Genomic DNA, 60,948 nt, shown 5'->3' with positions numbered 1-60,948 from the left:
ATGGAAGGAGGTTTTTGCCTAAAATCTCATGATACATGGCCCCATTAATCCTTTCTTAACCTCGGCTCAGTCGTTCTGCCCCTCAAAGCATAATGTTTCCACCCTCATGCTCTACAGTGGGTATGATGAGTATGAAAACGGGTATGAAAGGTTGCATGTTCGAATCAGGTTGCATGTTCAAATCTCAATCCAATAAGGTACCACTTAGCTGCCACTGAGCAAAGCATCGTCCCCACACTGCTCCCAGGGTGCCTTTCATGGCTGCCCACTGCTCACCAAGGGTGATGGGTTAAAATCAGAGGACACATTTCGTTGTGTGCACCGTGTGCTGTGTATCAAAATCACTTCACTTTCAAGTTCTTGGGATGCAACTCAGCATTCTTCCCTCTCCAAATATGACCACATGGCATTTTCCCAATTCTCCTCTGGATCATCCAGATGCTCTCTGTCATACTTTAAATGGGCCTGGACATGTGCTGACTTAAGCAGGTGGACCTTGGTCATTTGTGCCGCATGAGGTGAGATAATTGCTCCAACAGTTGATCTTTTCTCACCAAGATGCTTGCCTGTTGTAGATTGGCTCATCCCAGTCTTAATACAGGTAACAAGTGAAGGATAAAAAAGCCTCTTAAAAAACAGTAACAGGTCTGTGAGGGATGGAGTTCTTGCTTCTTTGTAGGTGCTAAATACATATTAAATAAATACAAGAACATTTTGTGATTTCCTGAATTGTTTTTACAATCTGTCTCTCACAGTTGAAGTGTACCTATGATGAAAATTACAGACCTCTCTCATCTTTTTAAGTGGGATGACTTTTTTTGCCCCACTGTATATGTTTGAACTAAATCAATAAAATACAAAACTCTCCTCCATCTTGGTTTCAGAGCCCACTTTGATGCTTTGTTTTTATTGGTTCACCAGTCCTGGTCCAGTGTCACACACCCCCACAGCCTGGAGTTGCAGTTTACTGAGATTTTTTTAGAAGCCACATGAGATAAAATGAAAGCAGTCAGTTGTAGTCAGTTGTCCCAACCTGAGACTGAACCGTAGGCCAAAGCTCAGTATGCGATGCAAACTTGATTTCATGCAGACTTGATTTTCTGGGAGAGACTGATGATATGAGTTTTGTTGAATCTGCTGTATAATGTAGGGCTTGTTTTTTTTAGATGTGTTTAATTTCTTTTGAACTGGTGCTTGTTTATCTAGTTGTTTCCCATCTAAGCATATGCAATGCCTGGGCTGGGGCATTGAATTTACTACATTTCACCATAGTCCATTTGTGTAGTACTGACTTTTACTACTGAGCTGACTGCGCAGTCCATTGTTGTTCAAGTGGCCATGTAACAGCCACTCAGTGAAACTAGAATTTTCATTGAAATAGCTTGAGCTTTTTTTACTGACCAACTTTCCTGAAAGTTGAGGCTGAAATTTTTGTAATCAACTGAACCACTAATTCTTCACTTTTTTATCAGACTTTGAACACTACTAACAACCAGTACTTTCAAAACCATTTTAAAGGCTTTTCTTGATTTCTCACCAAAAAAAATAATAGCCAATTATCTGTTTGTGTGCATTACCAGGCCAAAATTCATGGCTCATTTGGGTGATTTCAGTTCTAATTATTATTTAAAAAGGGCACATGCAATTATGCAATTAACAACTAACCACTATCCCTAAATAAAATGTTTTTATTCATCAGACATACATTCCAAAAACTGACAGCCTACACCCACAACTTTATATACTATCCCAGAATCATTAAAAACTCTAGATGATTGGTGCTTGTTGGTGAAATTATGCAATCATGCCTCATGCATTTTTCATGTGTTGGCAACAAACTCTCACTTGTACAGGCGTCTTGTGAGCTGAGTAATTTCACATGATTACACTCAGGAGGATGTCTTTTACACTAATTGCAACAACAATGCATTCAAAACCACTGTTATATTGTAATATTATGTTTAAAAAAACTCACTTTTACATTGTGGTTAAATGATGGTACCTGATAAAGAATGTGTGGGTTAGGGCCCTAACAGTCACAGGAAATAATACAAAAAAAATGCTAGAACATGAATAGTACTTAAAAAGCAGAATATGCCTATGACCTTCATCTGTCCTCGAATTTGGGTTTGCCTGCCCCATTTTTGCTACGACGATATGTATATGCTACCCCATCATCCTGCCACCCATAGCCAAGCAACGGTGTCCACCTGTGCCACCGAAGACACCCTCCCATCCAACCCACACACCCGGACCATCCTCAATCCAGCCACCTTCCTGTTCTCCTCTGCCCCGGTCCACCCCAGCCTCAGCCCCTCACCTCCTTCCCCGCTACTCCCCAAGGAGCCGCGCTGCGGCACATCCTCTGCTCCACTCCCGTTACCTTTCACCTTCTGCCTCCCTCCCACGGGCCAAGCGCCTCCGGTCATCCTACCCAGCTCTTCCAGTGCCCACTCCCCGTGCGAAGACTCGTTCCCCCGCTTCAAGCATGTCTGTGAGTGCGTCCCCGAACTCCCACGTTGACAGTGTATTATATTACACAGAAAGTAATGCTGCCACTGCAATATTTTTTGTAATGTTTATTAAAAGGTTTACTGTGCTCATACAACAGAAAAAACTATTTAAAATGTTTTGAAAAATTAAGATTTATTAAACAAAAGAACACCAAAACAGAAATAAATGGGGACAAGGCTCCTAATATGTATGCAATAAAAAGACAATGCTCTGTGCAGGTCATAGATTAATATGCATAGACAACAAGGCGAAGCAAAATAAGGCAATACAGAATTCATATATTTATATATAATAAAAAAAAAACAGGAAATAAGGCACATGTGAAGACAAAGTAATTTGAACACAGGTTTAAATAATCAACATAATTCAAGATATATTTAAACAGGAATGACACAACAACACAAAACCTGGAATTTGACAATGTAGCAACAGTAATAATCTCACACAAACACTGTAATCTTATATAGATATATACTTTATTAATCTTCTCTGTTAAAATAAATTACAAAAACTGTAACTTCAAATGGCACCCTTTCCTTATTCATAAACTGTCATTAGTATTAATGTAGTAACAATAAATGTGATAATGAATGTTAGAGTATAATAGTACAAGTTATATATGACAGTGTAAGATATTATTGAATTATTATAAAAAAAAGTAATTTCATAAGTAAATAAATGTAATAAACAAATAATAATATCAACATTATAATCTAAAGCATAACTAGAATCATTTCTATTTGTTATTTGTTTTAAAAGCAGCTGAGAGAAAATTTTGTGATCATTTTAAAACACTTATCTAATCTGGCAAAAAACAGGTTTTGCCATTCACAGATTTCCATTGCAACTCCTCCTCTCTTGCAACCAGGTCAATCCTCCCATTCAATGAAGGCCATTGCAGTCACCTAAAGATATAGCACTTTGGTAATAATTATAGAAAGTATGTGTGGGTGTGTATTTATGTATTAGCACATTATGATGCATACTTACATGAAAAAGGTAAATAAATATATAAAGTAAAGGCATGACTTCTGGATCTACAGGCATGAAATGATTTAAATTTACTGAGTGATCTGGTCGGTATGCAGGGTGTGATTGTGTGGATGTATTGCGTTGAATTCATGATGATGTGCTAAGGATGCTTTGTGTTTTGTCACAGGTTAAAGATAAAGTTTGGATGTCTGCTGTGTGTGTGTGTGTGTGTGTGTGTGTGTATGCATGCTGGCAGTGTTACATTGTGATAGTCCATTTTCATTAAAGGGTTGCTTTACAATTTACAACTAGTAATTAGATAATTGAAAACACTTTGTCCCAGTTTCCTATGAATGGCAACATTGTTCATAAACTAGTCCACATCCCATGAAAGGATTCACCATTCACAGAGCCATGCCCTCCTCACCACGTTCTTATTGTTCCAAAGCACATTCTTCAGTTCAATCCTTTTCTCTTTCTCACGTCCATTTTAACTCCCAGTCTTATTTCCAGGTTCTTTAGACTTTATTCAGCCCCCCCTCGGTCTCTAAGCAGCTGGAGGATGTAAGGTTTGGGCTGTCAGGGTTCTGACTTGGTATTATGTTGGTGGAATTGGCGGCACTCAGACCTAGGTTTGGCAGCGTTGGGGACTTGGCATTGTGCTCCCGCAGAAGCAAAAGTAGAGCGTTGTGTTGGGCACTCAGTGTGGCAGATAGGTGGACTGGCAGGGTGCTGAAACCCAGCGTCAGCTGCTCCACTCGCTGTTCCAGACTTAGCATTTGCCTCTCAAGATCTTCGCTGCGGTCATTCAGTTCAGACATGAGTTCATACATCACTGTCTGCATCTGAGATGAGAAAAACAGACAGAAGAACGTTACAGGACAGGAGGAGAGGGGTATTTAAATGATGCGTCAGAAAGATGACAACGTGAGTCAGCTAGTCAGTTCAACTAATTGTTCCTGCTGGTGTGAATCAAATAACCCAACCCCCTAAATCTGACTGGGACAAAATTTCACCAATCTGCAAAACACTGCATTTAGAATTTTACAAAATGATGTTCCTCTGTGTAGTATAGTGGTGAGTTTCCCCAGCTGTCACACAGGAGACCGGGGTTCCATTCCCCTACAGGAGTGTTAGCGGGTAAGACTTTCACCTATGAACCAGAGGACCACATATCACAGGTTCAAACTCCACTTACTACCATTGTGTCCCTGACACCTTAACCCTGAGTTGGTCCAGGGGCACTGTCCCAATAATTACTGATATCAAGTTGCTCCGGGGTGTGTGATCATTGTAATGTCACAATGTCATCAAGTTTTAGAGAATCTACTGAAATCCCTGTGCTGAAAAAAGAATACTGGATGCCCATGATCTCTGGGTTCTTCGGCATTCAGTCATGAAGATCCCTGCATGGGTCAGAGCATATGAGCAGAGCAGAGTGATGAGAATTTCTGCTCATGGCTCATGAGGCTGATTGCTCCGCCTGCTCCTCCACTCAAATTTGCACTAGGCTGCTCTGCTCTGCGCTCCTCTACCATTTCTGCAGACTGGATCCTATTATTTCTACCTAAAATGTAGAAATAATCAAAGTCTTAAATTTCAGCTTAATGAGTGAGTGAGTGCTGAATATAGTGGTCACAGCCACCAAAATCACTACGTTACATCTGTACATATGGAGCATAAATAAATTATAGTGAGGGAGGTTTTCTGCGTGCAACTGTGAACATGCACAAAATTATCTCTCGATAACAATTTCTTCCACAACACACAGTTTGCCTTAGCGCAGGAGTGTATGTTTTTACTCTTGATAATGCTACATATAATTGCTTATCTCTTGATATCATCAGTATTTCAAGACAGTGCCATTAAATGAATGATGAATTTCCCAGAAATATATATAGCCTCATCAGGCCTTCAACTACAATGTGCTAACAGTTGCAGAAAAAAAATTACCCTCCCCATGGTACAACATCATGGCCTCCCCCAAGACAAACCTGTCTTCATCTGACAGGCTGGTCCAGTGTTGTGTATCTGTCCACTAGCTATGGGTCAGTGTAGTAAATTTTCCAGCAATGCCATGGTAGACCAAAATGGTTAATAAAAATTCACTGCAGGTAACTAGTAAAGCAGGTCACCAACTAAATTGGTTATTTAATTCTGTCCATATAACCTTATTGTCTTGCTAAAGCTCAGTAGCTGCATAATCTGCAATGGAGGTTGGACTCCAATGTGATACCCATGTTCCCTGAGCAGTGTCAAATGTTTGGGTCTGTGTGCATTTTCCCACCTTTGAAAGATCCACAAGCGTGTTGGCCTGATCACTGAGTTTTCGCTGTTCCATTTTCACACTGCGCAGCCTAAATACACATATTCAGCAGTCAATACAACTTCAAAATTCAATACTTTGCCGTGTTACCAAAAAATTTAAATGAATTTGACCAGTTCTGCCCAGCTAAGTGGCATAATATCCAGGTAAAAGTGTTGAATAGAAATACTAATGTCAAGACCCTGACTTTTCAGGGTGCTATGCTGAGGAGTTTCATTTTCACTATACATCTTCCTAATTTCCTGATTGTGTTTGCCTGTTATGTTTAGTATAACTGTATCCTTTCTGTGTCCTGTTCTTGCTCAGTCATTGTGCATTTTATGGTTTCTTGTATACTGATGAGATTGACCATTGTGGTGGCCTGGCGGGAAAGAATCCTGAACCACCAAGGTGCCACTGAGTTGCCACTGAGCAAAGCACCGTCCTCACACACTGCTCCCCGGGCGCCTTTCATGCTCAATATGGGGTGTCATAAGTGACAACTAATAATTGTCACTCACTGTACCCTGTTTGTTGTTTATTGTTGTAAATCAATGTTTTTGTTAGTCATGGAAATACGTCCATTTGAAAAAGATCAGTTAAATAAAAAATGTATGATATTTATGGATATTTTTTATTTTATATCATGTTCATGCTTGATGGTATGAAAACGTTTTATTCCATGTTACTGAATTTTAGTGTGACTTACTGGTGAATTGCCTGCAGAAATTTCCTCTGGTGTTTACGAACTCTGGAGTGGTCAATCTTCTTCATGAGTTTGGTGTGTTTGTAGATTAGCCATGTCTCTCTCAGCACATTAGCTGCAGCGTTCTTTATCTGATGGGCACATGTTTTCATAATTACAGCATTAGTAGCAGGTAGAAAAAAATGACACTATGCAACCACAACCTGAAGCTAGTCATTAGAAAATTTCTTGTCCCAGATTGTACTCTGGGAAAAGGTCATAAGGTCATGCAGTCTGATGAGTCCAGGCAGGCCCTGTTTCAGAGTGATTGGCACGTCAGTTGGTAAGAAAGGCAGTTTTCAGCTGTACTAAAATAATTGACAAATCGAACAAACCTAACCTTTTAAAGTGAAAGTACATTAGTTCCATTAGCTGGGAACGCCTTGCAGAAGAACCTGTCAAGATGGTCTTCAATTTCCACTGGCAGAGCTTTGACTGCGTCACGAGAGCAGTGGGGGACATTGAGTCCAAATGAACCTTGTTCTGCTCTGCAATTGTTGAGGTGGCTGTTGCTAGCTGTGGTCGCAAGGTGGCCGGCGCCAGTCGTGGTGGTAACCCCCTTACCCACCGGTGGACACCAGAGGTTAGGGGAGCCGTCAGGCCTGGCTGGTCTGTGGGTCTCCAGAAGCAGCAGACAGGTACCGGTCGGCCAAACAGGGTGCAGCAGTGGCAGTCGCAGAGGCAAAATGTCAGGCGTGGGAATAGTTCTGTGAGGCCATGGATAAAGACTACCAATCGGCTCCAAATAGGTTCTGGCAAACCATCCAACGCCTCAGGAGAGGAAGGCAGCAACTCGCTCACAATGTTTACAGTGGGAATGGGGAGCTGTTGGCGTTGACTGGGGCTATAGTCGGGCGGTGGAAGGAATGCTTTGAGGAGCTCCTCTATCCCGCCCAACGCGCATTCCAAGGAGGAACCAGAGCTGTGATATGGACTGGGCCGGAAGTTGCTGAGGTAGTCAAACAGCTACACAGCAGCGGGGCCCCGGGGGTGGACGAGATCTGAGATGGTTGACATGTCTCTGCAACATTGCATGGACATCGGAGGCAGTTCCGGTGGAGTGGAAGACTGGGGTGGTGGTCCCCGTTTTTTTAAGAAGGGGGACCAGAGGGTATGTTCCAACTATAGGGGGATCACAATCCTCAGCCTCCGTGGAAAGGTCTACTCCAAGGTACTGGAGAGGAGGGTTCGTGTGGTTTTTGTCCTGGCCGTGGAACTGCTGACCAACTCTTTTTAGTATGGGGTGGATGGCCATTTGTTAAGGGCCATTCAGCCCCTGTACCAGAGGAGCGTGAACTCGGCAGTAAGTCGGACCTGTTCCCGGTGAGGTTTGGACTCTGTCAGGGCTGTAATTGGTTCTGTTCATAACCTATATGGACAGAATTTCTAGGCGCAGCCATGGTGTGGAGGGTGTCCAGTTTGGTGACAGGAGAATCTCGTGTCTGCTTTTTGCAGATGATGTGATTCTCCAAGCTTCATCAGTCTCTGACCTTCAGCTCTTGCTTGTTCATAATTGAGGGAAGAAAGGAGCAGGAGATTGACAGGCGGATTGGGCAAGCACTCTCTTTTTACCGGTCGGTCTACATTCCAATCCTATTTTCATAAGCTTTGGGTTGTTGTTTCTGATGTCACGGCCCCGGTGCCTCCCATCTGGGGAAGACTAAGAGACTGGGCGGTCCTGACGGCTGATACTTCACACGTTGCCGTCAGACAAAAGGCATGTAAAACAGAGGTGTTGAATCTTCACGCACAGCTATTGACACAGGAATGTCACATATCTTCTTGTAGATGGTTGCTATGCAAAACAAAAGCATGCTCCTGTAATGTCCATTCTTACAGGGTAATGACCAAAAGAACGAGATCACGGATACAAGCGGCCAAAATGAGTTTCCTCCGTAGGGTAGCCACGCGCAACCATAGAGATAGGGTGAGGAGCTTGGACATTCGGGAGGGACTCAGAGTAGAACCGCTGCTCCTCCACATCGAGAGGTGCCAGTTGAGGTGGTTCAGGCATCTGGTCAGGATGCCTCCTGGACACCTCCCTAGGGAGGTGTTTCAAGCATGTCCTGCCGGCAGGAGGCTCCCGGGTCAACTCCAGTCTGGGAACGCCTTGGGGTCGTGCCGGAGGAGCTGGTGGAGGTGGCTGGGGAGAGGGCTGTCTGGGATTCCCTACTTGGGATGCTGCCCCCGCGACCCAGACCCGAATAAGCGAAGGAAGATGAGGACAAGGACATTCCAAAACCCTAAACAAATCACATCTGAAAATGAGCCACTTATATTCCACTCATTGTATATGAACATATCTATTTCAAATCTTGATTTCTATTTCAAAATGGCCCAACACTTTTGAATGGATATTTCCTCTCTATTCAAGTAATGACTTACTTACATTTAAGATTCTTGGGAGCTGAATCCCTTTTTAAAATTTTGCAGTTATTGATCATCACGCCATCCTACCTCAACGTGTGCAACCATGATGTATCCTACATATTTGATTAGGAGGAGCTATATTTGAAACCCAGTTCTTTCAAGTACATAAAAAATTTAAAGGACCCAGAAAGAGGTAGAGAGAAAGAAAGATGTCGGGGTCTGACTGCTGTCCATGGTACTAATGACACTTTGCCCTCCTTGGTTAACTACTGGGCTGCACAAGATTAATGCACCCCCTTCATACAATAGTCAGAGAACATATCTGTCTGCATTAGAGACATGAACATTACATCTATAGGCTACATAAACGAGCACACAGCAGTGCCTTTCAACAATACATGCATTTCTTATTCCCTGTATGTTAATGTTTTTGACCGAGGTCTAAAATGTTATAAACAATGACTATTCTTTGCTAATAATGTCTAATAACTGTCTAATACAGTTAGTTCATAAAAGCAAACAGAGTATTCATTCCATAAGGTTTTGTGCAGATTGATTGTCTACCTACCTCATATCTTAAATTTCAATTGAATATTTTGTATTATATTTGTGTTATACTTTGTATTATATTAGTACCTATGCTAGCTTTCTCCTTTTTATACTTACTATATATTTATAGATACCTCTCCGGCTCAGGGACGGCATCTAATTTAATTGTACTTGTTACGATGACCATAAAGATATTCCGATTCTGGTATTTGTCACAAGTCCCCTGGGGGTCCTGTTCAGAAGGTGTGACCATTTTAGAAAACCACCTAGCACCCTAGTGGGTTAGACACTCGTCTATGAACCAGAACACCACAAAGTCCCAGGTTCAAATCCCACTTACAATCATTGTGTCTCTGAGAAAGAGACACAATGCGTTAAGTGTCTCTAAGGGGAGTGTCCCTGTCACTACTGATTGTCTCTCTCATGTTTCTTACCGCAGCCCTGCACATGTTCCTGTGAAGGAAACTCTGCCTGTTCCAGGTACTCCTGGACCCCCACGCCATGCTCATCATCCATTGCATACCCCACTTTCTCTTCCTGAAGTTCCTGCTAACTGGTTCCTTTCCACAGAGTTCTCCCCCCATGAATTCCATGTATTTCTTGTGTAAGTCTTTAATGTTCTGTTTTTCATGACCTGACAATATTTCATATAACAGGTTGGTAGTATTATGTATTGTCTGTGCTATGTGATTACGTTTCCTGTATGTCACAATTTTTTGTGCTGCAAGACTTTCAGGAATATCTGAGGGCTTGTTGGCAGGGGTGTTTAGAATGGTAGATTACTAGGAACTGTATGAATTTTTTTTTTTTTTAATGCCAAACAAAGGGTTGGTGAGCAAAGATGTTAAAAAGCTTGTGTGTGTCATGCATGTGTCTGTTTTTTTTTACCCTTTTGGTTAGTTGTGTGTCCATCATGAAGTTATGCACATGTTTCTCTGCTTTTGTCAGCTCCAGCTTGCGTGCCACCACAGCCACAACCAGCGCTGTGCATCCAGCACCCTGGAAGTTGGGAGGGGACAGATGAAAAGTGTCTGTGAGGGACAGTAAAAGGAAAACCATAAGGTACACACACTAAACTAAACTAAACTAAACTAATCATAAAGTAACTGAACAAACTGACCAAAAAAGTGACCTACAGGAGAAGATACAATTAACTGCCCAAACCAATACACACAATAGGCAGAACACACAACAATTCACCCCAGATACTTTTAATGTGGGTCCCTTTAAGACTAGGTGCAATATTTGTGTTCTGCTCCCTTTATGCTCAGATTTGTGATCTGCAAAAGCAGACATACACTTAATACATTCAGACCTAACCAAATACTCAGTTAGTCAGCATGAACTAATGTCATCAATAAGCATCATAAAACTAAATACCTAAAAATAAATCAATATCTGTACATAAATTCATCTCCAGACAATACCAAGCTCGTCAGTGAATGCATGATGGCGTCAGCTCAGACAATCATTTTCATAAATCACTTTGATTATAATATTCATGAACTATGAATTAATACCTGTGGAGGGGGGTAGAGAAGCCCTACCTTTCATTGTAAGTAAACAAATGTCATCAGCCCAATTAAAATGTAAATGCTTAATGCTTAAAGGTTAATGGGCATTTTTTGTCACAAATGATATTATTAAGTTTGATTCAAAATAAATAAATAAATCATGACATTTGCTCTGAATTTAACTAATTAAAATAAATAATGTCATATATGAATGAAACAGTCCTATTAACCAGTTTACAGTATTTACAGTACTGTGCAATACGAAACAGTGAAAACAAAACCACTGCATGCAATTTTGTTAAAATAACAAAAAACCCTATCAAATATTCATTTACAAAAAAACAATTTATGCAGAATTGCTTTATTTTCATAAAAATTGACATGGTGTGTGTAGATAAAGATAGTCTGTTCTCCTATTGTTCTCAGAGCAGCAATATTGTTCTCCATTGGTAGCCTTTAGTCTGTAGGTGATCATTCATTTATTTTAGTTGGGAGAGACTAACACCCAGTTCTTCTACCACATCTCTACATATAAACAATATCACCACTTTCACTCTTTAATCATTATTAATGTTATCATTATTATTTTGTTTTGTTTAATCATTATTAATTTGTTTCACCACTACCTAAAACCTTTCCACACAACTGTACATAGATTAAAGTCTAAAGTCAGAAATAGATCTGATACCTGATGATATGAAATTGGTTAGACATAAAATATTTCGCCAACCCCACCATACCCACCTCAGCATCAGAAGCATTGATTCCTATCATGTGCATAGGAAGTAACACAATTTACCAACAACAAGATCACAACAAAACTCGGCCTTCCATTGATACTTTTAAATTCAACTACTTGTTGTCATATAACACAATATGTATACAGCATATGGATATGCAAATGGTACTATATGTGTAATTTGTGTATGTATAAACAAGCATGCTAAGCCAACAAAGACTCAAACTCAGAGTGCATAGCAACATGGTGGAGACGAGGAGATGGAAGACATGTTGAAAGCCATTAGTTTTCACATACAGAATGTCTGTATAGAGTGAAGAGTTTGTTTGTGAAGTTTGTTTTACATTTTTGTGCTTGACATATCATTCAGAAATATTTTGGTGAAATATGGTGAACATATTACACCTGTATTACAGTACTGGTTTTTTTCATGACTAACATGACTATCAGGGCAGAATATCAGGGCAGTGTTACTTCTCCCTCTCCCCATCAAAGGGATATCATTGTTGAAAGGTATCAGTCAAAAGAAAGGTGAAACAATTGCCACAGCATGTACATTTCACATATTGTTGAACACAGTGACAATAGTCAAGAAAAGAAGGTATAGGACAACAGTGATATTTCCAGACTACAGTAACTGATTAATAGTGACAATATAATACACATATTGCCATAGTCAATTGGTTTTACTATTAATATATTTTTTGACCAGGACACTTTTTTAAACATTTCTTAACAGACAGTACAGATGGCTGCATTTGTCTGCAGTGTTTGGACACTGTAGCATCTGTTATTCAGCACTTCACTATCTGACAGAAAATGACAGGTGATAAGTGTTTCACATGTCTACATCATTTGTCACCGATTAATATAAAGATGTTCCTGTCAGGAATGGCTCATTCTTCCCTCATCAGTATTAAAAGTGATTGAGGGAGACAGTGCTAACTTCACTTCACAGTGGCGAGGTCCAGTTGTTCCCAGGACTTCAGTGTGGAAGCCCAGCACAAGTAGCTTTCAAGAGGAAACTGCCAGCTGCTGCACAAATGTGAGCACAAATTTTTCAGCTGCTGCTCAATTTCTCTTACAATGTGTCACAATGCCTTCAGTGTCATTGAACTTTGACCACCAAATTGAAGAGTCTAACAGGGTGGTATTAGTGTAGTGGGTCAGACACTTGCCTATGAACTAGAAGACCACAAAGACCCTGGTTGAAACCAGGACACTGAGCAAGACACTTAACCCTGATCTCTGTAACTACTGATTTTTAAGGCGCTCTGGAGAAGGGTGTCTGATAAGTGCCATAAATGTGAACGTAGCATACGACTTAGTGTCATAACCATCAAAAGCTCCAATGTTCCTTTGAGCAATGGCCTTTGAGCTATGTGAGCATTATGTCAGCATTGTGTGTGTGTTCAATTGTGTGTACAATTGAGTACTGGTAAGAAGAGTGAGAAAAAGGTGTACAAAGCTAGGGTTAGACAGGTGTGTATGTGGAGGAGTATGTGTATGTGAGAGAGGGAATGATTGTTGAGTGTGCTCCCGTCTGTAATTTGTGGGTGCGCGTGGGAGAGAGCAGGAGGGCAGTGTATTTCTGAACACTGTCTTTGTAAAATAGCGTTATGGCATGACTATTAAACCTAATAATGACAGATCAAAATGTGCATAGGTTTCATCAACGTGCTGCTCTTACCATAATGCCGGTAAGCAGGCATACGCCCTTGCCGCAGTAAGTATGGGGTACCATGTCCCCATACCCAATTGACAGGAAGGTGATGGAGATCAGCCACATTGCTCCCAAGAAGTTGCTAGTGATATCATGAGCGTCATGGTATCTGATGAGAGACACACAGAAGTGAGTGAGACAGCGAGGGAGACCCATTCCTCTTTTTTTCTCATGGTGTCTCCTGTTTTCACCTCTCACAGACCCGTACAGTCCAAGCAGCAATGATCCACAGTGAGATGCTGAACACCAGCAGGACGGTTCCTGGGCAGATGGTCATCAGAGTTTTCATTACAAATCGGGTATTAAAGTGGACCTGGTTAAAAAAAAAAAAAATCAGATAATTGCACCATCAAAGATTGTTTGACCCCAGTTTGCCCACTAACAGAGACATCCAGAAAAAAATCTGAATAGTTATGAATTAATTTAATTACTTTAGACATGAAATATTGTAACCAATATGTAACCATGTAGTTGGTCTTCCACCTTCCACCATGCTAACTGTACTCTACCAATAACACAGTAATAAGCTGCTGTTTAACATTCTATTGTCTATGGCAGTCAGATAGAAATTTTTTTCTGCACATCTGTACAAAATGTGTAAATAAAATTAAAGTAATCACCGTACACATCTATAGGTAGCACAGCTCATTTGTTGCTGCCTTAATCCTTAACTTAAATGTAGTGACTAAATCAGTTGAAGTTCACAAATCAGTTGAAGTGCAAAAAGGTGAACATGTTCACATTTTGTGAGCTCAGCCTTGCACGATGAGGTGCAAGACTGCAGCAGTAGTTTTTTGGAGCAATCCACAGAGGCCACCAAAAATTCCACTCTTACGGACGTCTGGTCACCATAATTAATAAAGTTTAGGATCTATGTCATAGCCCTGACCCCCACACCACTCCTCAGAGCCCGGCTACATGCATCATCAAACCCGACGCATTACCCGTGAGTCTTCCACTTCAGCTGCTTGTGCGCCCAACGCCCATGCCCATGTTAATCTATGCAAACAGGCTACATTTGAAATTCCTTTTTTACGAGATTGCCGGCGGTAGCTTATGTGGCTTCCCGACTCACCAGATGCGCTCTGGATAACACTAGTCAATGGAACTTCGATGTTCCATTGACAACTTCCTGGAGTATCTGCAACTAATTTTTCAGAGTGAAAATGCCGGCCAGTTTCTCTCTGCATCTCATAGCTGTAACACAAGGTAATCAGTCTTATGACTGCGGTTTGCTAAAGCAACTGTGAGTTACTTAGGTAAACAAGTTGGTCAGGGACAAGTTCGCCCCCTTGCAGCTAACGTAGTAGCCCTCTCTGACTTTCCCGTACCAACCACTCAGCAAGAGCTGCGTCTCTAAAAACGTCTCTAATGTTGTGTTGCTGACTGACTGACTGACTAATCTGCTCCATTAAAACTCTGCCTTTTTTTGGTCCACAGATTGCCAGAAGGCATTTGAACATGCCAAAGCCTTGTTTTGTAATTCTCCAGTTCTTGCTGCTCCAAACTTTCACTTTCCATTCATACTGGAGGTAGATGCCTCCAGTAAGTGCTACTGTAGTGGGTGCTGTTCTCTTACAGGAAGATACTAATGGATTTGATCACCCTGTTCATTTTTTTTCTAAGAAGTTCTTGAAGCATCAACTCAATTACAGTACCATTGAGAAGGAAGCCTTGGCGTTGTTCCTGTGGTTGCAACATTTTGAAGTTTCTGTGGGCTCAACTTCCATTCCTGCTGTAGTGTTTACAGATCATAACCCTCTTGTCTTCCTCACCAGAATGAAAAACGCCAATCAGCGTCTTATGCGCTGGTCCTTATATTTACAAGGGTTTCATCTGGAGATCAGGTACAAAAGAGGCTCTGATAATGATAATGTTTTGTGATAATGTTTTGGCGGACGCCTTGTCACGCTCCTACCAATGAATGTAAATTTTGGAGGTGGGGGTGTTACATCCTGGTATTTTTGGTGTGTTTCTGTTGTGTGTTTTGTGTTGTGTTAGCAGGTGCCTGGTGATTACAAATTCAGCCCACCTGTTCCTGCTGTGGACAGCCAGAATAAAAGGTGCCTCAGTTTTCATTTTTCGGGGCTGCACTTGCCGCACCATCCGCCCCGCCCGCCCCGCCCCGCCCGCCTCCCTAGCATTTCCCAATTGCATCACTTCCGGTTTCCCATGCGCTTCCCCTATGAGGCAACGCAACTTGTGTCGGCCTGCTTTTTGGTGTTTGTTTTTCTCTTTTTCCCCGTTTTGTTTGTTGTTATTCGTTGTAATTCGCTTTGTATGAATTTCTTCTTTATTTATTTACTTGTTAAATTTCTCTGTTTCGTCTTAGTAGTTCTTTTGTCTTTTCTTTTCTTTTAACACTGCATTGAACCTGCGAGTCCAACAACTTCATCGCATCTGGGACCGCATTCTTTAGGTCACACAGACAAAGTGATGAAACAAGAGGCAGAACAAAGTTGTCAACCCAACCTCATTTATCATCCTGAGGAACGGGTCTGGGTTTTAACCTGGGGACTTCCCATGCCTCCACTGCAAAGAAGCTGGGACCACGACTCACTGGACCCTTCCATGTATGTCGGCACGTCACCCAAGTCGCTTACCAACTGTCTTCGAGTAAGTCCTGTGATCAACATGTCCCATCTTAAGAAAGCCCATACCTCACCACTCCTCCCCGATCCAACAGGACCACCCCTGCCTTGGCATGTAGACGGCACACATACACCTACACCTGCAGTGGTGGCCCAGCAGTTAAGGAAGCGGCCCCATAATCAGAAGGTTGCCGGTTCGAATCCCGAGCCGCCAAGATGCCACTGAGCAAAGCACCGTCCCCACACACTTCTGTCTGGGCGCCTGTCCACAGGCGGCCCACTGCTCACCAAGAGTGATTGTTAAATGCAGAGGACACATTTCGTTGTGTGCACCGTGTGCCATGCTGCAGTGTATCACAATGACAATCACTCCACTTTCACTTCACAGTACAACGCCTCCTGGATGTCCATCGTCAGAGTAGTGGCTTCACTCCTGGATGCCACACTGGGTCATTTTGGACCCTGCCCTCCTCCATGAGTTCCATGATTCTCATCCATTGGCACCAAGCCTGTCGATATTTCCTGATTGACCAGGTTTCTTGACAACTGCCTTTTTATTTCGACTACGTTTCTGGATTACCCTTTTGCTGTTTGTTTGCCACCATTGCAACTGACAAGGTGTTGGATTCTTTGACTGCAATGTTTTTTCTGAAATCTATGTAAATCTGTCCTGAATCTGTGGTCCTGGATTTCTCCTTTAACATTTTTTCAAACATGTTTTCCTTTAACATATCCAAAATATTCACACACAGGTGACTTCAAGGTGGAGCAGCCCCATTGTTGGTTGTCTCTCATTGTCCTTCTGCCAAGATCTGCATGAGGTAGATTGTGTGCATTTCACTTTGTTTGCGCGGGTTGCGCTATTTTATGTCTTTGGTTCCGCCAAATTTAATTTTTTTTTTCAATGTTGGGGAAGTCTTGATGGTGGATTAACCTCAACGTTTCATGCAGTTAATGGTCAAACCCTGCAACCCTAGTATGCGATACACATTTGTCATGTTTTGTTTCACATTTAAAGGTATAATTCTACCTATTGTGTAAACTGCAAACATTCTAAATAAGGGTCACATATAGAAAAATATATAGACTGGTCTACCCACTATACATATAGACTGGTCTACCCACTAGAGGTGAGGGATATGTTTTCATAGTGGAAGTTAGGGAAGTCATGACCCCTGCAAGAATCGGCTCCAGCCAGTATAACCTAATTATTAACCTTTATTATTATTTTACATTTACAGTGTTTTACTGTTAAAACATATTTTACACCAAAATAATATATCATATTATCATAGAGTGTTAGGTGTTTAAATGAGAGCTCAGACACTTGTCCAATTGGACAAATGATTCAAATGCTTGTACATATGCTAACAGACACCTATGTTAGTATGGAAAAGGCATAAAATTTTGGTTATTACCTTGTTGAGGGCACCAATGCTGCGAGATGAGGCATCAGTGAAGAGCTTGCTGTGCAACAGCATGACACGAGCAATGAGGTAGAGGCGCAAGAACATGGGTACAGAAAGCACCATGTCCAGGTCAGCCTCTGCTTGTGAGGGCACATAGGAGAAGGCTAGGCGTGCCTGCCACTGGAAACGGAAATCTCCAGGCACTGGGTGCACTGCCGCAACCAAAAGCTCGAGGGTGATCAGCAGCACCCGCTCCATTGTCATTGCAATGCGCCAGTCGTCTGCCCCATTGTCGATGACAAAGAGCTATAGGGGAAGAGAGTGTACATTATTAATCACAGAATAAGACAGGAGAAATAATATTGTCTCTTTAAGTTGTCTGTTTCAGATTCAGGTGCAAGATATTGGAAATGTACAGTGCTGTAATAATGTTTTTATAACATCCACCTCTTGAGAAATGAATTACTCATAAATCTGAAATCCTCCCAATACTATGTGGCCTGATTAACTGAAGCTTATTAGAAACAGCTTCTCTTAACTTTTGGAATCCTTTGGAAAAGTGGCTTAATTGTGAAAAAAATCTGTTTTGCAGAGGAGTAAAATTAAGGAATCATCATTTTGCAATCTAAATAATGGTTGTAGGTGTTTTGCACTAAAACCAATTTGTGGCGAAGGTACACCTGAGATCCCCTTGATCAAGGTACTGTCCCCACACACTGCTCCCCATGGCTGGCTGCCCACTGCTCATTAAGAGTGATGGGTCAAATGCAGAGGACACATTAAATTGAATCACCGTGTGCTGTGCTTGCTATGAATCACAATGACAAAAACAATCACTTTCAGTTTTTCCTCTTACGGCAGCTCTACACTATTCCTAAACATGGACAGAAATAAAGAAACACAACATTGAATGTTAAAAATGAAAAGCAGACAGTTATTGAACTGCTGTACCTTAACAATAATTGTAAAGTGATGATCATCATCACTTTACAAAAAGTATTTGTTGATGTCTAAGAATGGCTCACCACAGACTGATACCGGTAGACACCACATGACCCAGGCTGAAGCTGATTAGCCATTTATTTTTAACCAGGACAAAGGCTTTCCACAGAAAATCCTAGGTCTCATCTATGCCGGTTAATTAATTAATCCACCTCTGCCCAGAATTACTGTAGTCTAGTACCTTCAGTCCATTCTGCTCAGAGGAAGCGAAAGTTTGTGAACCCTTCAAGTCTATTTGAATATAAATTCAAATACAAATGAGACAACATAAGATACACTGCCAACCGTTTATTCACAGAAATTATTATTATTAATATTATTTTTACATATCTTGCAGGTGAAATTAGATTCTGGTTATTTCTGTTAATTGAATGCAATCTGGTATGAGTTCATTAAGGAAGTGACCACATCATTTAAATGGAATTATGTCAAGAAGTCAAAAGATTAAAAACATCACAAAGATTTAAAGATGGTAATTCTTAAATGACCATCATTTTCAATCTAGTAATCTGTCTAGATGTTGAACCACATCTGTTCAAATCTATGTAGTCAGTTTCTACAATTAATTTCCTTCCCATGTACGATAACTGTACACTAATTGTCGTCAGTCTTTCATAGCAAGGCATATGCCCTTTGTCAGCAATACTTTATGTATTTATCTATTGGATTAACTTGTGTAAATGACTCAAGACCCTCCCCAAACAGACAAAGGAACACTTCTAACACAATTATAAGAAGAAAAACATAATTTTTGTCAAGTGAGGTCATGTTTCTTTTGATTTTAGGGTTTGGACACATTCACTGTTCTGCAATCATAATCAGTTCTGAGGTCATCAAACTGAAAATGTAATGATTATCCAGAGAAATTTATTTCCTGGCTTCTTTACTCCCAAATCACTGCTTGCAGCTATATTTGTTTGCCGTTTGGCTCGATGGAGAGTAGTGAGCTGCAACCATGGTAATGGTTGTGAAATGACTCGACACACTCTGAGGAGTGTTTGAAAGACTGGCGAAATATCTTCTTATAATGTCAAGTCATTTAAATACGTATGTGTTCAGAATTAAGGCGCAATGTCCAAAATACGGATGGACTTTTTTTTGTTGTGATGCACAGCAAGAACAGCACACACAATGAAATGTGTCCTCTGCTTTTAACCATCACCCTTAGTGAGCAGTGGGCAGCCATGACAGGCTTGTGCATTGAGACGGTGCTTTGATCAAGGAGACCTCAGAGGCACCTTGACGGTTTGAGATTTGAACCTACAACCCTTCTGTTATGAGTCTGCTTCTGTTTCAGCTATGCCACCGCTGCCAATAATGATCGATAAAAACCCTGTTCCATGTTTATTAATTAAATACAGCATCACTTCCAATGATACACATGTAAGTTTAGATGGGTTAAATAACAATGTCTCATACATATCCTGTTTCTTCACAGCAAGGTTGCTGGTACTCCTGTGAGAGCTCACAATAACAAGCAACATACAAACTGACCTACAAGGTGGCATTCAATATTTAGTGTCACTGTTTTCATTGTGTTGTGAAAGACATGAAGCTCAATGATGCAAATTTCTCAGGAGCGCCGCCTTAAAATGTTTAATTTGATTTGATAGAATCTACTAATAAAATGCTGCACTGTCAAAGTAAGCAAGATGTCTGTAATTCTGAGTCATGAACAGTTGTCCACGTCATGTGATAAATACACACTAAAAATTGCTAACTGTCTCTACTAGATGTGTGGACAAAATTGCAATTTGTTTGAAAGCAAATAATAAAAGCTTTTTTGTGTGTGTTTAGCATGACTGAAGCAAAATGTGTGCCTTTAAAAATTGCATTAGTGTGCAAATACTTGTAATTAATTAAGTAATTAAGTGTTTTTTATTTATATCCATATTTGCCCATAGTAGTGGGAAGTCTTTCCCTGGCCCTGGGACATTATTAGGTTCTTGTTGGTGATTTGTAACGTGAACATTGTAGTTATTGCTCCATCCATTTATCTGTTGCAAGTGTATGTGTGTGAGAGAGGTTGAGAGAGGTAGATGCACAAGGATGTTGTGCCTATACATAAATCTGATGAACAGAGTTTCTCTAACCGCTGCAATTGTTATATATACTGCAAATGTGTTTTTTGTGTGTATAGATGTGGGTGTGAGAAATGGAGTGTCTTTTTTTTTTTTTTTAAACCAGCCTTGTCATGGTGACTGTTGCCTAGGCAACAACATCAAAGGCCAGGCAAGCTTAATTATCATCTCCAGAGAGAAAATGACTGTGTACATGTCTCAGTGCGTATGTGTAAGAGAGCAAGAGAGATTACTTTGTATAGCTGTTCTTAAGTGATTGTGTGTCTAGAAGCTACAGAGATTGACAGTGTGTGTAGGTGAGCATATGTGAGTGGAAAAAAAACAGAAGAATGGAAAAATCAATGGGAAAAAATGAGCCTGTGGGTTTGTGAGATGGGGAACGAGAGAGAATTACTAAGAGTGAGGTTCACTTGTTTATAAGTAAATTCACAGATCTAACATTACAACATTAAAACCAAATTAATTACAAAGATTATCTTGTTACAATGAGACCCATCTAGGATTTAGCATATAACCAGCGTCCCAACTGAGTCTCATGCTATTTATGAAACTTCCACTTATTTACTATATAGTGCCCTATAGTGAACAAATGGATATTTCTCATGAACGTTTTCAGACTTCCTGTTAAAGATAAGTCAGCTGGTGCGGCTTCCCAGAATTGCTTTGTTCTCTCACCCTAGGTGACTGTGGCCTTTGTCAGAAGGATAATGTGCCTTTTTGCACTGCAGAAAAAAAGGCTAAGGAATTGAATGAGACACATAACTAACATGACAACGAGATTTGGTCCCTTGCATGGGACACAAATTTATCTTAAACTAATCAATATTCTCCACATGTTCATTTCTTTCTTTTTTTTTTCTTTCTTTCTGGCTAAATCGAATGTGTTAAATAATTCAATTCTATTAGGCAAGGTAATCTGTCAGTGTGAGTTTGTGGAAAGTCCATAACAAATTTACTCAATCATTAAGCAAAAGAAGAAAAAAAGGCAAAAGTGTGATATACACATTCATTGTTGCGATTCATCTGTAAATCTTTAATACAATGCTTTTGGTTTACTTCCTGTTGGGTTCGGACTATGACCTATGAAAATATTCACAATGTTTTTCTGGTTGCAATAAATTATTGCGATCAAGATTGTGCCATTCTGATAGGTCTGTTACATACCCTCAAAACTCCCCTCTGAATAATTAATAGAGTTGGAACAACCTCATTGGCATGAAGTCTTTTTTTCCGCTGTCAAAAGAGCTAAATGGACTTGGACACGCCCATTAATGTTATTTGCACTTTCCATTTTCCATTATGTGTCAGATTGATGAAATAGAGCCCTATGGGGGCCTGAATGCATCATCAATCCTGATGGCTTACCAGGCAGAGCAGGAGGAAGTACTGTAATTTCAGCCTCACCCCGGAGTGTGGGATGAAATGTGCATGGTCATGCAGAGGCCAGTTTAAGGTGGACACGGAAATTTCCCAGCCTGTTGTGTCCCATATGCATAGAGCAAATGCACAAGTATCTCAAAAATCTCAGTGTATCCAGTGTATACAATGTATGCCTGCAACTTCCACACGTGACATAGTACTGTGTGGGTTTTCAGCCTGATTTCCACTCTTTGCACAAGCACATCATGGCCACTTCCTAAATGCTTTGTTCCTGCATTTAATCGCCTTGGCAGCCATGTGTCCCCAAATAATTTAAATGCAACACACAAAAGATGCATCTGAATCAGTCCAAAAACTCCTTCACTGTTAGTGCTGCACGATTAATCTAATCGCAATCATAATCGCGATGTCAGATTATATGAACGCAAAAAGCTGCGATTTAAATGATTAGTACATGGATTGGATCGGCAACATATCCGATCCATTCTCTCATTCTCTCAAAGTTTGCGAGTCTGACTTCAGTCGGATGTGACGTATTTGGTCACATGACTTTCGATTCAGAGACATATGGTTAGACGCCGCATGACGCGCTGCATCGTACGTCAACGTCGCCGCCATATTGCGAGAGGCTCTGCTGTGGCGTGAAGCATATACATGTCTCTGGAGAGAAGTGCATAAAAATGCCTCACTCTTGTGCTGCTTGGGGCTGTACAAACCGCTGTATGCTCCAAACCAGGGATTACATTTCATAGGTAAGGCTGGACAATTGTTTTTAATATATTTGGCCATTATAAAATCCCCGTTTTATAAGTCTTAACCTTAGCTAAGCTAGGCTAAGCTAGCAAAGCTATGCATTCCTGTGTTCAAGTCAGCCTCCAAACAAAGTTTTGGCTAAATGTAGGCATTAACTATTTAGACTGTTCTTAGCTGTTTAGTTAACTTTTCTCAAACTTTGAAGGTTTCCTAAAGAAATTCACCTCTGTTTACAAATCTTAACCTTAGCTAAGCTAGCAAAGCTATGCATCCCTGAGTTCAAGTCAGCCTCCAAACCACGTTTTGGTTAAACGTAAGAACTATAATACGGGATTTTATAATGGCCAAATATAATCAAAACAGTTGTTTAGCCTTACCAGGGTTTGTCGTTCGACAGTAATGTAAAAGAGTTTTTTGTGATTTATTTAATTTTGTAGAATATTGTATTTTGAAAGCACTGGGCATTTCAGGTTATAAGTAGTTTGTATGTTTATCATATCGCAATCGCATATCGCAATATTGATCTCAATAATCGCAATATGTCTTTTTCCCCAAATCGAGCAGCCGTATTCACTGTACATTGACCATGTGCAATTCCTCCTAGCCAGAGACAGAGGTCAGACCCCACACAGGAAGTAAATAAAACACAGCTGTGTTTATTACATTTATTTATTTTAAAGCACTAAAAATGGAAATTTAGTCACAGTAACTAACATGTTAATTTTGACAGCCATAATACACACTCCAGTCATGATTAAGTGGACTTGCATATTATATATGACAACACATGCATTGTATAAATCTTATATAACTATTTCTTGGTCAGCCACTTCCTCCATATGCACTGGAAGCACTTCACCATGTATGATTACCACACCTGGTTGGATGAATTCCCTGTTGTCACAGAAAGAAAAATATCTTCACATTTTTTTAATAGTGACTGTGTTTGGTTGGGAGAGTGTATCTTTTGCTCTGTTTCATTTGCTTCTTGGTTCCCGGCTGTGTGTAGCAGTGGAAGACTGGAGCCTAAAGAATGCCCTGGCTGGAGGAGAACTAGACCAGCCATGGAATAAATTGACCCCTCTTTTCCCCTATTTCTGTTGCCACTGGCGGACTGGACCACTCATCTGCTGAACTCTGCGCCTGACCAGACAGCAAGCCAGAAGTGAAGAGTTGCTCACCAAGCTGGATGGGGGACCTCGAACAGACCAGGCATACATCGTCCTGACACATGAGAATGCTCTGGGGGGGCTTTCATTTTAATTTAATTCAAACTTTTTTTAATTATTTGTGCTACCCCTAGGTAAAACCATGGATGTCTGACGAGAGCAAGGCACTATGTTTTGTTCATGTTATGTTCAGAACAAAAGATCATTTCAAGGAGAAATAATTTTTTTTATGTTTCTATGTAAAACAGACTAAAATTGTAAATATACATGTGTATATGTGTGTGTGTGTGTGTGTGTGTGTGTGTGTGTGTGTGTGTGTGTGTGTGAAAAGTGAGAGTGATTAGTTGTCATATGTGACACAGCACACAGTTTTTACAGTGAAAGTGAAGTGATTGTGAAACACTGCAGCACAGCACACGGTGCACACAACAAAATGTGTCCTCTGCTTTTAAACCATCCCCAGAGGGAGCAGTGTGCAGCTATGAAAGGAACCCAGGGAGCAGTGTGTTGGGACGGTACTTTGCTCAGTGGCACCTTTGGCGCTTTGGGATTTGAACTGGCAGCCATCCGATTACAGGGTCTGTTTCCTTAACTGCTAGGCCACCACTGACCCCAAGTGTCAATCATGTGAGCATAAGCATTTTTGGTAATACAGTTTTTGTGTATGGTGATGACTGTGAATATGCATGCAGTTGATATGGGTTACCTGTATTTCACGAGCATGGTAGGCGATGATCAGGCCCAGCAGAATGACAGTGGAGAGGCTAATCAGACACTTCAGTGCCAGAGAATACATAGAACTCTGCAAAACAGGTGAAAACACAAATGGTTTAATAATTACTGATATGGCATAGGATCCAGTATCTGTGCCATTCTAAAAATGTCACTGAGCAATCATAAACATACAGTCACTGAGCAATCATAAACATACAAATACATTCAAAAGGCTTGATTTAGACCAAGTAAGGTAGCTATTTCCACCTTGTAACAAGATCCATTTAGTGGTGGAATTGATTCAGTTACCACAAGTCGTAAACAATGAAGCTGAAGGACAGGACATTTGAAAACCAATCTGAGACTGGCCTCTTAGGTGAGGTAATATGTTAATCTGTTACATTACGTGCTGAAAAATGGCCAACATATTTGAATTGAAGGTATTCATCTTAGAAGGAGGTGTGTTAGTCAGTCACATGTACATGGTCTGGGTATAGGAGAGGAGACAGGGAGTTGTGCATTATTTATCAGACATCACAACAAACTTATTTTGCCCACATTGATCCTTTAATCCTTTTTTAATGAGGAAACTGGAATCATTTCTGCATTCTTTTTTTAGTACCCAACTTTTTTTTTTGTTGTTGCTTAAGTTAATAAGCTCTTAGTTAAATGTTCCTTAAATGTTTATGCTTTTACATGCATATGTTCTACAAATATATTATATAAATAAATTTAACATCATTTGTACAGTTTGAGAGTGCTATAATAATAATAATAATAATAATAATACCTTCCCTCTAAATTTATGGACCTATTATAACACAAAATACCTGAAAAAACAGCAGGTTAGTCTGTTGGTTCATGATTACAATAAGGAGTAAGGAGTATGTTGCTCTGTCAGTAGGACTTTTTTTTAGTAACAGCTAGACTGGTAGATTGCTTTTTGCCTAATTAGGGAAGGAAAATACAGTTGGATTTAGAGGGCGGCAATGTTGGACTTTAGCCTGGATATCAGATACTTCATTAAGAGAAAATGTTTAAGAGGATTGTCTTAAGTCTCTTGTCTCTGAATCGGCTGTCATCTTTCTCCTCAAAGACACCAACAAGCTTTTTACTGAATCCAATTTGAGACTTCATAAGAAAGATTAAAGGAGCTAGACCTCTGTACTGATTTCCTTTACATACAAAGATCCTTGGGGGTTAACTGGATGATTGCAGGGGATGTGTTTGAATTTTGACGTGTCTTATCCTGAGAAAAAAATAGGAGGGTTATCCACAATAAACAGCCTCTTTGTCCCACATGGGATGGCAACCCCTTCAAAACACAAAGAATAATGTAGAGGTGGGGAGTGTTCAATTTGTCACATTCATCTGTAATGAGGCCAAACTTGCACCACGGCCTAAGTTGACCACTCCAAGACCTATGTGCAGTGTTTGGAAACAGACCCATAATCGGAAGGTTGCTGGTTTGAATCATGAACCACCAAGGTGCCGCTGTCATGGCTGCCCATTGCTCACTAAGGGTGACCTATTGGTTAAATACAGAGGACACATTTCATTGTGTCACCATGTGCTGCTATGTTTCACAGTGACAACCATTGGAGTTAAAGGATCTTAAGGAAGAATGACACTTTGTTCTCTTTACGGATGACAGGAGAAATCAGTGGTCCATAAGGAATGTTGGGAGAGTCAGAAAGGTCCTGGCCAAGGTTGCACATGAAATCTCATTAGTGTCATCCGGAAAGTGTAATGGCTCTTGTGTGGTTACAACACTATTTAGTGTTTTAATTCTGTGTTTTCTATCAGTCTGGTATGTATATTTCCCAAACATTGAAATCTATAGAACCTAGAAAGTCGAGAACAGTGAAGTTCAAGAGACGGGACAAAACCATTCTTTCATCAGCTTCCATGCCCCCTCCCTCAATGTCTTAGATTTAAGAAAGTAGTAATAAATTCATAACAAATAATGCTAAAAATATAGTCATTGCATTTGTGTGCATTTATTATGTGTAGATGGGACCAAAGCAAATTTTTCTTGTACGCTGTTGAGATTTTAAGTGAATGCTTGGGAATCATGGGGGTCAGGGATAAAACAGGGATAGTACAGGATATATCGCCCCATTTTGTTATTCAGTCAATGTTTGTATCCCCCATTTATTACAGTGTAGCTCTATATGTCATCTGTATACTTCTGTTTATTCCATGCAATTACATTATCTGTTCCACATCAAGACTTGAAACCAATATATTGGTTATTTTGCAAACGACTCCCAAATTGAGTGTTACATTAGGGAATTAAGGCCAGGCTCACATAACACAATGGTCACTTGATCGCTTTCAGTACAGAGTTATTTCACATCATTACTCAACAGACTTAGGGATTCCTTGACCACTGCAAAATGAACAAATTTTTTTTTCCAAGAACTCTCATTAACTGCCTATGAATCTGAGGTTATGTTATGTTACGTCCCGTGGTCATGTGATGTGTGGTCTGTGTTCTCTGTCTTGTTTGTGTTTTTCCTTTGTGTAGGAGGACCCTGTAATTTACGGAACTCCTCCCAGACCTGACGCTGATTTGCGTTCCCATCGGAGTGACGCCGTTATAGAGATGGGAGACAGGGGAGGAAAGGGAGAATGGGAAAATACGCCAGACAGATGCCTGTTCCCATTAGTCTACCCGGTGCTTTTTCGTGGCCTGACTGTGTTTCAAGGCGTGACTTGTATTGTTTCGTTATATTCAAAATGACCTAGTTGAAATGGTTGTGAAGTTTCCCTCCCTCTTTCTAATTGTTCACGTTCCTAGACCAGGACATAAAAAACGGGGGCTCGTCCAGGATCGCTGTCACTGTTCACATGTTTCAGTGCTGCAGGGTATGCTCTATGTTCTCGCATAAACTCAGAAAACTACGGTTAGGAAGACACATACTCAGCATCATTTCTTCAGATACTTGCAGGTGCGTAGCTTTGCTCATCATACCTTTCCTACATTTCCCAATCTACCCCCAGACTTTTAGATAACCTTCTTAAACCAACTCCATTTCTGAAAGGTTTGGTTTCTTATATTTATAATCAGATTTTTAATATATGTGCTAATTCACTAACCCCTCTGAAGACACTTAAGGAAGAGGATTTGGGACAGGAAATTCCTGATGAGATTTGGGAGGAGGTTCTGCTGCGAGTTCATGGATCATCTATTTGCGCTAGACTTCGCCTCATACAGTTTAAAATCTTACACCATTCATATTACACAAAGCTGCGGTTATCACAAATCTATGAGGGCGTCAGTCCATTGTGTGACCGATGTTAGCAGTCCTCTGCCAATACTATTCATATATTGTGGCTTTGCCCTTCTTTACACCAGTACTCAACTGAAATATTTGACATGTTGTCAGAATTTGTGGGGAAAAGAATAGAGCCCAACCCACTTGGGGCATTTTTTGGGGTTTTCTCCTCACCTTCTTCTTTATCTGCTCATCAAAGGGACATTCTGGCCTTCTCTACCTTACTGGCAAGAAGACTAATTACAACAAACTGGAAATCCTCGAAACCTCCTAGACAAATTCACTGGATATGAGATATTCTTTATTTTGTTAAACTGGAAAGGATAAGACTTTCACTTAGGGGTTCCCTTAAGACATTTAAAAAGATATGGGGTCTTTTTCTTGATCTGGTTATGAATAAGAGTTTCCCTTCTGGTCCTGGGTGATACCGTTCATGTCTCGGTGGAGCTCTGCAGAGGTGGATTTTAAGGTATTTATTTACATATTTATTTATTTATTTATTTTTCATTTTCTTCGGTTTGGTGTTTTTTTTTTTGTTTTTTTTGGGGTCTTTTTTTTGGTTGTTTTTATTGGGGTCTAGATTTTAGATTGTTTGAGCTGTTTTCTTTTGTAACCTTTTGAGAATATTGTTATTGCTTATGCTCTAATTCTAATAAACAAAGTTAGAAAAAAAAAAAAAAAGGAAGACGCGTACTGCTGGGTCGTGCCGAGTGCCGATCCTTCCTTCGGGCAAGGCGGTAGGCAGTGTTGTGTAGAGTTTCGGGGTTACGCGAGGTCACCACAGGTCGTGGTTGGTTTCGTCTTATCAGTGCCATTTTGGTAGTCGGGTAGACATTACGACGTTAAATTAATTAACATGGCTTCGGAATTCGTGGGGTTTTCTGAGAGTCCGAATTATTGGACAGTTTTACCAAAGACCAGTTAGTGGGGGTGGCGGAATTTTACCAAATTCCATTAACTGGTGGGGATAAATGGTTAAAAGATACTGTGTTGTAAAAAGCTGTAAAAATCAGTCTGGTAGAGCAGGGTGTCATTGGTTTCGGTTCTAAGCCTAGTAGCCTAGTAAAGCCTTGTAAAAAAGAAAAATGCGCAAAGGAGACCTGCACCAAAAGGGGTTGGTTTTATTTGTGCTGTCAACGCGCCTTCTAACATAGAGGCGTCTTTCGAACCATTCGTGTTATGAGGGCGGAGAAGATGTCCTGGTCCGCATTTTACGTGACACTGGCGGAGACCAGTCTTTCATTTTAGAGGGCCTTTTACCGTTCTCTGGGGATTCATTCTGTGGGTCTATTTTAGTGCAGGCGGTCGAGTTGGGCATCTTGAAGGCACCCCTGCACTCAGTAAAAATGTGGTGTGATTTATATTCCGGCCTGTGTAATGTAGCGGTCCGTCCTGAGCTACCTGGTAAAGGAGTTGATTTTATCCTTGGCAATGATTTAGCGGGTGTGAAGGTACTTCCTTTTCCCGAAAGTGATCGACGCTCCCACCGAGTCACCCAGTCTGGTCGACATGGACGCTGAATTTGCAACAGTTTTCCCCGCTTGGCTGGCACTTTTATTTCTGCGCCGGGTTTAGCGTTTTCATCTGCAGCGCAGCCGCCTCAAAGCCCAGTGGCAGAGTCGCTGCCCATGCCAGGTGAGGCAGAATGTGCGCTGTCGCTGTCAATCAGTAAAGCACAACTTTCCCAGGCACAACTGAAAGATTCGTCTCTGGTTAAGTGTCGTTCTGTGTCTGTTTGTAAGGAGGATCTAACAAGGAACTTGCTGGCATTTGATGATGATGGAGTTTTGATGAGGAAGTGGACACCTTCGGTCGCTGATAATTTGATTTGGAATTCTGTTTTATAAGTAGTGGTTCCACTTAAATTCAGGTCGCAGGTTTTAACATTGGGGCACGATAATGTCTTTGCGGGTCACCTGGGAGTAACTAAGACCTACAATCGGATTCTGTGGTACTTCTTTTGGCCTGGTTTAAAAGCAGATGTGGGATGGACTGTATTTTGCATGATGTCCCTGTAGCTTCACCCCGGCTGCAGAATAGTGAGATTCTGCAGGATTTGGAAGCTTATTTGTCTCATTTACCTGCAGTTGACCGCAGACAAGTTAGTTGGTTAATTCAGTCACATGCTGTGTTGTTTTCTGATGTCCCTGTAGGTACGTCTGTCATGCAACATGATGTTGATGTTGGTGGTCATTTTCGCATCAGGCAGCACCCGTATCGGCTGAATCCAACTAAGCGAGCGGTGATCCAGTCTGAAGTGACGTACTTGTTGGAGAACAAGCTGGCTGTGCAGAGTTGCAGTGCATGGTGTAGTCCATGCCTACTGGTCCCTAAGCCGGACAGGACCTTTTGGTTCTGTACTAACTACAGGAAGGTTAATGCGGTCACTAAACTAGATGACATTATAATCCACTCAGCCACCTGGACCCAGCACCTTGAGACACTAGAGTCTGTTTTTAAACGCCTCCAACAAGCCTTTTTCCTGTCCCCACTTCAACTGACTGTGTTTCAAGGCGTGATTTGTATTGTTTACACAGGGTAATTTCAAGAGCCTTACAAATGAAAAATATGTCCATATAAGAAATCCTGGATAAAATTAATTTATAAAATTTATAGAAAATTGTAAAAATTAAATGACAAATAAATTTATGAGATCCTTGAAACGTGATAAAATACATACCCTGAGAAATTTCACTGGACATTAAACCTGCCAGCAACCCCTGAAGGTTGAAGGTTGAGCTTAAAACCAACTGAGATTTCCCTACCAAATTTATGCAGTCTCACATGTGCAGGATGGAAAAAGCATCCATCTTTGAAAGTCAATGCAAAAACTAGGCGGACCCACTGGACTTGAGAATTAACAATAATGGTAAGCTGCTATCTCAGCATCAATGGGGCACACTATGACATATCAAGCAGTAGTGATAGCACAAGTCCTGGAACAGGATACTATGGCACCTCACCTGGTAACTCAATATGACAAAAATACCTTAACGGTATTGTCTCAATAAAATGAATCATAATATTGCCACAATTGGCAAAAAAATTTAACTTCCCAGGAGTGGCCGAACAACCAAAGAGTGCAGCAATGACTTATCCAAGAGTCACAAAAGAACAACATCCAAAGAACGTCAAGCCTCAGTTAATCTCAGTGTTCTGGGCAGAGACTGGGCAAAAAATGGCCTGGCGAAAAACGAAAGACAAAAACTTCGGAACAAATGGAACATTAAGTCTCGTCTCAAGCTGGACAGAAAACATCTTGATGATCCCCAAGACTTTTGGAGAAATACTCTGTGGACTAACGAGACAAAAGTCATTGAGGACAAACACACCAGCAAGTCCACCTCTGATTGGCTGAAGAAAAACATAATGAAGTGGCCTAGTCAAGGTCCTGACCTGAATCCTATTGACCTGACATGTGGCATGACCTTTAAAAGGCAGTTCAAGTAAAAAAAAATCTCCATTGGTGGCTGAACTACAACAATTCTGGGAAGATGAATTGGCCATCAATTGGCTGTAAAAGACTGACTGCAAGTTATTGAAAATGCTTGATTGCAGTTGTTGTTAATAAGGGTGGCCCGACCAGTTATTAGGTTTAGGGGTCAATCACTTTTTCACACCGCTGTAGTCTGCCCGTTCCCTTACATAAACTATCACGTAATCAGAGGGACATGCATATTTTGCATTTTATCAGCAGGCTTTTGATTACTTGGTCTCATACTTAAATCTCCACAGAGTTGTAGTCTACTCTATGATCAACTTTATCATTACCATCTACCACCCTCTTGAAGAAATGCTCACACTCCTCAGTCTTTTTCCTACTAAGCCCCACAGTTTCGTCCTTCCTTGCAAAAATTCTTAGGTGCACAGTCTACTCTTTCTTACATAAAATGATTCAAAATCCTAATCAGTAGAAACTTGCACATTGACTGCCACTTAGAAGCTACAAATGATTTTCAGTCCTCCTTAGCTTTCAGCTGTGTTTCCTTATGAGTCTTGAAATTGGTAGTTAAACTCACAAATAGCTTGATTTCTAACAAGAAAATTGGTCATATACAGGGATTGAAAATTGGTCATCTTTTGTTCAACCTTCTCGTCCAGAGAATTTCCCACCCCTCCCATAAAACATTATCTCCACCAACCATCAGGGCTTGAAAACATGTGAAGCATTGCAGATACTCCGAGATTGGATGTAAAAATAAGCACAAATATATTTTTTTAGTTCAGTCATGCAAGCCTCTGAAAAAACAGAGGGTTAATTTGAATTATTCTGGAAAAAATGCAGACACAACTTCCTGTTAGAGGGGACCTTTAACCCTTAACTTAGTCTCTCCTTTTCTCCTCCAAGATCTGACGAAATCTTTGCATCAAATTCACAATCTCGGAGGTGTGAGACCACATGGCTAACTGGCACGGCACCACGCAGCCATCACTTGTTCTTCTCATATTGGTGATCTTTCTTATTCATGGTGAATTCTTTTCAATCATTGAGAAGTCCTGTCATTCATTTCAAGTCTAATCTGCTGCAAATCACTCCATGAAGCTCTGTCTCTGAACACCATTCAATGTCTCTAACTGATCCAGAATACAGGACCACAGACCTTCAACCTTTTAGAGTTCTGGTTTCTTGTAGCTCTTCACATGAGATTCAAAATACTGCTGTTTGCCAACAGTGCCAAAGATTGACCAGTGCCCTCCTCAGAGCATTAAAACTCTTGTCTGTATTGGCACCAAAACCATCCTGAACCATTGAGATATGAGGAAGTATATTGTCATATGTGGTACATAGCTGTCAGTGGCAGATCATTTAAGTAATGTAAACATATTGATATGATACTCGATTGGATTGAGTTGAGATCTGTATAATTTGGTGGCTTAATACCCATCTTCACCCTTATCTAGAATCCAGGATATAGATTTGGGTATCATCTGCATTGTAGTGGCAGGAGAAGCCATTTGAGCAAATATTCCAAGCCAAGGAGGTGGTGTACGTTGAGTGGTGTACAAAGAGAAGTTGTTCCAGTAATGATCCTTGAGGCAAACAGAGTTGTTTGTCCTGTCGCAATGAAAGAACGCATAGCAATATAAAATTTTAACCATGTATGAGCTCAAGATGGCCATCTTAGAAAGCACAGGTATCAGTATGTGGTGGTCCAACAGCATGAGAACCAAGAAGTGAGTTCAGTTTCAGTAACAGATAACAAAAATATTCCATACATTAAATATGCAAGTGAAAGTGAAGTGATTGTTATTTTAATACACAGCACAGTACACGGTGCACACAATAAAATGTGTCCTCTGCTTTTAACCCATCACCCTTGGTGAGCAGTGGGCAGCCATGACAGGCGCCCGGGGAGCTTTGCTCAGTGTGGGGACGGTGCTTTGCTTGGCGGTACCTTGGCAGCTCGGGATTTGAGCCACGAACCTTCTAATTACGGGGCCGCTTCCTTTACCATTAGGCCACTACTGCAAATATGCAAGGTACAAACAGTTTAGTTTCATAAGTTGTGTGCAATTCATGACATGCCATTCATGTTGGAGGTGACTGATGGATGGATGGCATCCTAGTTTATCTCTTAAACCTTGGCAATTGTAATCTCTAGATAGATGATGTACGACTGTGCTGTGTTGGTGTTAACCTGGTGCCCACATAGACCCTGTGGGTGTCACTTTACCATTTGTTTTATGTATTATTTTTATTGATTTTTTTTATTTATTCTGCTGGGGGCCTTAATTTCTAACACAAGGGGTATGGGGGGTCACCATTACTATATGTATGTTTGAGTGTTGGGTTTTAGTTATTTCAGAGCTTAGTATATGCTTGTATATATTTTGTGAGTATTTTTGAGTGTGGTTATCTGTGTGATTTGTGAATTGTTATATGATGATGTTGAGATTATTGCTGAGAGTTGGTTTGACCCAGAAGGAGAGGCTACAAGTGGTTTTAACCTGTATTAAGCCTCAAGGTTCAATAAATAGGGGGAGCTGAAGCCGGAAGCCAAGCTGGCTCGCCATCCAGTGTTTGCTCTTGTTATTATTGTATTCGTTTGGGAAGCCTTTTTTTTTTGCACTTGTGAATATTTGCATGCTTTCACTGGGGAATAATGAAAGAAAAAGAAAAACAAGCACTATTTTTTTTTAACCTCATTGTCCTTCTCCCTCACTGACTCCACCGCCAGGCATAATATTTGGCAATACAATAGCTGTTAAGGTTGCAAATCACAAACTCCTTCTAATCAGAACTGAATATGCCTTGCACAATCATACTTCTCCTCAGCAGCCTGTGAGGAAGTCCTGTACTACAGCTCACTAATGGAATCAGATCCATCTAAATGGAGGCCAAGTGGTCTGGCATGCACATGGCAAAGACATATTTGCAAGATTATATCAGATACACATTTCCAGATTACCTGTATTATAAGTAATTAAATAAACTATCTCTTAGAAGTGTATGATTATTGATAATCAGCAATACACAATACTCATATGATGTCCTATACAAAAATGTACTCAAGTAATAGCTGAAAACACATGATCCACTATAGAATTACATCAATAATATATAAAATGTTTTAAAGACTTGTACAGTAATGAGACAGTAGATTTTAAAATGTCAGTATGCCCTTTGTTGCATTAAAAGAAAATGCAAAATTACCTGTATTCTTCAATCAATATCTGAGGTTCTATACTTATACATACAGTATATTCCATCCATTAACAGCCATTACAGCTGCCACAGACTTTTTCAACAATATATGGACAGTGTTTTTATTATTTTTATGTTTTAATAGACAAACAATCGTTTTTTCATCAAAAACAAGGACATTTATGAAGGATCATTTTGAATGTTACTGTATGCTTTTGTATAATTGTCTGCCCATGGTCTCCCTCGCTTGGTTTCCATTTCTGTTCCCAGTAGAAGAGAAAGATAATAGATGTGGGCTGACTCTCCAGGCAGGAGAAGAGAAGGGTGCTTCTACAGTTTTGCTCATTTGGTTCATGCAGAGCAGCTAAGGGGCAGCACCACACACCACAGTACCAAAACATAAAATATAAAAAAAATCACAATGCGCAAATATTTGCCAATTTCTAAAACTAGACAAACACATACATGAGGTGCATGTGCCTAATCGGGCTACAATCTCTACAACACACCAACCAATAGGCACCCTTGGCTAAAATCAAAATTGAGCAGTAAGTGCAGATGCTGCTATTCTGTGGAGTTTTTTTTTCAAAGTCATAATTATTATCGCCTTTCACTCTCAGGCTTATTCCGAAACCCTCCCCTGTTAAAACACCCACAAAATTACCGACAGAGAAAAAAAAACAAGGACAGAATGAACTAAGATGAAGAGAAATCTGATGAACATTTATTGTAGAATAAATAGCATGTGCATAAAGAAAAAAACTCGTCTATTTCTAAAAAATACATTGCCCATTTTAACAAATAGCAATTTTTACATTCAGACAAAGAATGTGTCAAGATTCCATGCTATTAAATATACCCTCCCTCAATAAAACAGCGAACAACAAAAGCCACCATGAAGACTCCCAGACTTCATGCATCATCTGACTCCAGACTATTAAAATGTGAATGAGAATAGTCAAGTCCTTTGGTCAAAATCAGGAAGTGGAAATAAATTCTCCATTGATACAGACTTTCTTAAAATTGCAGCGTGTTTCCAGAGAAACAAAAACAGCTTGGACTGCCACTGTATAAGGTCCAGAGCCCAGAACCATGACACAAAAACTGTACATTCAAAGACTGCGATACTGTGTACATTCAAATACTGTGATACTTGATTTGCTGTACATAACTTACAGGTAGAATATTTAAATGTTAATGAAAAAGTTAATCAAAATCTAGAATTAGTATTGGAAAGTGCTAAGTCAGAACAGATCTCCAGTAAAATATTTTTTGTCTATTGTGCCTTTTTCTTCTTCTGCTAAGCAGTAGCAGAGAATTCTACCCTCAATGCACAGTACAGTGCACCGCAACTTTTACCTTTTTTAAAAACGTTACATTGTAACTGCCACGGCGTCACAGTCCACACATCATATACATCGCATCATGGTGATGTTGGCAAAGAAATGTCTGTGAAGTCAGTTTTTGACATGGGCATCGGCAAAACCATTTATTATAATTTTTTTTTTTCTGTGTGCACAGTTTTCAATTGCCCATTTGTGTCTGGCTATACGCCTGGGACAACGTCTGCAATCACCAGGCATCTGGAGAGAAAAGCACCATGAAAAGTAACATAACTAACTACAAGATCGTTGACTAACTCTTTGTTTCTTGTCGTCAAACTATAAGAAAAAAAATCCTACATCTGCCAAAGAATGTCTTGTATGCATGCATAGTACAGTCATTCAGGGCGAGATATTTCATTTTTTGCTAGCGACTACCACACTTTAAGTACTATGAAAGTCCTCTGCATTTAACCATCACATTGGTGAGCAGCCATGACCAGCGCCTGGGGAGCAGTGTGTAGGGATGGTGCCTCTGCGGTTTGGAATATAACAATTTTCTGCACCACGGTTTGTGGGGACAAGTTTAGGACAGTTATTTAATAATAAAGCTGACCCCTCAGAATCCAACTCTGCTAATATGATTCTAACTTCTTTTTTCCTTTAAGGCCATTTTCTGATGAACATCCATCTATAACCATGCATTTTCCTTCTAATTGTTTCCGAATGAAGCCAATAACGCAACCTAAATCTGTGTATCGCTTCAATCTAAGCCTGTTATCTTAATATATGACATTGATTCCAAAATTAAAATAAAACTTGATTAGTTGAGTCCTCTCCATCATGAGGTGTGTATCTTTTTTAGAGATGTAAATGAATCTAGAGTAAATTATTTTAAATGACTTGTGTGCAGTTCATGTTATTTTAGGGGCTCCATACACTACCCTTTGTTAAGTCTGTAGTAAGTCTGCGAACAGCACTGTCTTGCTAATGTTAATTTGACACATGTCCCTGGTATATGAGACTTAATATGAACATCTCTCTGGTACATCCCATCTCTTTCCATTGACAAGATCTGATAAAAATGGTTATAGGAGAGGATTGCTGAGAATATTATTTTCCATCATCCTCGTAACTATGACAAATCTGGGAGATTTAAAAGGAGAAATATATCATTTTAAAAATAACAGGAATTTAAATTTTAATTATCTGAGTTATGTGATGTCGGCTTAGTGTGTCTTGGACTTAGTTCCCTCAATACATTGGAGTCTTGGTCTTGATTCCCTCCGTTCTTGGTCTTGGTTTAGGTAGTCTTGACTACAACACTATCCTGATGATGAGTGTAATTAAGCCGTAGCTCATTCATATAGGTCTAAACCTTGGAGTCGCCCATGAACATAAATGTATTGGGGTTGCCATAACTTTGCATGGTGATAATTTCCTTTTGTCACTCTACAAACAAAAACCCAAATGCTACAAAAAGTAATGTTAGCATTAACCTTTGATCCTCTGTTCAACTATTCAACTATAAAAAAGACATTTTATGTGTATAGACAGGGGAGTGCAGCACAAGCTAGTGTCACAGCAGTCACCCAACAAAAACTGATTTGAGAGTAGAAGCTGAGCATGCAGCATCTGAGGACCTTCTTGGGGATTCTTTCAATCCCACTGAGCCGACAGAGTCTGTACAGGAAAGAGACTCCTCTCCCACTCACCAGCTGACCAGAAATAAAAGAAAGTGGCACATTTATTCCACACATCTCCTGCTTCCAAATAAGCAGGATTTTGTGAATTGTTCAAGGTCTCAGCTGCTACCTCAAAATGAACACATTCACATTATAAAGAGCATATTAAACATACAGATAGATGCAGTGAACAATTTCAATTGAACATTCTGATTCATTCTTAATTTATTTATTGATTAGTTAAAGAAGGTACGTGCTGCAAGGGAAAAGCTGAAAGTAAAATAATGAAGCAATGTAGTATGTTTGTTTTCTACGATGTGTTCTCACGGCTGAGAACAGCAGTAAAATCTTCACACATTCTCAGACAGCCAGGCATGCTAGTGTTACTTTAATAACCAATGCACATCCAGTGTGAACGAACGTCCTCCCTTTCTACTGAATTTACCACTTTAATCTCACATAATATTGCAAAAATATATTACTTTACTGTCACAAATGTATGACTTCAGAATCTCAAAGAATAACCTACGTCATAAATGTATGAGGTTTACACATAAATATTACAGATTTTACATCCTAAACCTCCCTATTCAACCCCAGGTAGTGACAGAGCAAGCAGACTAAGTTATATGTTGCAATGCTGGCTGTTTGGAAAGTGATCAGAATTCAGTTCCCAGTGCAACATTTTGGATGAAGGGGAAGTGGAAATTCGCCTAATTGCACTTGTGACTATATTTAAAATGTATGGTCATAATAAAAATAAATAAATGCTCACTCTGACAACAGGGAAACCATTCCATGATATTGCTGCACCCTTTAACAGTCCTCCAAATATGACAGTGACGTGCCCACAGAGACAAATGACCGACCAGTGACCAGTGCTCACCTTATTGTAGACACCCCAGGATAGCTCAGTCTCAATCACCATGACAACTATGCCAAACATCCCAAATATGAGTGCGTAGTCACTGAGCCGCTTGCGTTTCTCAAACAGTGCCCTTCGGTGGCCCAGCTTGTAGCCAATGTTCTGGTTCTTCCTCTTCGATGCTTTGGAGGCGGTCCTACCTGGAACAGTCCCTCCCCCTCTCCTTGTGTTCGAACCCGACCCGCCACCTCCGCCACTGGTGGCTCTGCTCTCCGAGAGGGCATGGTTCTGGTTGTAGACTGACATCTCATAGGCCGCTCCTCCATAGTGTGTGTCCTCCTTGGAGGAGATGACTATTTCAGGTGGGTTCTGTGATGGGCTGAGCTGGGAGCAGTGTGAGGTCAGGGGCGGAGCTGTGGCATGCGTGGGGGCGGAGCTCGCCCCCGAGCTGCTATCGGACTCAATGAGATTGCGCCGCGACGCACTCAGCCGGCTCAGTGGCTTCATCACCCCTCCTGTGTACTTGCAGGAACTCATGGCAATCTCAGTAAAGGGGTTGCTGTCCCTCCGGTGCACCAGGGGGCTGGCCTGCCGGTGCTTGCACCCTCGTTCCCGCTCTTTATCGCCCGAGGGCGAGTGGGAGGAGTAGAAGAATGCGTTATAAACGGGCGAAGTGTCTGCACTCAGACTATGCTGGCTGCCCAGACACGATGACAGGGGGGTGCTACTGGGATGAAGCACGTTTGGTATTGGTGGAGGCAGCTGCGGGGTCATGACCCCCGATCTCGGGAGGGTGCAAGGGGCTTGCACAGGAGTGGTGGGCGAAGGGGTGCTGTTCAGCCTCTCCAGGTTGCTATTGCCTCCCATGTGGTTGGAGTGGTTTGCTCCTGGGAAGTTGTTGGTAATGGAGGTATGGCATGTACCACTGCATGGAATGGGGGCCGGCTGCTGCTCCTCTTCCTCGCTGACACCAAGCAGGGCTAGGCTGAGGGAGGGAGGATGATCCATGGCAACCAGAGAGCTCCACAGGAGGGCTGGGCTGCCTTCCTCTATTCCTTTGGAGTTTGGGTCAGTGAAGGAAAAGAGGAAGAAGAAGAAAAGGACGGTGAACTGACAACGGTTGGTCAATGTGATAAAGATGGTGGGAGAAATTCTAATTAAGTAGAAAAAGGCAGACGCAGATGTACAAGTTTTGGAAAATAGAAGGGTGAGAGAGATGACGCAGAGAGGGAGAAGGACTGCTGAGAGGAGGAGGAGGAGGAGGAAGAGGGGAAAGGTTAGTGGAGTTGGAGTGAAGTGAAGAAGAGGGATGCAGTTCACATTTCCTCGCCCTCCTCCTCCCTCCATTTTCTCTCCCACCTTCCAGCAATCTCGGTCACACCGATTTTCAGCTGCACTCATACAACTTATACAACGAGAAGCTGATTTATTTCTATTTGATATTTCATAAACCTCTCTCACCTCTTGCTTTCTGTGGTCGGTTCAGAAGCAGTGCAAAAATCCCCTTCCGCACTTTTTCTTTTTCATCCTCATCCGCTCGTTTCCGTGCCGACAAGCTCCTGCCTCCAGGGGCTGGTTATTCGCCGGAGACGGGGGGTTCTCCTGGCCGAGGAGCCGCTTCATCTCCACACGCCAACTTCTGCATGTCTCTCCAGGCGAGATCGGCGGCGGAGACGGAAAAAGTGTCGCTGACGGCCGACAGACGCGCGTAAATGACAGGAGTTGGTCTCTCTCTCTCTCTCTCTCTCTCTCTCTCTCTCTCTCCCCGCCCTCTCCCTCCTCTTTCTTCCTCCTATTGGTTCCCATCTAGAAGTCCAAATGGAATAGAATTTATTAGAAATCCCTTTTTTGCCTCTGGTTAGTCGCGTTCCGTGGTTTGTGGACGAATAAAACGCCGAGAGGTGTACAGATCGGCGTTTTTTCGTTCCCGGGGTACAGGTGCTGTTACGTAAACGCCGCACAGACGCCTGAACGCGACAACAGGTGGCGGCGAGCGGCGACATCTCCAGGTGACACCCCGATATACCTCAGGACGGGTCCCTCGCAGGTCATTCTGCTCGGGTCGTTGCCTGGAAACTTTGATGATAAAGAGCTGGATGAGGTCACAGTTACCGGGTACAGGGACCGCCATTGGTTAAGAAGAACACGTGGCTGCACCGAATCGTTGACATATAATTTAATTAGGTGTATATGAATATTATGGTGTAGATTTGGTGTATATCTGTGTGTGTGTTTGGATGCATCCGTTCTCCAAAGTGAACATTCAGCGCCTTCAGACCTGGGATCTTCAGTCCCTGCTCCTGGTAAAATGTCACACTTTGTCATGTCAGCCGGAAATGAGTATTGAACTGATTAGAGAGTGGGAGGGGACATGCTGGGGTGACAGAGGTTCGCCTGTATGGCTGCGTGGGTCGTGCTGCTGCTGACGGTGAAGGTGACAGGGACGAGATGTAAAGACATGGCATGAAAAAGCTGGCCTCCTCCCACAAGAAAAAACAGAAAATCTCTTTATATATTAGCAGGAAGAAATGGATGCTCGCACATACACACTCTTACACATCACCACAGAAGAGCTGTTGCCATGCCAACCTGAGAGTGTACAGAATGGAGTTTTTTCCCCGCTCTCTCTTCCCACAAAACGGCATTGAGTTGCTTGCTGTCGCTGTTTTTCCAGCAACCTTGCTTTCATCTCTTCTGTTGTTTCATCATTGTTCAGTTGATTCACAAATTCATGAAATATTATTTTGCTTTTATTCATTCAGTTTTGCTGTACACGTTTCAGACATTAACCACACTTGTGCCGATCTGCCACAACATTACAACATTCTGCCTGAGCTCGTGCAGATTCCCTTTGTAAGACTCCCTTTCCCAGCAGTACATTGTCCAGAGCATGCATGTCTTCCCCTGGTTAATGGACTTGTCCATTTGACATCAGGATTGAGGTTTACAGCAATTCACCACTGGACGGACCAACCAGCCTTCCCTGCATCTCACTGCATGCCAGAGATGCTCTGATCCAGTCGTCCAGCATCCCAATTTAGTTCTTGTTACTCAAATCCTTAATCCTGCACACAGATCCGCTTCAAGGAGTGACACCTGGCGCTGAATATATATCTACCGCTTGACAGGTGCTAATATTACAATAAATGTTAGTGGTTTTACTGGAGTGTGGCTCATCAGTGCTGCTGGGATAAATTGCACTGCAGCATCTGGTCAATTGTACCTTTTTGTCATTCAGACATATTTGGTGCAGAACATAATTGTTATCAGGAGTTATATAGGATCATAATGCTCTTGTCTGGACACAACATGGCAGTGTTACCAAGAAAAAGATATTTAGTAGAGGTGGAGGAAAATGAATGCAAATTCATCTTCTGCGCCCTGCATATAAAATATGTTTTCCGACCTGATTAGTATATTTGTTCCTATCAGTGTACACCCATCTCTTGCCCCCCATCTCTCTCACCTTCAAAATCCTCAACCTACTGTACATCCATATATAGCATAGAATAACACACACACACTAACAGCACTGAGTGCACACACTCTAATGGACCTCCCGCCTGCCCACACACTCCGGATCTGTGCTCATTGCCCCACGGTACTCCAACAATGGCACAGTCCAGTATATATGCTGTGAAAGACCAGTATGTAACCACTCCATCACCCCTCCCAGGCAGCGCAGGGCGTGGCAGCAGGATTCAGGTCTGAATGTTCTGCCTGTGTTTGTTCAATAATACATACAATTTCAGAGAACACACAGTGAACCTTTAATTAGTGAACTGAATTCATACAATAGAAATGGTTTAACTTGATGAATTACAACAAAAGGCTACCGTATCCACATCTGGCTTTGTGAAATGCATTTTGTGAACAGTGAATTAATTTTGCATTGTGTGTTTATGAATGATGGCGTGTGTTCAGGGACAGCTGGTGAGTGGGTAGTGATTTGAAAGGGGAAGCCCGTGGAAGTTTCCTTCTCTCTAACACACTGACCGGAGAAGCTGCTGCTTGCGTCTGTTTGTACAGGGTGTGTTCAGTTCTTCAGTGCCAGTGAAGTGCTCTTGAAAGAAATTGCCATCTCAAAGATCTCTTTTCGGTACAGTGATGCAATGCCGGAGCTTTATTTTTTACTTATCTATTTTTTTGGCTTGTGATGGCAGTAATGCTGTAAATGCTGTAAAAAATGCTGTAAAAGTAATGGCAGCAGCCACTTTTCCAATCTCAGCTGAGAGATTTGTGTTTGGTGTAGCTGGAGATGGAATCTGTGGTTGTGACTGGTATTGTGATCAAGTATACAATTCCAACAGATTTAATGTCTCCCCCATGTGGTCCCTGAGAGCAATTATTCAAATATCTTTCATGCAGTTTCATCAGCTTCATCATTACGAGCCCACCTAATAGTAGGTGTGTTCAGGTACGTGCTATGTGCCACAGATCCACATGATTGCAGGACCACACTTACTGCCTTTTCCATTGTGCCATGCCTTCTTTCATAGCTTGCATGCCCATTTTACAATCCCAATTCCAGAAAAGTCTGGATGTCACGCAAATTGTAAAAAGAAAGCAGAATGCAGTGAAATGGAAATAAAGGCACATTTATTCACACAACAGAACACAGAAAACATTTCAATTTCATCTAGAAAATGAGGTATTTAGCTATTTTATAAAATATCTATTGATTTATTTCATTTCATTTCATGACCACAACAAAGCAATAGTTTGGAAAAGTCAGAGGTAAAAAGTAAGCACTATATATATTTATAAAATCTGCAGATTTTCGAACTGTGGCTCTCCGTGTGCATTGGTTCCCAGGTTTTTCATCCTTTCACTACTTGACTGCTGCAGACCAGGGACATGCTATAGGGGCAGCAGTTTTTGAAAATGCTATGACCCAACTTGTCAAAATTGCTCAAATCTTTTGCATTATCCATTTTACCTACTTCCAACATATCAAACTTAAAGGAGAAAATGTATTCTGCCAACCACCAGGTTCCATTACAGCCAGACAATGTTCTTCATTTCACTGGTCAGTGGTAATCATATTATATCTCCTCTTTGTGGTCTCCAAATCCAATAATCATCTCTGCATTTGAACAGGTTTGATATTGCCAACCTGTGGTCTCCAAGAGCTACTACTCCAGCGGCAGTTTTTATGTTCTCGTATATAACCTTCCAGACAAGTGTATATTATGTTCATTTATGTGCTCTGTTGGCCTCTCTTTCAAGCTGCATCTTGGCCATCATGTTTGAAGTTTCCCTATTATGACTTTCACTTTGTGAGATTATTGACCATTAATTGTTCCGCTAACCTGTATATGGTCCTGCAGTGGCTAGAAATGGCGATAAGTGTAAAAAGTGCTTTGTTATTTTGCTTCACTGTTCAGAGTGGCAGCTCATTTTCAGAATAGGGACCTTTAACCATTGAAACATGTGATAAGCACTACAATTTCAACAACAAAATAGGAAGCCATTTTATTAAAGAACACAATAGGAAGCAAATCTGGAGAAAACACAAGCAAGTATCTTGAGACAATACGTTTACTGTAAATTCAGCGTTAACGGTGAAATCTCCTGTACACTTTGCTCTGTCCCACTTCTGAAAGTAAAAAACAACTTTGTTCTCATTCTGCATCTACCAAAATATATCAATGTACAAAACAAAAAAAATACATCATAAAATATATACACAATCAGAGCAGACAACAAATACACTGTGTATGGTGGGTATTTCTGTATTTGTGTGCATGTATCCTATGAACAGTTACATTTAAAAATGTACTGGTGCCAACCTAAAATCTTAAGTGTAAAACGTCAAGGAACATAAATCATATGTATGTTTTAAAATAAAGGGCAAATTTCCAATGTTTCATAATATTTAAGGCTGCAAGTTAAACCCTGGATGCCAATATAAGCAATTTATTCACACAAACTGGAACAAAATCAAGTACACTATACAGAGCTATGGGCTACCAGCACTCTAGCTGAATGACTTATATAAGTCAAAAGTATTTCCGCCACTTTACACTAATGTCTTATCTCACGGCTTCTCATCCACGTGTCAGTGGGCTGTATTTTAATAGTGCAGTAAGCGGAGGGACACTAGCATTTTCGAACATCAAGTGTACACTTAATCTAACTAAAGATAGTGCTGGCTGTAAATGTTCTTGTATACTTTTTTTTATCATTGCTGAAAATCCAGAAGACCTCTGGTATTTGCACCATGGTACTATTAAAATCCAGCCCTGTGTTTAGGTTAATGTGTATGGTACCGTGTGTTCTGTCACTGCATATTGTTAGTGTTAGAATTTGCAACATCAATAGTCAAACCTTCTGACCCTTCTACATCAAAGCTCTTCTCCTCCAGAGGCTTTCCGATCCACGCCCCATAGCCATGGTGACTTAGGGCCTGAAAGAACTGTGACTTGGCCTCCTGGAAGGTGTGTGCAGCCATTTTGACATGTGCATATGAGGGCATCTTCAGCAAATCAGAGCGTCCACTATGGTGGCACAGTTCACGGAAGAGACGGAACATGCGCGACTTGGAAACACGCGATACCTCCAGTCTGGGGCTGTGGAGAGGAATAAAGAGACTTGGTTCTTTAAACTGTCCGTGGAAACTATTTTAGTCACAATAAATAACTCGGGACCATGTGGGAACATTTTATGGCAAACAAGTCTATAGCACCAAACTGCCAAGGTGCCACTGAGGTTCCCTTGATCAAGGTACTGTCCCCACACACTGCTCCCCGGTCAACTATGAATGAAAACAAATCGATTCCCAGCCAGGGTCCACAATGAGTCAGTCATTATTTAATTGCATTGGTCTATTTTTTGTATCATATTAGTAGTTTACACAAGAGAAGTCTTGATCCTGCTAGTCAACTGTTTTTTGTGTTCCACAACCAGATCTGTTATGTGAGACAGTTGTTGACACTACTGCAACCAGTGGAAAAGTTGAAGCCATGTTACTGCTGATTAGTGCATTTCTCACCCATCCACTTTGCCTTTGGTTCCATCCAGAACCTCCACACTGTACCCATCAGGAATGCTCCAGTTCACGCTGGACTCTTTGGTCTTAGATGTGTGACGCGTGGAGTCATAGACACTCACCCTGCCCACCTGAGAGTGAAAAACAGAAAGAAAAGTGGGTCAGGCTGAAGAACATGAGAATAAACGTAAAACCAAAAATGCATGAAAAGGGCACGTACCTCTGGATGATTGAGTGTGTAACCCTTTGGAAGACTCTTAGCAAACTGATCTCCATCTCTGCCTAATCGGCAGCAGACTGCTCGTGTCAGGTGACCATGGCTATACAGGTACCCTACCACAGAGAAGGAAAAAAAGTGCAATAAGTTGTGCAGATTTTGTGAAGTGATTATTTGTGAGGTGTCCTCTGCATTTAAGCAATCACCCATTGAGAGCAGGGGACAGTACCTTGATCAAGACAACCTCAGTGCCACCTTGGCGGTTAATGGTTTTGGACCGGTGACCTTCCGATCACAAGTACGCCTCCTTAACCACTAAACATTTACGCTCCCTTATCCAGAGTCTCTTAAAATCAATTGTTAGAGGGACAGTCCCCCTGGAGCAGGTCGGGGTATTGCTCAGGTAGTAAGTAGGTTTTGAACCTGGGACTTTGTTAACGTCTGATTCCGAGACCAAGACTTTACTCTTTTTATTAATTCTGGCAAGAAAAACCATGGTGATACTACACCTTTCTATTATCATGTGTTTGTGCTCTGAATTTGACTTGACAAATAATGGAATAAATGCAGAGACCAAAGTAACAACAGACAAGATTAGCAATTGGCTAGACTCGCACCTAGAGTTATGGAACTTAGGTAGACAGGATGCAGGAAGTGAGACAGCAGTGCCCCCTGCAAGCCCAAGACATTCCAGCGAAGAATCTTATCACTGCAGCTCATGGTTCGCAAACGCTCGCCGTGCTGAATGCCATCCCAGGTAGGCACGATTGCACTGGACTCCACTGGGATTGTTCCCTCACCTAGACATAGAGAAAAGCACACAGTTAATTTGTTCACTCTCCAAAAGTATTGGGGGGAGCTATAATTATTCATTTTTCAACATGTATGCTTTTATTTTCAAAATCCTGTGCATACACTGTGCTGGGGTTATGAAACGGTACGAGAAATGTTGTTCTATAGGCCACACCTATTGTTGAATTGACACATAAATACAGAGACAGATTACCTTTTTTATGTTCTTTTTATCACATTGGAAAGGTCATGTAAGGCCTGGGTTATAATCTAGTTTAGTTCAAGTGTGTGTGTGTGTGAGACAAATTGGAGGTTCTGTTGCTGTGGTGTACCATTCTCCACTTTGGTGCGTAGCTTGCCCTGCTTTGAATTCTCGAAGAGGGGTGTGTGACATGACTCTGCCTCTGATGCAGACTCACTGCACGATTTATCAAATAACGCCCCGTCACCACATGGAGCCGTACTGGAGGGGGAAATAGAGTTTGTTAGCTGGTTAAAAAGAAAATCGGCGTAACTGAACTGTGTGTGGCTGAGGGAGCCATTCTGAGTACATTGTGCTGTCTTTAGGTGTGCATAAGACACACATAGAATGGTGTTTTGGACATACCTTATGTACAAGTGAAAGGTGATGTCTGCTTTGATCCTAAGTTTGTTTTCACCATCCTCAAAAATGCTCTCCTCTGAGTTGCTATAATGCTTCAGCAGTTCACTGTAGAGAAACCTGGGGAAGATTTAAAATGAGAAAGGTCAACAGAATCAGAACAAAAAGAAATGGACAGGTGTGAGAACCAGCTATGTAGAGGAAAGAGACTGAAAGCAAAAGTAGAAATACCTGATGAACCCTCGTCTGGAGATGATTTCTGCATGGCAGTCATTAACTGTGTCCCCTTTAAGACTGAGCTCCTCCCCTTTAACACAGCGGTTTCCTTCAGGGCAGGCAAAAAAAAAAAAAAAAAAAAAAAAGATTTACTCGGGGTTAGTCCTAACGTCCCACTGCAAATACAGACTCGGTTACCACATATTACCTGTGCCCAAGCTAACAACCTTCCCAAAGCTCTCCCCTCTCTTCATGACAATGGTGGCCAAGATCTTCCTTCCCAAGAGGCTGTGCTGTATCCTTACTGTCAGAGTATTAAAGCGCTGATGGCTTAGCATTGCAATCTGATCATGCAAACTGCTGCCTGTCACAGGCAACTGCAACAGGAAAACAGAACAACTGATCACATATCACGTGATTATTATAACTAAAACTGAACAGCACAGAGGATTAGGGGTTTCAACAAAAATATGAAGCTTCTTGGAAGAGTCCAATACGGCGCATACCTCTGGTGAAATTTCACCAGTCCGTGCTGCTCTCTCTGCCTCTCCAATAAGCACCCTGAGGGCAGCATCAGCTGCTTCCTGCTTGCCTTGTTTCTTATTAGTGGCAGTAACTGGAGGAAACCATCGTCCTCCCAACTTAGCCTGGTAAGTGAACCTGAGAAAAGATAATAGAACATGAACATCTTCTGTAGAACATGGAACACTTCTGTTTCACAGATTAAGGCTCATAAAGATAAGAGGGAATGTGGGTGTTAGTGCTTTGTAAAAATTATACTTTAGGGTAACACTTGTTTTCATTTTTTAAGCCAGTCATCCTTTATGCTGTGGAAATAGTAAGCATCTCCAGAGAACAGCAAATGTAAACACTGCAAGGTATTTATTTCCTTATTTACAGGTTCCATACATGTGTACAATTCACATAAGGCATACCGGGGTTCATGGGCTGGACCAATCTGCTCCACTAGTAGTATTTCAGCTGCGAATCCTCGCGAGCGTGCGTATTCCAGCAGACCAGACACAGCGTTGTTGTTCAGGTGGTTGATAAGGTCACCCACCCCAGCCTCATGAGCCCTCTGCAGCTCCTCCATACTCAGGGGCAGCGGGGATGGATGCACAGGCGCTGATGAAGGAAATGAACCCCCCTCCCCAACGTCCAGGGTAGGGCAGAAAGTGGGCTGTGCAAGGAAAAATGAAAGATAATTAACTGGAAGAAAGTGGTTTCACATAACACTTCAGAAATGGAATTTCTACTGAAAATTTAATCAGGTATTGGATCATTTCAGAGTGGACCCAGTACAACCCATTTGCAAGCGGGAAAAAGCCCTCAACAGTGTCAGCTTCTGAACCAAATGATCTTCCAAAAAAGAAGACTGCAGCAAGGGTTGGGCAGGGACAACAGTATAGTATTGTTCTGGTAGGGTATGTTCAAACTTTTTAACTGGTTAATATTAATATAATATATGTTATATATCATGACAGGATGAGGCTGGATGAGAGGGGGGGGGGTCCTCTACCTTGTTGAGCTGCATACGCCCGTCAGCCAGCAGATTCTTCACCGCCTCTTCCGCAGCCAGCTGCCGTGCTGCTTTCTTACTGGGAGCAGAGGCTTCTGGGAAAAGATACTCCCCCACCTTTACACAGAACACGAATCTACAGGAAAGGAAAGTCATTTTCAATATTATTACCAGCCACCAGTGAGTCTGATTTTACTCTCAAGAACAGTTAAAGACTAAGGGAGTTACAACACAAGTATGAATAAATGAATGCCCTTTTTTTAAGTTTTCCAAGATCACAAAACTGTGAGGATGCATAAAAAACTGATTGATGCATTTGTACACCTCAGACATCCATGAATAAATTTCATCTAGTCCAAAATGAAATGGCAGGAAATAGACAAGAAAACAAAACAAACCACAATACTGATATTCTGTCAAATGCACCTGTGAAATGGTGCACCTACAAAATTTTAACCATTTTAGCTCTAAAAAGACTTTTGTCTAATACCACCGAGAAACTAGACAGGTAACAGCGCTTTCTGCTACAGAGATCTCCTTCTCTGAAGAGACTTCCAGGCAGTGTGCAGATCATTCATCTAAAATTTCTCAATGCATGCTATCAATTTTATAAACAATGGACTTCATTACCCCCCACCTTACAAGCTACAGAGAGTAAAAACTATCAGTGGAGCTCTTTAACGCCACATAATATTTCAAATTATACAGATAATAACATATAAATGTTAAACCTGGCCTTCACTCCAATTGGCTGTTGCCATGTCACATAAAATAGACTTCTGTCCTGTCTCCTACACCCAGAAAGAGAAGTGATTTTATTGAACTACAGCACACACTACCCAACGGCAGAATGGCTTAGTGCCTGAGTGTAGCAGGTTAAAATATATCAGGATGGGACAAACCAGAGACTGAGAGCAACTTTATTGAGCAGTAAAATAACTGATCAGCCGCACATCATTAACCTAACTGTAAACCACATGCCCAAAAGCCACTTTTCCTCTGAGCAGTCCAAACGTCCAAAACGCACAGTATTTCTTCCTGGTTGCAACCTATCACAAAACAAATCTCCAGCACATAATACCGGCCGGGAACCACCCAAGCTTTTTTTACCCCCCATCCCACCACATAATATTTTACTTTGACTTTTATGATTAGCTAAAAATCAGAATGCATGCGGAAAATGCACAGTTAATAAAGGACTCATGGTGTTATGGTGTCCTGTGGTACCGTGGGTCATGTGGTGGCCCCTCCTGCCGTTTGTTGATGAATTCAATGGCGAGCCCAGTTCGCTGGCTGAACTCCATTAGTGTGGAGACAGGATTCTTACCGCCAGGTAGGGAACGAGAGAGAGCCACAGGAGCAACATCAGCACTCTACAGAATAAAAGGAGCAGATGGGTCATGACTGTATGGTTATTCCACCACATTTCCACATATATTCCACGTTCATGTCACTGTAAATCAAATTTCTGACACTTTACGACATCTTGAATCTCTTATTATGATACAACCATTTATGAAATTACCTGGTTGTTATTGTTTGTCTGACTATTTTTTAGCTCCTCTTCCTCGTCATCCATTTCTGTTCCGTCCATCTCTTGCTGTAGAACTCTTAGGGTGGCTGCCGCGGCGTTCTTCTTCGCAACCTTTTTATTGGACGCCTCAGCACGGGGGAAAAGTCGACCATTCAACTTCACTTGCATACAGAACCTGAAGCATGTTAAGACAATAATATATGAATGAATATGAATAAATGCATGTGGTATCAGGTCACGTCGAGTATGAAGGGAACAGGGTGAACTCCACAGACATGTAGACTGCCTTCTAGACATCCCTGCACACAGGGACCAGTGTTTAGAGATGCGCTAGGCTGACTCGGCTGCACCTATTACAGTAAAGGAAGGGTTGGTGTTTAAGAACAAAGGCTACTTTTTCCAGTAACAGCATCTGGTTTATTAGACACACACTAGACGGTCATAACAGAGAAGGAACTTGGAAGCTATTCCAAACAGTGGACCGAGTTAGTTCATGTCCATGTCAATGAGCTCAGCCACAACAGGTGAATCGAATATTTATTATATTTCTATGTTCCATCCCACTTTGCCAATAAGACGTATTACATTTGCACAGTTAGGTTGTTATTGATGTTAAAGACAGAAAAGAAGTTAATAGAAATCAAATTCAGGAGTTCTTTGTGACCTGCCACATGACATCATTTTATTATTTTACTACTATATGTTTGGACAATACCAGTGTTTATCTGCACAAGTCTAAGATGCATTAAAATGAATAAATGACAAATGAACATCAGAGGAAGGGACTGTTCTCTCTTAATTCTATTTAACCTGATTAATACGTTTGTAAACTGAGTGCGATCATATTCATTAAGGCATATTTAATTTGGACCTTCTCTAACGGCAGCACATCCTGAGACTGACTCAATTTGGCTAAATAACAGGCAGGTGTCCATTTCATAGACGCAATAAAACAGCATAACTGACACTGATTACTGCGACGAACGTACACGCATGTCTAACTGACCTTGGGTCGTGGGAAGGTCCAGACTGTTCCAGCAGCAAGAACTCGCATGTCTGGCCGAGGTACTGGGCCAGCTCCATCAGGCCACTGACAGGGTTCTTGTCCAGGACTTCCAAGAGCTTCTGCCGACGACTTTCCTCCACGCTGTGAGCGGGAGGAGGAGGGGCTGCCAGGGACACCGCTACAGTCCCAGATGGTGCTGGTCTTATCACGTTCAGGAAATCTGGGATTTCATCAGAGGACCACTGCAGTTGGTTGGGATCGCCGCCATGGTAGCCACCAAGTCCTCCTTTGTTCCTGTTCTCCTCTGCAAAAAGTGGAATGAGCTGGTGTGGAGGTGGAGGGGGGTGAAAACAAGGGCTGGGAATGGTGTCCACATCAGCTCTACCAACATCTACTTCTACTTTCACATTTGAAATGTCTTCCCTTGACAGCTCTGACCGTGCATATGGTGATGTCACCACCTTGGCTGTTTCAGGTTTACACATCTCCATGACTAAAGATTCCATGGCTGACACAGAAGCTTTGCGCTGCCGGTCGATCTTCTCTCGCCGATGTGAGCTGAGCTGCCACACCGGAGGGGAGGACCCAGATCTCCGGGTGACCTCGCCTTGCTTTTCCAGGTGGTAAAGGCTGGATTTGACCTGCGAGGCACTGCGCTGGCCCATGTTCTTGGCAATAAGCAGGGCATTGGCTTCACTGTTCTCATACAGGTATTGAAAGATCTGGTCCCGCAGGTCGGCCATGTTTCCAAGATTCAGCCCAGTACTTGTCCAAACTGCAGAAGACAATCCCTGCAGCTGCTCTGCTTGATGAGAACTTTGGTCAGAGTCAACAGATTGTGAATATGTGTCTTCCTCGTCCGATTCTGGCTCTTCGTGTTCGTTGTCAGTGACCCTACTTAATCCTGCAGGCCTCTGTGTTTCACCTTGTCCAGCTGTCTCAGCAACCTCCAGTCCAATTTGACCTGCTTCAGTGTATTTCTCAACTGTGTTCCTTCCAGAAGCCTCTCCTTCACCGCCCTTGTCAAGCATCCACAGAGGGGGAATGTCACATGTTCTCCTTGCCAGTCCTGAATGCTGGAGGGCATATAGTGCCTGGTTTACCACCTTCTTAGGAACATTCAGTCCTTTTGCAAAAGGTCTTGGCTGAAGGGTTTCCCCGGGTCTGAGTCGCAATAGAGCCTGGTAGACCTGCCCCTGGGCTTCAGGGTAATGGATCATAGAAGGCTTTGCATTACATAAATCAAAACTCCTTCTGCTTGAAGTACTGCTAGATGAACCTTGGTCAAACGCTGCTGCACTTTTGGACTTATCTGAACTGAGACAGAGCCTCTGGATGTCTTCAGACAGCGATGAGGGACTTTTGTTATCTACTTGCCAGTGCCTCCTCTCACTCTGGTATTGAGTTGAGTAATAACTTGTCCAGTCTCCCCTTTTCTTCAATCCAAAATGCTGTCTACATGCCCTGTTAGATCTGTTTGGGTAATGGCCTCTCCTGCTGCTGTTATATGAATAAAACCCCCTGCTCGCTGGGGGCTGATGGAGTGAATGGCCTCCTCGGCTCCCTGTGTTCTGTCCCTGAAGAATAGTCACCTGCTGATGGTAGATGTCCACAGGCACTGCAGCATTGGCTGAGCCAGGTGCCAGAAGGCCAAAAGGTGAAGGGAGATGTTGTCTCTGAGCAGAGCCTCTGGGGAAAACAGAAGAGCCGGGACTACTGGGAATGCTGGAAGGGGACTGACTCCTTACAGAGACAGAGCCTGGGCCAAAGGAATGCCTTGGTGTACGGCTGGGACCGTAGCGGTAAGGGACCTGGAAAATTGGTAGTGCTCTTTGGATGACCCTCCTCTTCCTCTGCTCATCGCTCAGTGGGCAGGGGAATGGGGGTACGTACGCACTACCAATTGAAATTGTGCGTCTGAATCTGAAGGTCCAACTTTGCCAAAGCTCCTCACCTTCAGTAAAATCAGAGAGATTGGATTGGAACAAGATAGAACAAGAAACCTCATATATAAACTGATAAGGAATTCTTTATTTCTGTCTTGTTTTCAGCTTTCTTGTAACTAGAGGAGAGGGCACACTGCTGCTGAGACAGGGAGGTCAAGGACTGAGGGACCAGTAACATGCACTATAATCTAGCTCATTTTTCGTCTCGATTTCATTTCCTGTATGAAAACCAATCCACAAGCATTACTGTAACAAGACTTGCTGATAACTAAAAATGTATAGATTTAAAGGTCACTAACAAGTCATTTTCACAATTTCCACACACAAGCCACATAGCACATGCCAAATTCACGCAAATCCGAATTTAGTTTTTAAAAAGCGAATAAAACCTTTATAGTAAAATCTCCAGTAGACTTTTAAACACGAAAAGGATTTAATACACAATTATGTGCTATGTATACCTACCGTGAAGCACAGACTGGCGATTAACAAGTAAATGTATTCCGTCTGGGACAAAAACTGAACACGGCCTTTAATAAAGTTTTACTAAAAGCAGCTAAAAAGAAATCACAATCCACAAGTAAGCTGCCGAAAAAAAAACGCTCGTGTCTCTTCAAGTCACGCTTTAAACAGACTTTATAGAAACATGGCGATAGATAAGTTTCGCTTTCGATCTCCAATCGTCATCGGACTTTTCCAGCCGGCTTTGAGCGTCTGTGTCTGTCTGTCTGTCTGTCTGCAGTGTAACCTGTCTTGACAGCAGGCGATCGAACCGGTGTAAGATTAGACGAGTGGTTTCATGTTTCGTTTCATTAGCAGTGCTGTTAAGAAGAAAGCCACGCGTGACCTATAACCCCATAATCAACATGTAATAGCCAGCATAGTAACTGCAGCTCATTTAGGTTTGATTCTCTGTTTGATTTGTGCTTAGCATTAGCATAATGCACAATGAACAGCGATCCCAACACAACTAAATTAGGCGTAATTAAAGCACATGGTCGATTTGCATGACCAGCGGTGCACACGGAAGACGCGCTCTGGAACTGTGTTGAACGTTCGTTGCTATATAATTCATGAATTCATTGTATGCACACAGACTCGTCCCTCTGGATACCCATGAATTGAATGCGGACTACGCGGACTGATTATTGAAGCTTAAATGTCATCGTAAGCTCTCTATGGTAGCATCCTGGACAAGCTAGCCTTACTTTAGCTGACCGTAGTTGGTCAGGTCAAAGTCACGTCGTCCCGCCGTCTGTCTCCATTTTTACGGCTGTTAAAATATATACACACCACGCATTCGCGCTGCTGCTACTTTCATAACCAAACACTCACCCGCGTTTTAATAAAACACCAGTTTCCTCTCGCTGTAAATCACATTATACTTGCGACGAAACATGTGGCGCGCGCCGATGACGTCACTGTACAGCGACAAACACGGCGGCCAGGTCCACTCGTGTCAGTCGCTGTAATACCAGCAACCGCAGTTGTAGCAGCCAAATCAGCCGCATTGTCGTGTAGATGCATATACCGCGCAGTGTGAGTTTTCCCAAATACGCATATCGCGCTTTAAGGCCGAAATTTATTGTGCGACGTTGCTATTCACGTGTCGACGTGTTTATTACAAGTAGCGTAGCCGCTATAATATGATTTTCGCAGATTACGCCAGCCAATAATAGCTTTAATACCGACGGTCTTCCTATCAAGATGTACAGCCATTGCGGCGGCCAAGAGGGCGTACCAGGAACTCGGCGTGGAACTTTGCAGACTGTGCCCTGTAAATAAGTTCTGAGGTTAATATATAATACTTTCACTGGGTGACTAACTTGGTCACCACATGTTAAAATCAAGAATAAAGACATGCTTTTCAAAATGAATATGTGTTGTTATTTACTCGTATCTTGTTTTTTTGTAAAAATATTTTTAATACTACCTATTGCAGTATTTTACATATTTGCACATTATGCTGTCATTTTATTTCTATTTTTAGCTTATCTTTTTTGTTGTTTCTGTGAATGCATATGTTGACCATCTTAAGTGAAATGATTGTCATTGTGAAACACAGCACATGGTGACACAATGAAATGTCTCCTCTGCTTTAAACCATAACCATTTGTTAGCAGTTGGCAGCCATGAAAGGAGACCGGGGAGCAGTGTGGGGACGGTGATTTGATCAAGGGGACTTCAGTGGCACCTTGGCGGTTTGAACCGGCAACCTTACATTTACAGGTCTGCTTCCTTACCAGCGAGGCCACCCCTCTCCTGTATAGATAAGCTGAGTGATTACTACTTTACATCTTTTTTTACAGTGCCTTAAACTGGTCTACATTACTATTTTATTAATAAAAACAGTATTAAAGTAAATGAGGCAAAGGTGTTCAGGATATACAGCAGGTATTATATATTAAAAAGTATCAAACACACAAAGAAAGAAAGGAAGGTGCAAAGGGCAGGGAAAATAATTATCCAAAGAGATGTCCAAGCTCGTGAAGAGCTTTGGAAAGAGCTGGAATTAATAGGTAAAACCATTTAAAAGAAAACTGAACCAACATGGCCTGTATAAACGTTCACCATGCAAGAGTCCACTGTTGAACAAAAAGCATGCTGAAGTGAGTTTAAACTTTGCCTAAAACCATTTAGACAAGCCTGTGAAATGCTGGAAGAATATTCTGTTCAGACGAGACCAAAATTGAACTCTTGGATCTGCCACCATCTGGCAGGATGATGAAGATGGACATTTCAGCAAGATAATGATCCCAAGCGTACGGCCAGACAACGTTTCATTAATTTCATTTGTTTTTTTCAGAGAAGGGAATTAAAGCTGCTAGAATAGCTCAGCCAATCACCTAACCCGAAGTCCATAGAAATCTATGGACATAACTAAAGCTCATAGAAGGTGCCCACAAAACCTTCTGGATTTGAAGACTGTGTGTAAAAATGTGGCAAACTCACTCCTGAACAATAAATGCGTCCAAAGTTCTTTATGTAAGATGTGTCTTGAAGATGTTATCATCAACAAAGGCTTTTGTACATTTCCGTAAGCGCATTCAATACTTTTTACCTATGTTATTCCATTTTATAACACGTGATTGTATTACAATTTAATGTATGGACATTTATGCTTTGATGCTTTGTTTCTTTGCATGGGTATATTTTTTATTATGTGTCTAATCTTGTGTTTGTTTGTTTAAATCTTAGTTGACTACCTTCATGTAAAGCTTTGCCAGCCTTTTCATATTAAATTTTATTTAAAAACATTCTTTTATAATGGTGGTTTTATTATTATTATTGTTAGATTTTTTTCACCTGAAAGAACTAATGTTCGAGTATTTCCAGTCCAGGGCAAATTTATATGTAATCTTTTTAAATGTATATATTATTTTAAAATACAAGTTTTCAAGAATAGGTGATATTTTTTATAGATGTATGTGTGCAAAAAAATGACATAGTTATGACTAATTCTGTTTCTAATATTATTCTAAAAGCTTTGTTTGCAGGCAAGTGTTCGTACGGCTCCTTCTGCTGGCTGTATTCACATTTTGGGAGCAGTGCATTTAACAAATGATACACAAGAGGGAGGACTTCCACACCAGTTCACAAAAGGACAGGCAGCTGCAGTTCACGTGACATTGTGACCGTAGTTAACCTAACACGTCACAATGGTGTTTAAAGGGAGGACATTTTTGGCAGGGACTTTTTGCTTCTACTTTAACATATACAAACTTATTTAATTGGATACTGATAGATGGTCGTGATGTGTACATAACATGTATTTTGTACACTGTGGAGACTTTGATAAAGACAGACTGAAGACTGATTAAGCACAGATGTGTGATGACGATTATATTTATATATATATAATATATATATATAGATAGAGAGAGAGAGAGAGAGAGAGAGAGAGAGAGATGAGAGAGAGAGAGAGAGAATAATGAATGAATTCCAGAATATGAATTATTAGTTTGTTTGTGAAATGTCCTCAACATTAGACCTGAATGACAACGTGCATGGGCATGGCTGTGGCTGTGGGTTTATGGGTGGGGTGGGATGTCGACATTCTTTCATCTAGCTTTTCATTGTACACAAATGTGAGTGAGGCCACCAAAGTTCATTCCTGGAAGCACACTATTCCATCAGCTCCGGCCACCATATCCTGCAGAACTTGTCGCTAGAAAGATCCTGACAGGTAGAGCTGCATGTTGAAAAGAATGCCAGCGCATTATTACATTTACGGCATTTATCTAGAGCAACTTATAATCAGTAGTTACAGGGACAGTCCCCCCTGGAACAACTTAGGGTTAAGTGTCTTGCTCAGGGACACAATGGTAGTAAGTGGGATTTGAACCTGAGTCTTCTGGTTCATAGGCGAGTGTTAACCCTAACCCTAAACCCACTAGGCTACTACCACCCTATTATTAGAAGGCAATGTGGGAATGTTACTTAAAGGAGCCATGTATCAGATTTTATACCCCATCAAATATGGGGACAAAATTTCACCAGAACAACTATATACTGCCTCAGCTTCCAAATTTCCGGCACTGCGGGGAGCTGGCGCAGAAATGGTATGTAAACTGATCATGTAGCTGGATGGCATTTTTTCAGTCCTGGTGATTCTTTTGGAATGCGGTTAGTGCATGAGGGTAAAATATGAATTCCTTACCTCCCTTTCATGTGGGACTGAGGACAGACCCGCTGCTGCTGAGTCACTGCTCGCCTGAGGAACACTGCTGTTGTAGAAGGCCACATCTTTGACACCAAGCCAACAGTGTTTGTTTCTTCACATTCTTTTGATTATGTCTGCTTGTACCTGTTTATTTGCTATTAATGACAGAAATTTACAGAAGACCTGAGAATGTGGGCAAGTTCATGACTTCATATGAATAAAGACAAACTCCTTCACAAAGGTTTCAAGCTTGTTTATTTTTTTGACTATAATGAATCCATCTTATAAAACATTGACATTTCATGATGAGAAAATGCATGTAGTGTTTTGTGGCTTTATGTGTGGACTGGGGCACATTCTGCCACTTTTTTATTTTTTGTTGAAGAAATCATTGCATATCATGGTGAGGCAGGCCACCAGAGTCACATACTCCTGGAAGTCCACTAATCCATCTGCATTGGCATCCAGATCCTTAAAGATCTTGTCTGCCTGGGCCTTATCAGACGCTTTCTGAGAAGAGGACACAGACCAACAGTATTATTTCAGTTCAATCCAGTGTGGTTCTGAGTGTACCATATGTCTAGTGTAATATGTTTTTTTGGTTTGTAGTGTACAATATATTTACCCCCAAAATAATCAGCAAGTTCATTGGTAAGCAGATCTTTCAGTTCACCTTGTTGAGAGTGAGTTTGTCTCCTCCTTTCCAGAGTATTTGTGGAAAACGGTGATGAGCATAGCCATGGCCTTCTGGAGATCTGACATGATGCCTAGAAATAAACATGGACCGAATTGAAGGACTGTATCATTAAGTTTCTGTAATCATCAAGCCCAGACTGGCTTCTATTCACTGCATGCCATGCCACGCCCAGCAACTCGCAACAATCACACGATGCCTCCAGCAGCTTCCAGGAGTTAGGAAGGGAGGGCAGGGCATAGGGACGAGAGAGTCACAAAGAGGGATGGACGTTAGCGAAGGAACAGAAAAAACGTATCCAGGTTTTCTCATAGGGCAAAAAAGACACGGGCATTTCTAGCGTTTACAGATCCTCTTACATCTACACTCCTAACTTCCATTAAAACTAAATGCATACTCTGCTGTTGTAAATACGATCTGCCGCACAGACAAAACAAGCAAGCACTTTCCGAACTTTCTACGTGTCTCGCATAATGGAGAGAAAATTTGAGTGTTTTAAACGAATGTGGAAAACAGATTAGGAAAAAAGCATTTTCCACAGCATCGGTTTACAGTAGAGCAAGAAAGAGTTTAAAGGGCTACGCTTGCACAAGTTATGCAGTGAAGTTCACACTCACCAGCAAAGTTGGTCGGGCGGGAGTGAATGAGAGAGAGAGAGAGAGAGAGAGAGAGTGAAACAGGAGTTGAGGGATGTGCGCTCTGTTATATCCTGAGCTCGATCCGCCCACCTCTCCCTTCCCTTCCGTCTGTCCCTCCCTCAGTCTCACTCTCACGCCCTTTTCTGCTCAATCTCTCCATCCGGAATATGGAAATGAGTGTGCGGTGTTAGTCATTTTAACACCAAGATCTTATGTTAGTGGCGCTGCCGCAATTTTGCTGGTTTACTGCTGTGCTCTGGAGAGAGGTATCTAACGCCAGCTGTGATTCAACCTTCTCCTTGCATGGCAGCTGTGTAGCAGCGTTGCATGCGTTGCGTGGGTTTGGCTCCTGAGCGTTCCGGCCCTTGCGGCCAGGAGAGTTTGCATGCTCAAGTGTCATGTTTCAGAATTACAAGTCAAATGAAAAGGATTTAACTCTGACAGCCAGTAACCGAAATCAGTGATTGAAACAAGTTCCTACTTGCCGTGTTTTGGGAGGTTTCTCATACCCTGCCTGCTCAAATTCATACTATCATAGCATGTTCTATTATCAAGGCAACGAGGTTCAGAATTTGTTGTAGGTTTCAGCACAAATGGTCAATCCATCTCCCTGCTGCTGAGAGGATCTCCTGCTTTACTCTTTGAAGATAAAGCGTGCTTCTGTGAAGTCAGTTGGCTGCTTTTTTCCTGAGCCTCCAGTACAGAGAACAAGGGACAAGCCAGACGTGTCTCCAGAGGCGTAGAGTAATGCCACATCAAGGCTGACTGCTTTATCTGTCTGGCCCGTCTCCTCTGAAGAGATGTGTGGACACTACACCCTCCACGAGATGCAGTAATGATGAAGATCAGTACGGTCACGTGAATGTTATTTCTTGTTAATGAAATGTTGGTAGACACACACACACACAAACACACCCAAACGCACAGAGTGAGAGTCAGTTGTCCGTCTGGGACTGCTGTCTCCATAGTAATGAGGGGAGGCACTAACGCTGTTTCCATCGAGAGTGTTTGTCGTTTGCATACATGCTTTGTGGAAAGAGAGATTTTGTAATACTGAATGTAGGCTGAAGCATACAACACAACCACAGAAAAACAGATATTAAGAGGGAGAGAGAGAGAGAAAGAGAGAGAGACACTCAGTTACTCAGAAGAGATACTCAGAAAAGTATTTGCTGAAAGTAATTTGTATATTAGTCAGTGTTTATGTCTATTTGGTTAAGTGTGCTGGCAGAATACTTGCCAGATACTTACCTGGCAGGGGAGATACCATGGCAGCCATGAGATGGCAGGGGAGACACCAAGGCAGTTCGCCTAGGGCCCCTGTGAATTTCCCAAATGTGAGAATCTTGACTGCATGATTTCTGGTAGTGGGAGACTACACTGGGGCAATGTTGGCCTAGTGGATAAGGAAGTGGACCTGGAATCCCGAGCCGTCAAGGTGCCACTGAGGTCCCCCTGATAGTACCGTCCCCACACACTGCTCTTTGGGCACGGGGACACAGAACAGCAGGGGATCATTTCACTTCACTTCACCAGAAACTCTAGAAACACCAATCAGCCATATCATTATGATCAAGGCAGAGTGAGCAACATTGATTATGTTAGGACACCCAGCAATGGGTCGGGACCAATCAGGACTGGGTCATAGCATCTCCAAACCTGTCGCTGTTGTGGGATCTGCTACTGAGCAGATCCCTACTGAGTGCTTCTCTACGCTCAGTGTAGTGTTTTGGAAACGATCCAAACAGAGCCTTGTGATCTGATTTTAGTCGCTGTGGTCAGAGTTCTTGTGATTCATTAAA

General features: G+C 41.6%; 2 protein-coding genes, 1 non-coding gene and 1 pseudogene across 5 annotated transcripts; 1 reads left to right on the top strand and 3 right to left on the bottom strand.

The window, feature by feature from the left end:
• Positions 1-2,687: 2,687 nt before the first annotated feature.
• LOC114788166 (small conductance calcium-activated potassium channel protein 3-like) lies at positions 2,688-40,049 on the bottom strand. Of its 3 annotated transcripts, XM_028976437.1 has the most exons (10): positions 39,791-40,049; positions 38,351-39,384; positions 24,523-24,618; positions 17,441-17,737; positions 13,623-13,744; positions 13,399-13,540; positions 10,344-10,454; positions 6,501-6,628; positions 5,774-5,843; positions 2,688-4,331 (listed from the first exon to the last, which is right to left on the bottom strand). In XM_028976437.1, the coding sequence occupies exons 2-10, from the start codon at positions 39,335-39,337 to the stop codon at positions 4,005-4,007; spliced, it is 2,280 nt and encodes a 759-aa protein (XP_028832270.1). In that variant the 5' UTR covers positions 39,338-39,384; positions 39,791-40,049; the 3' UTR covers positions 2,688-4,004. The 3 variants fall into 3 exon arrangements, with proteins under 3 accessions (XP_028832270.1, XP_028832271.1, XP_028832272.1); XM_028976438.1 differs by lacking the exon at positions 17,441-17,737; XM_028976439.1 differs by lacking the exon at positions 38,351-39,384.
• A 3,729-nt stretch (positions 40,050-43,778) lies between these two features.
• LOC114787912 (double-stranded RNA-specific adenosine deaminase-like) lies at positions 43,779-57,897 on the bottom strand. Its single transcript, XM_028975834.1, has 15 exons — positions 57,812-57,897; positions 51,206-53,101; positions 50,191-50,374; positions 49,893-50,038; positions 48,666-48,801; positions 48,082-48,326; positions 47,653-47,806; positions 47,355-47,523; positions 47,162-47,255; positions 46,937-47,050; positions 46,662-46,792; positions 46,155-46,337; positions 45,541-45,653; positions 45,324-45,451; positions 43,779-44,901 (listed from the first exon to the last, which is right to left on the bottom strand). Exons 1-15 carry the CDS (start codon positions 57,895-57,897, stop codon positions 44,613-44,615), a joined length of 4,068 nt encoding a protein of 1,355 aa, XP_028831667.1. The 3' UTR covers positions 43,779-44,612.
• Positions 57,898-58,052: 155 nt separating this feature from the next.
• Positions 58,053-58,576, bottom strand: LOC114788126 (ictacalcin-like; annotated as a pseudogene).
• A 1,813-nt stretch (positions 58,577-60,389) lies between these two features.
• LOC114789405 (U1 spliceosomal RNA) lies at positions 60,390-60,546 on the top strand. Its single transcript, XR_003749665.1, has one exon. It is a non-coding gene; the product is annotated as a U1 spliceosomal RNA (small nuclear RNA).
• The last annotated feature ends 402 nt before the right edge of the window (positions 60,547-60,948 follow it).

This window comes from Denticeps clupeoides, chromosome 4 (genome assembly GCF_900700375.1).
Source record: "Denticeps clupeoides chromosome 4, fDenClu1.1, whole genome shotgun sequence".
Lineage (NCBI taxonomy): Eukaryota > Metazoa > Chordata > Actinopteri > Clupeiformes > Denticipitidae > Denticeps > Denticeps clupeoides.
The sequence above is the reverse complement of the archived record's forward strand: the minus strand, read 5'-3'. Positions and strand labels throughout refer to the sequence as shown.

Bases quoted from the DNA above. Each gene is read 5' to 3' on its own strand.
- LOC114787912 (XM_028975834.1), bottom strand. From the start codon at position 57,897: ATGTGGCCTTCTACAACAGCAGTGTTCCTCAGGCGAGCAGTGACTCAG. The intron at 46,793-46,936 runs GTATGTCCAAAA...TTCCCCCTCCAG, and splicing joins ACCTTTCACTTGTACATAAG to TACGGCTCCATGTGGTGACG. The intron at 45,452-45,540 runs GTACGTGCCCTT...TTTCACTCTCAG, and splicing joins ACACACTCAATCATCCAGAG to GTGGGCAGGGTGAGTGTCTA.
- LOC114788166 (XM_028976437.1), bottom strand. From the start codon at position 39,337: ATGGATCATCCTCCCTCCCTCAGCCTAGCCCTGCTTGGTGTCAGCGAG. The intron at 17,738-24,522 runs GTAACCCATATC...CTTCCCCTATAG, and splicing joins ACCATGCTCGTGAAATACAG to CTCTTTGTCATCGACAATGG. The intron at 13,541-13,622 runs GTGAAAACAGGA...GTCTCTCATCAG, and splicing joins ACTGTACGGGTCTGTGAGAG to ATACCATGACGCTCATGATA.